The sequence below is a fragment of the Numenius arquata genome, chromosome 21 (assembly GCF_964106895.1).
Source record: "Numenius arquata chromosome 21, bNumArq3.hap1.1, whole genome shotgun sequence".
NCBI classification, from domain to species: domain Eukaryota; kingdom Metazoa; phylum Chordata; class Aves; order Charadriiformes; family Scolopacidae; genus Numenius; species Numenius arquata.
Genome location: NC_133596.1, coordinates 2,451,054 through 2,522,754, shown reverse-complemented (window position 1 = coordinate 2,522,754; position 71,701 = coordinate 2,451,054). Strand labels below are relative to the sequence as shown.

General features: G+C 44.8%; 2 protein-coding genes across 2 annotated transcripts in view; both read right to left on the bottom strand.

Annotated features, from left to right (window-relative positions):
• The window catches only part of MATN1 (matrilin 1), a 22,019-nt gene extending 12,163 nt beyond the window's left edge, over positions 1–9,856 (bottom strand). Inside the window, exons 1-2 of the mRNA XM_074162075.1 lie at positions 9,769–9,856; positions 6,253–6,599 (exon numbers count right to left, since the gene is read on the bottom strand). Of these exons, the coding sequence (XP_074018176.1) occupies positions 6,253–6,599; positions 9,769–9,856 (435 nt within the window). The remainder of the gene's footprint in view (positions 1–6,252; positions 6,600–9,768) is intronic.
• Positions 9,857–20,789: 10,933 nt separating this feature from the next.
• On the bottom strand, positions 20,790–47,064 carry LAPTM5 (lysosomal protein transmembrane 5). The gene is made up of 8 exons (XM_074162141.1): positions 46,879–47,064; positions 37,450–37,543; positions 28,140–28,216; positions 27,325–27,453; positions 26,665–26,790; positions 26,012–26,107; positions 22,516–22,608; positions 20,790–21,567 (listed from the first exon to the last, which is right to left on the bottom strand). Exons 1-8 carry the CDS (start codon positions 46,963–46,965, stop codon positions 21,493–21,495), a joined length of 777 nt encoding a protein of 258 aa, XP_074018242.1. The 5' UTR covers positions 46,966–47,064; the 3' UTR covers positions 20,790–21,492.
• Between the last annotated feature and the right edge of the window lie 24,637 nt (positions 47,065–71,701).

Below are 71,701 nucleotides of genomic sequence, written 5' to 3'. Positions count from 1 at the left end.
TGTGGCAGACGTCAGTGTGTGTTGTAAAGGAGAATGAACACGAAAAGCAAAGACTGACCAAAAGGAGCCCTCGGGTTGTTTCTGGACCAACAGCCAAGCCAAGGACAGAGCCAGCCATGCAATGGTGCTTTCTGCCAGGAGAGAGAGCCCTCGCCTCAGCCGCTCGGCAGCTCTGCTTTCTGCACACATACAGCAGCTCCGAGGTGGGGGCTGCCAATTAGAGCTTATCAAAAGCCAACCTGTCAGGAAACAAGATGTATTATCAAGTAGGTTCTGTGAGCAACACCACCCCATGAACAGGTTTCTGTCAGTAGCTGCATATCTTTCTCTAGGTGTTTGTCACAAGACGGAGGTGTTGCATGTCGTCCTGGCATTTCTCTGTCGAAATAAAGTGATTCTCCAAGTTTAATCAGTCTCTTTGCCTCTTCATATCAAGGTGGCATCTTCACATAGGCCTGAGCCCCAGATACAACCCAGGAGGTGTCTGGTAGCAGCATCCACATCTGGATCTGATGGGAAAGGTCTTCATTGTCATGGATCTGTATGAAAATCTACTATAGAGCACTCAAAATTCATGCTACTTTCTGATCTCCTGTCGGAGAAAAAAAATCTTCTGGGTACAAAGACTCTGGACTAGGGGAATTAATCAGTGAACCCATGGCTAAAATAAATGTAAGAGTGCATCAGAGCACTCCTGTCTGTGACCACAGCCAGGACCAGATGCTTACAGAAAGAGTGTAAGAAGCAGAACAAGTATAAAGTGATCTTGGTATCACATGTAGTTATCTTGATAATCAGGAAATCCTCATTTTTCCTACTATTCCCCCCCGCCCCAGACATTTGCCCTCCCTGCCAGCCTAAGGCAGTGAGTTCTAGTGTGAAAAAACACCCATCCTTTTTTTTTTTTTTTTTTAAATCTAGCTCCAAATTATTTGCAGACACAGGATATCTGTAATTGTCTCTGTTATGACCTTGTCTCAATTAAAAAGCTGAGAGTCCTGGTATGTGCCTTGTTTGGTAAAGAGCAAGAGACAGGTTGGAGGAAAGGAGCAACCACCGCAGGCTGGAGAGGCTGAAGGGCTCGTGCTGGACTTAGCAGGTAGCTACGTGAGAAGAATTAAGAAGGGGTGAACACCAGCTCAAATAGCTGAGCAGGATCTCCAGTTTTGTCCTAAGGAAACTCAGAAACTTTTGCTTTTCAAGGTCAAAATTTTCACTCATTTTAACCACCACCTTTCATTTTCCAGCAAATTCCTCACTTTCTGCATCCTTCTTGTGTTACTTCTGTCATACAGAAATCCCCCATGTTCTCATGACACAATTTATTCTTGGTTAACTAAGGCACCAGAGTATTCACGGGCATCCCTAGGTATTTTTGTTTCAGGGTTGCCATGCATAGGCAATCCAGCAGCTAATGAGGTAGCTATGTCTCATTATGCAGTGTATAACATGAATTTTGTAACAGCACTGAAAGGGGAATTGGGCAGAAAGTTGAATAAGCCCTTGATTTTCCCAGCGATTTGACAATCTATTTGTTGTTTCTCCTGAAGAAAGATAAAAGTAATTGGGCACCCCTGGAGTTTTTGATAAAGGTATAAACAGTCTTTACTCTGAGCTCCTACAGAAACAAATAGTGCTTTTCTCTGTCCTGGGATGGCATTTGCTGCACAGAGCACAGCAAGACTGAGTGATCTTGTGAGGCTTTGACCAGTGTCCCACGTGGTTGACAATCCCAGCACAGATTTTCACAAGGTCTTGCTGGACTTCTGCTGTGTGAAGGAGCAAGGACCATGTCCAATGTTTCTGAAAGCTTCACTTCCCTAAATTACTGCATGACCTATTCGTCCTCTTGGGCAGATGATGGAGCCACATCAGGGCCACAGAAGGGAAAAGTTTGCTGGACTTCAAGGCATCATGGAAAAGGCAAAAAATAACCAGGGAACCAAGGAATGCAAATGGTTGTGGAGTCACCCGCCTTGGAGATATTCTAAAACCATCTGGACATGGTCCTGGGCAACCAGGTTTAGGTGGCCCTGCTTGAGAGAGGATGTTGGTCAATATGACTTCCAGAGGTTCCTTCCAATCTCAGCCTTTCTGTGATTCTGTCTCTTTGACCAGATCCACAGTGGAAGGAAAGAGGGAAAAGCCTGTAGTGATTTTCTTTCTTCTTTTGATGAATAAGATAAATCATTAGAAAGACCACTACTATTATTCTGCTTTTTCAGATGTCCAGGAAACAAGGTTTCAGGGAGACAAAGCAACTTTAGTGTTCTTTGTCCACAGAAACATGCTACTGCAGTAAGTCAGTAAATACATTTAATTTTCTTTTGAAGTGGTCAGATATTTAAACTACAGGCTTGTTTGGTGTATTAGCAGGGCACGGCAGCCCTTATGCCTATCAAGATGACAGGAAACCACAAGTGTTGCAAGAGTGTGTTGAGTGAGAGGTCTGGCAGCCCAGCTGCAGAGTAGACAAGAGCAGGAAAGTAGTGTACAAGGAAAGGGGTTACTGAAATGGTGTGGAAGAGATTACTTAGATAAAGATCCAGGCATTTTCATGGACAGCTCAGAGAAAATGTCTCTTCAATCTACAGTAATGGTCAATGCTGCGTGTAAGGTGTCAAGCTGCATTAAGGGAAAAAAAAGAGACTAATACTGAGAGTATTATAATAGCATTGTATAAATCAGGACTGTGTCCCAGTCCTGACCTAAGCATGGTCACCTTGCCTTATAATAGACGTTGGGGAATTAGGTAAAGACAGGAGAAGATATAGAAATATGGTGAGATTTCTGAGGGGCATGAATGGATTGCGTAGTGGTCCTGGAGGAGAGTGGATCTAAAAAGATCCCATTATTTGTTCCGTTTGAAAGGTTAACAATAAGAAAACCAGTGAAGTCCATGGGAGCTGCCTTCATGCAACCAGACTGGGTCAGAGCCCTCCTTTAGGATCCAGGTACCATTCTGGGTGCAATGACTGGCCATAGGTTTCCTGTTTCTTGATTTGCCCCATCTATTGGGGAGGAGTCTGCCCAGCTTAGAGATTTGAGGACTCTGGGGGTGTCGCTGGAGCTGTGTCAGGGTTGTGCTCAGTGTGGGATCACTGGTGCCATGGAGGGCACTGGGATTACTCTTCCAGCAATGAGCTCTTCATATGGAAGATGGCAGATACATGGACCAGTCTTAACTCCCTTTGCAGTTCCTCTGCCACCCTCCTTTGCTCGGAGGTCAAACGTTGAAAAGAGAACAGCTTCAGCCACCTTGGTGGCCCTGACTCTTTTCCTACAAGTAAATCTTCTGATTGGATGAGTGGAGAAGGGATGGAGCCTGTGGAAGAGCCACCTTGAGTTGTCAGGTCCCACTTGATGGCAAATGAGCAACTGCCTGAGATTTCTGCTAATGTGCAGCCGTGCAACAACCACCAGCTTTTGGAAAGAAAACTTTGTCCACTGACTACCACCCTTCATGTAGCCTTATTCATCTGTAAAGGTGCTCCACAGCTTTGAATGAAAGTCTGATGACCTGAGATATGGAAATTAATGCAATAATCATTCCCCTAGTGAGAGTGGACCATCTCCAAGGAAAGGAGCAGCCTCCACCCCCTTTCTTGATTGCTTCTAGACTTGCTGTTACACAGTGGGCAGCTTCTGCTGGCACCATAGGAGGCAGGACGAGTACATCTGAACCCGTCTCCTGCTTGGAGCTTCTGGCACTTCTGAACACTGGAACAACATTTAATGGAGTGAGATGAGAAATAAGCTTTTTTCAAGGGAACATTGGAAGTAGTTAGAAGTAAATGTCTCCAGCCTATCGATACTCAAGAGCTGAAATGTTCCTGTGGTCTGGCATTCAAACTGATGGAATTTTTTTGTGTTTTCTTTTTTATTAAACAATTTTTACACTTCAAGCAGAGTAAAAATTTCTGAAAAGCAGAAATAGATATTATCATCCAGATAATTTTTTCTTTCTGGTTTCAGTTCAGCTGCCTGGTTTTGTGCTAAACAATAGCCAACCAAAACAAACATTTCTCATTACTTTTTTTCTTCTGGATAGCAAGGCATGGTTTGTGCATGGTTGTGGATGAGCCCGCTTAGAGGAGACCTGCAGCTCCCACTCTGCTCTTGTTTTTCCACCATAGGGTGCTGTGGCCAGGCTGAGATGGCAGAAGAGCTCTGCTGGAGACCTGTCACCTTCCCACCAGCTCCCCTGGAGCAGTTTTGCTGGAGGAAACATTTCTTTCCCATCTGAAACAGCTCTTCAGTGAAGTCATCTATGGAGTAACTGGGCAGCCTTGAGCTCTCTGAAAAGAGAATCTTTTCCAAAGCCTTTTGAGAGTGGTTGGAGCAGGCAGTATGGACATGGACTGGTGCTGCTGCCTTCCTGCGACCCCTCACAGACACAGCTGCTGGGAAAGTGGGGAAAAGCAAAAGGCACCTCGGCAGCAATGGGCAGTTCCTTGAACCTCCAGAAAGTAGCTAAAGGTTGAATCCACACTAATTCTTTCTGAAGTAGTTCACTCAAATGATAACTATTACTCTTGCACCTAAAGGATTTTAAAGCTCTTTACTAAAAACAATTATAGTAACGACATAATATTAATAATGTCTTGCAATTTTGCAATGATTTCTTTCAGGGAACCTCAAAGAATTTGGCAAACAAAACCAATGTTACTTCTCTTGAATAAAAACCATTGCAATTGGAGTTCCCCTGCAAGAGCTGGGCCATTAGAATTTACACCAGGTGTAAATTACTCCAAAGCTTGGTGTGATCATGATGGCTCATGAGATGAGCTTCTCTTTCTGGACCTGATTGCCTGTGAAAGTTCCTTGGAGTGTAATTTTTCTCCTGTTATCACTCTTGGTTTTCTTCCTATTGTGTTAAACCAGATTTAGGCTAAGGATATGGAGAATTTTCCCTGCTGTGAATACCATGATAAAAGGCCATATGAGGATAAACTCATTCATATTTGCAAGGTGCTTATAATTCAACAAAGTGAGGGGGCACACAAAGTCAGCTTTAATTAATCATCCTTGTAGGTGACAGCCTCATTTTTAGGGCTTTCTTATGAATTCCAGATCAGCAGAGTATTCAGGTTGCTGATTTTTGGAGTTGGCAGATCTTTACCACTGCCTAATTTTCACTTTTCAGTAGCATTTTTGACTTGCCATCCCTGGGCATCTTTTCCATGTTCTGCTCTGCCTTCCCTAGAGCATTACTAGCAGTGAGAGAAATGGAAAATGACTGATGTTCCAAAAAAGTTGTAATTGGGAGAAAAATCCCAGGCTTCCTTGCTCCAACAGCTGGGCTTTGGTCCAGCTGGTGGAAGCTCTAGATGCTTGCTTATTTTTCTGGTCCAGTCTCATAGGACAGAGACAGTGGAGTTGGCACAGGACACGAGGGCCTAGGAAGTGTGTTCACGATGTTTAGCTAACGCACATATTGCCAAGAATATACATTCTCCACACGCTCAGAAGGTAGTTGTCCTGTTGGCGCTCACTGGGCTTGGGTTTGGTTTCATTCATGGTCAAATCCATGAATGAGGGAATAATTTTTTTAAGACTGAGCTTCCTGGACAGGAAATATGGGCCAGGAGAAGTGATGCCTGCTGCAACTACGTGTAGAATCAAGCTGACCTTTTACCACAGCCTTAAATGCTAAATGGTCTGTAAAGTCTGTGTACCTGAAGAGAATATCCAGAATGGAAATCAGCCATCAGCCAGCCTCTGAAAAATTGGAAGAGCAGTGGAGGACATTGAAACAGGACTTTGCTTTATATCTATGGATGAAAGGGGCCGTGTCAAAGGAAAGTTTCAGAAGATTGCCTCGCTTTTTACTATGGTGGATTCTGAAGCATCTTTATTACAATATTTTGGGGAAGATGAGCATTGCTACACCTCGTATGTTCATGCCTAGCAAACCTGGCTGAGATCTCACAGCAGGACGCTGTTGTGGGCAGGACTGGAAGCAGGAGCCATGTCCCAAAGGACACTCCAGGCAGAGCTAGAGAAGCTGGATTAAATTTACCTGGGAAACTTCTGGCCAGCTCTGCCCAAAAAGAAGTTGAGCTTTGCTTTCAAGAAGAGTTTGGAGGTTTTCACCTCCCAAGGGTGTGCCACCTTTGACAATTAACACCCACTTGTCCCCATGCACTCAGACTACAGAGGAAAATCACCTTTCTTTCTCTGATTTTTCCAACCACTCCATGATGAACCACATGAGAGAAGGAGCATCCAAGAAATGGATAATTTGCTTACCTTATTAAAATTAGGAGACCTCACCCTAGCCCCTTCTGAATCACTAAATGCCCGGCTAATGGCAAACTGGATAGCCAGACCAGTCATAGTCCCAGTGGAGAGCGGCTCTATCCTCCGGACAGCTTGCAGGAGCCCAGCTTTGGTTTGGTAGGCCTTGAGGGAGAACTCGTTCTTGACAGCACTGGCATAATTGATGACACCCACCCGGGTGGCGTTGGGGCCCACATCCAGCCCCTCGATCACCTGGGACATGAAGACCTTGATTTTCTCAAACTCATGTGGGCGCACGCTTCGAGAGCTGTCGATGATGAACACCAGGTCGGTGGGTTTGGTTCTGCACAGCGTGCCTGGAAAGGGTGAGGAGGGAGGAGAAGAATGAAAGAAGAAGGAGAGAAAAGTGTACTCAGAGGGAAAGGATGGTCTTCTTAGAGCAGCAGCTGAGGCTAGAGGACCTGCGAGCTGCAATCCTTTCTCTGCCTGCATCAGAGAGGCCCAGGGAGACCACTTTAACCCAATATTTCTAAATGTTCTTTTTCCTTTCGTAGGAAAGTGTCTGTAGAAAAGCACAGTTACCGGCTGACAACGTGTACTTCTGAAAGAGCAAGGTGACGAGAAACCAGCGTTGCACTTGTGGGAGCAGGTTACCCACTTGTCACCCCAGGCTACTGCTAATGTCTACACGAAACTTAATTCACGTATGGCAGCACGGGGAGGGAGAAGGAGTAAAGCTGTGAACTGAAGCCTCTGCCTGCACTTCTGCATCAAAAAAAGTCTCAAAACGAGTTACTGCTTTTCAGACAAGGGTAGGCAACCCGGATGGACATTAATTAATGAGATTGTGTATTCGTCATGCATGACCAGGAGCAGACATGCAACTCAGCAGTTCAGGTTCACTCGTGAATCGAGATACCCAGATTAACTAACCAACATAACATGAACCAGTCTCGTGTTTTTCAGCTAGAAGCACTAATAATGAAATACAGTAACACAGCAAAGACTGTTTTATTTCTGTGAGCTGGGGAGGGAGAGCACAACGGAGAAATGTAGAACCACATAATTGACAGTTAATCTCTACAACCCCATAGTAAGACATGAATATCCACAGTAAAAAGTAAATGGTATAAACAGGAAACATTAGCAATGCAAAGAGCTGAGTGATTTTTTAAAAAAATTCTCATTTTCATGCTGTTTTCCATCCTAATTTTCAACTGTGGCAAAACATTAAAAGAGCTGATATTTTTTATGATTTTCTAAATGAATTGTCCCATTTCTCCCACCAGATCTATAGCATTCTGTTCCTTTAATTTTTTTTCTATCACTTATCCTGTCTCTGTAGGGGTATCAAGTTCTCTGTTATTATTTGATTTCTGCAGAGAGGGACGATATAGGTTATATCATAAAGGAGATTTCTGCAGACAGATTTTTAAATGTGAGCTTTTGGGCCAACAAATCTGTTCCAAATTATGACATAAATATTATAGCTAGTCCTCAGTGTGAAATCTAATGGAGCTTTCAGTCTTTCAGACAGATGAAAATAAATACCCTGTGATATATCTATAAAGAATATAATCAGGTTAGTTTCCTGAGAGACATTAATGCAGAATCTGCTTCTGGCTCCCAGAAAGGTCTCTCTAAAAGATGCTCTGTGTGTAGAGGGAAGCAGGCAGTGGTTACTTTGTCAGATGCTCTGGTTTCCACTAAAATGCAATAATATAACCTTTTCCCACGTGGGTGACTTCTGCTTATTGCATAATTTATTGCAGAGGAAGGAAAAACTCAGTTGGCGGTCCGTCTATGGTATTGCAAATCCCTTTACCAGGGGTTGGTTATGCTCATTTTACAGGTGAGAAATGAAGGTATTGAGAAAGGTTCAAATTATTGCAATCAGTTCCTCCAGAAATAAAGTGCAGTTTCCCCTTTGCTGCTGTAGCTAATGAATCATGTCTGGCTTGAGTGACAAACCAAGGAAAAAAGTTATTTTTTTCCCCTAAGAACAGTTGGATCCAATAGAAGTTTTGAAGGTTTTTGTTCATTTGTTTGTTTTTGCTTTTTTTTTCATGAAAGCTCTGTGATTTTGCCCTAAATAACATTTTAAACCTCTTTTTATGAGAGTGAAGTGTATTTTAGGGAAATGAGGAGAAAATAAGAGATATCAGATGGGAGCTATGGGATTTCATCCTGTCAGGTCACAGCCTCTGTGCACACATCGGGGTCTGGAGGACAGGCCTTGGTTATCTCCAGGAGGTGACAGTCAGGGAGTCTTGCTCTGAGTGTCATCTTGACTCAGCATAGTTTATTTTAAAGTTGAATTAAACCAGAAATAAAATCCCCCTCTATTTTTAAAAGTGTCCACACTTGAAGTTATTCAGGAATAACTGAATTTCATGCACTGGTTTAGCAGAAAATATCTCTTTGGGCGTCTTTGCCATATTAATTTAAAGAACCGGAAACCTGCCTAGTAACTCAGAATTAAAAGGTGTTTATTTTAGAAATAGTGATTGCTCACGGTAGGGCTGAGTTGAATGACTGGTCTGTTTAGTTTCCTGACTTCGGTAGTGCTTAGTGGTTCTGCAGCAAAGATAACCCTCCCTTTCCAAATTGCTGAGGAGAAACCCGTCAGTATATCAGAAAACCCCCCTTCATGACCACCAGCCTACGCTGCAGTCACTGTCACACCTATTTTACAGCTGTCAGTCTGCCCAGGTATAAGCATTATGCATCATCATAAGATCATTCAAGCATTTTTAAAACCCAGCAGTAGTTTTTTGCCTTGGCCACCTCTCCTGCAATGAGTTCCCCAGCCTGGCTGGAGCCCCCGGCAGCATCCTGCCCCTGGCAGAGGAGAGATGTGTCCTCGCTACCAGACCCTCCAGCCCTTCCCTTTGTGTTCGCTACTCCCTGGCACTAATTGCAGACCAGGAGTTAGAGACCTTGCAACCTAAAGAGCAGGCGGCTCGTCTCCCATCTGGCTGCCCTACACCCCGCTTGGAAAGACAAACAGAGCAGGATTTTGCTGAAGAATGGATGAAGTAAAACTTGGGAAAGTCCCATCCTCAGCAACCTGACCCTGGGCCGGTTCCTTCCTGGTGAGGTTAGCCAGAGCCTGGGGTATCTGGCCAACTCCTCCTCGAGTTCTTGTCAAAACCGTCCCTCTGCAGAGCTGTGGGGAGGAGAAGCAGTTCTGGAAGGCAGAGGAGAGCCCTTCTCCTGCCTGGGCCTCCTCCAGCCAAAAGCAGTGAGCCCTGAGGCTGCTGCTGCTCTAGGAGCTGGGGCTGACCTGATGGCACCTTTGCTGTGCCTCTGTACAGACCTCTCACTATTTCTCTAAAGCAATGCAACAGGCAGAAGCAAACACATCACCAGGTTCTGCTGCCTTGGGAAAATATTTGAGAAAACTCTTTTGCTTCCCTGACCGATGTTGGGTATTTCTTTTTCCTTCATCTCCTTCCCAGTCCCGTGGCAAGGAGGTAGAGGACCGACACCATGCGTCCCACCACCGCTGAGCTCCCCACATACCTCTCGGCTGCGGAGGGGCCCCACAAACTCCATAGCTCTGGAGGAGAAGCAGCAAAGAGAGCAGCAATGCAGAGACAGTCCTGTCCATGGCTGCGGAGGAGCCGGAGGCTGGATGCGGAGTGGCGAGCAAGAGCCTTGGCCCAGAGGTATTAACCTGCCCTTCCTCGGGGAGGCACGGGGCCAGCCCCTGACACGTGTGAATGCTGGGGGGGGGGCGGGGTGGGGGCACGAAGGGGAGAGGGACAAGCAAGAAGGACTTAGGAGAAAATATTGCATGAAGGTTGGGAGGGGGAGGATGTCCAGCCCTGCCGGCCCCCAGCCCCTCCACAATGGCTTCATTGCTGGGCGAAGGGGATGGGAAGCCATAAAGAGACCCGCAACGGCGTGGTATGTGGGGAATCTGGGGCCGTAACAGTGGGACCAGTGAAACCAGCCCTGGGGAACTGGGGTTGGCCTGTCAATCACCAGCTCCCATCTGCAAACCCTGGGCTTTGCCACAGTAAGCAAACGGTCTGCGGTGTGTCAGGCTTGTGTCCTTCCTCTGGCAGAGCCCAGGGAGGGGGCGATGGTGGGAGGAGGGGGGGGGGACGGGAATAGGGTCACACAAATCATCCCTCAGTCCCTGCCTTTGCCAAGCGCCGAGCTGGAAACAAGCCTGTGGGATCGGAGGGCTTCGCTCCCTTGGCTTAATTTGCGGGAAAATGCTGGGTTGTAGGAGGAGGGGAGAGGAAGAGGAGAGCGAGGCTCAGGGAGGCAGGGGAGAAAGCCTGGGGTGCAGAACAAATTTCTTCCTGCGGGAAACAGTTACTTCTCTATGAGGCTGTGCCCCCCTGTGCAGGAGAGCAGGGAGGGGAAAGGAAGAACTCAGTAGCCTAAACTAGATAAATAGACAAGAAACTCAGAATAGACAGACAGATTAGAAGTTTGATTTATTTTTTACAGCGTAGCGTTCAGATCTGTGCACACGAGGGAGATACAGCTCCTGCCACTAAAAGCCAATAATCTAAATCAACAAATAAGACCAATGATGCTGCAAGTGAGCAGAAATCCAATGTTTTCTTTATGGAAGAGCAGCAGGGAGATTTGGTGCTAGAGTAAATGAATTTAATGATGGGTTCATCACAAAGCAGTGCATCTGTTTTCTTTTTTTTAACTACTGTATTACACTATTGTCAGTTGATTAAAGCCCTTCTCTGATGGATAAGTCTTTACTTACCTTTCCAGCCACACACCCTTGGAGCACTCATCCATTTAATCTGCATTGTGCTAGTGCAGGGCCATGGCAGACTACCTTTAATTCAAAGCCCGGCTTCTCTTCCCTTATCCAGAGCCACTCTTTACTCCAAAAGAGCTACAACAGAGACTGAGAGCTCCTGTGGAGAAAGGCTCTTTGATTAGGGAAAAAAGGGCCCGTCCTTAGTGAAGTTGCCAGACTATTCTGCACAATTTCAACATTAAAGTGTTAATTAAAATATTATAAGTTGGCTATATTCCCATGCAAAACCAGCGCGGATTTGTCCCACTGCTATCTTCCCAGGTACACACCGTCAATCACAGACTTTCCCCCATCTCTGGAGCTACCTGGAAATTTTTATCCAGAAGGAGCAAATGCTCCAAATGAGCTTTTTCTGTTCCCTTTCTGTAATTGAGGCCCTTTTCCAAGCCTGGTGGCATCTTATTTTATTTGCTTCTTGTTTCAGAGCCCTTGGGATTAAAAGAGCGACCATGCAGCATGTCAATATTGCAGATGGAGTGGTGCAGAAAACACATGCAGACCTTCATGTATACATGTGCACGCACAAAGAGCCCATATAAAAACTTTGTGTATATATGCTTATGCCTGTGAATGGATGTATAAATATATACACATGTGACCACACATGCATATAAGTATGATGGCATGTATGTGGCATTGTATATAAATATATATGTGTGCACATATATGCAGACACATAGCTCTCCTCCATGTCTTTTCATGGATGTCTTTATATCATGGAATCATAGAATATTTAGAGTTGGAAGGGACCTTAAAGACCACCCAGTCCCACTCCCTGCCCTGGGCAGGGACACCTCCCACCACAACAGGTTGCTCCAAGCCCCCTCCAACCTGCCCTTGAACCCCTCCAGGGATGGGGCAGCCACAGCTTCTCGGGGCAACCTGGGCCAGGCTCTCACCACCCTCACAGCAAACAATTTCTCCCTGAGATCTCATCTCCATCTCCCCTCTTTCAGTGTCAAACCCTTCCTCCTCGTCCTATGGCTCCCCTCCCTGATCCAGAGTCCCTCCCCAGCTTTTCTGGAGCCTCTTTAGGGACTGGAAGGGGCTCCAAGGTCTCCGTGGAGGCTTCTCTTCTCCAGGCAGAACCCCCCAACTCTCTCAGCCTGTCCTCACAGCAGAGGGGTTCCAGCCCTCTGATCATTTTCATGGTCCTCCTCTGGATCTGCTCCAACAGGTCCCTGTCCTTCCTGTGCTGAGGACTCCAAATCTGGACGCAGTGCTCCAGGTGGGGTCTCACCAGAGTGGCGCAGAGGGGCAGAATCACCTCCCTGGACCTGCTGGTCACGCTTCTTTTGATGCAGCCCAGAATGTGGTTGGCTTTCTGGGCTGCCAGCGTGCACTGCTGGCTCATGTCGAGATTCTCATCCACCATATATCCATGGATTTAGTTGAATGCTATTATGTATAAATAATATTCATTGATATCCTTGTGTGCTTATATGCACACAGGTACATTTGCTCCTCAAGTATATAGAACACATACACCCATACTTTTATGACAATTAGGGAACAAAGTGAAATGAAAGCATAAAATCCAGGAGAAGTTACTTCCAGCCCTGCCTACGATGGGCTTCTCCCGTCGCCCTGTCATGCATACAAGGATCTTTTGCTGCAGACAGTACTTTCTTGCCATGAATAAGGATCATTCAGAGCCCTCCGTAAATGAAGTCTCTATGGCTGTTCTTGTGGAGGAAAATATAAAGTTTCTCTGTGTCATTTTGCTGTTAATTAGCAAAGAAAGATAAATACATTTCAGGTGAATATTTTCACTAGTAGAGGTTGTGGCACACAAGCAACATTAAAGCTTTCAAAATAAGGCGAGAGGCAAAGGTGTGCTGGATACTATAGGTCTGCATTTATACCTCTGTAAAAGCAGTGTTTATTTTTAAAATATGAAACATAATTTTTCCCCAGGCCTCCGAAAATGAAAACACTGGTTTCAATATTTCAAGAGGAAAATATGCATTTAAAGCTCTTCCCGAGCCCGCTTGCAACGTAAACAGACAAGCCATTAACGGCTCACGCTGGCCCCAGAGCGGCCCTGCCATTCTGCAGAGCTGCTATTGTAGGCTTCACGTCTCCTGGCACAAGGACGGTCTGCTGTTCCCTCCAACACATTCACGTCCACGTCCCCCTTGCAAAAAAATGCTTGTTTTAAATACCAGATCCCCTCTTTCCTTCCACCGCTGGATGGTCAGCAGAGGATCCTGGTCCTACCTTTCTCCTGCTGAAATCAAATGCTTCAGCCTGATGGGAAATTGTTGTGTGTAGCCAGGGAGTTTTTTCTCCCCCAAGCAATGGTGTTATTACTGAGTGCAGAGGGAGAAGAAAGGGCACGGGGATGAAGCTGATAGTGAAAGACAATGCCTGCACCGATATGGGTTTTTCTGACCTGGGTTTGCACCCTGGTCCCTTGCTCTCCACCTCTCTGTTCAGGTTATGACCATTCTCAGGATGGAGGTGACAAATATAATTTTTTTTGAGAAATTTCCAATACATGATGGGATGATCTGCTCTGCTCCACCAGCACTGTGGGTACAAGCACTTCGCTGATGGCTGCAGCCCCTTTGCTCCCACAAGCAGGTGATCAGATGGGCTGGAGAGCTGGGACCACCTTGTCATCACTGGAGTGAGACCATGGCTGTTGATGCTCCTTGTTGGCCAGCTCAGATGGATGAGCTTGGCTGCACTAGGCTTATCTGCAGCGTCTGGATGTCACAGCACGGATGAGACACATTTAACGACATGGCAGCGTGAAGCTCACCATCAGAGTGCTTAAACTGCTGGGAGATGTCAGCTGGAAAATAATGATATTGTGAGTGCTCAGCAGGGCTGGAGAGCCTTTGCTCTGCCCTGACAGCTGACACAGCCTGGCTACAGCCAAGGCCTCCGCATGCAGGTGAATGAGACTAAATTAAAAGAAACTGCTTTCCAAAAGCAATCAGGTTCAGCAGGAGACTCCAGCGTGAAGTCAGGAGATGCAGCTCATCCTCCCCAACATGACCAGTTGGGGAAGCATCGTCCTTTGATGACACAGGAGGGAGAGGGAGGTTTTCCTTCGTCGGCTGGTGCCTCAAAGCTCTGTGTGATGCCCCAAACTTAGTCACGGTTTGCTCGCTGTGCTGTGTTCTCCTTTGGATCCTCCCTTGTTTTTCTAACAACCTTCTCCTTGTTCATAAGATCGTTGTTCGTAAAATCCCGATGCTAAAATACCACTCTGCTGGATGCCTTGATTCTTTAGGTTGTTAAATCTGCCAGCCTTGGGATGGCCCAGGAAAGAGGAAAGCCCAGTTTAAGAATAAGTACTGAAAGTACCGAAAAGCAAGCACATACTCATTACAGTATTACAGCTAAGAGGTGGTAACTTCTCATTTGTCATAAGATAAGCAAGCCTGATGGCATAAACAATATAAATGCAGATTCTTTCTCTATCACTATATGCATAAGATTTCACAGAAATGTAGATCAGACAGGAAAAGCCAAGAAAAATGACATTTTAGTTTCAGTAGTGCAGACATGCTTTGTTTTGATTTAGCATTTTACTTTTCCAATTCCTTTTGCTCAAGTTTTATTTTAGAACAGTATTTTAGTTTCATATGCACACATTTCCAATAAACATACCATTATTGCATTTAATATCTTAGTATAAATTTCACATTGCAACAAACCAAACTGAGAGATAAAATCAGAATGAATCAGTCCCTAAGGCGATTCCATATAAATGACCCAGAACAATGTGAAGGTTTTCTGTGGGAAAAAATGAAATCAGGATTCATGGATCTTGAGACATTTCCAAACTTCCAATAGAGTTCAAGCACAAGGTGTTTAAAATACTGGATTTTTCTTTAAAAAAAAAAAGAAAAAGAGCACAGTGTTTGTAGCCCTGCACCATAAATGGCTCTTAGAAGGGGTGTGGAGATGTGGCTAAGTCGCACTAGTTGAGGCAGCAGACCGAGAAGAGGGTTGGGAAGGGACAAGCAGCCAAATCCTGAGTAATTTGCTGTTGATTTTTTATTTCTTTCTAAACAAACCTGTTAGTTGTAGTAAACACAGCTTTCTTGCCCTCCAGCCATCAGAAAACCCCAAGGTTTAGCAAAATGCCCAGTAATTTTTTTTTGTCTCTTTCAGGTTTTCTTTGATGTTCCCTCGTGAGTGTTTCTGAGCTGGATTCACAGCCTCCATTTTTCAAACAGAGAAATGGTGACAAAAGCTGCCATTTAGTCAAAGCTCCAATTCTTGTATTTTATCCCCACGGTGTTTCTATTTCAGCGTGTTCCAGGGAGTGCGGGAGTCCCTCCCAGCCGCCTTCATTACCAGAAAGGATATTTACTGCACCACCACTGTATTGAGAAAGTGATATTTACAGCAGTGGGATCAGTGCAAAGCATAAACCAAGTAATGTAAAGGGTGAAAGACTGCAGAGAAATGAACGGCTTTAACTGCAACCCTTTCAACAGCTCAGGATCAAAAGAACCGCTGTTTATCCTTTTAGCTGCAAATGGCTGGCAAATATCCTTGTGCTCTGATGCTGTAAATAGTAAATGCTGTTTATGGCTGGGCAATGTTTATGTATTTTATGGGTCACGTTTATTTCAGAGGGATCATTTTTTATTTGCCATGTTAACCTTGCCCACATCCCTGCCCCGGGACTGAGGTGCCTCCTGGGCGCTATTCCTGGCTCTCCTGCTGACCACCTGCAAACCTTGGGCAGCTCGTGTCCTCCCTCCGTGCCTTGACTTCTCCACCTTTACAGTGCCACCGACAACGGTAGCCTGGCCCAGAGTCACAGAATCACACAGTCACAGAATGATATGGGGCTGGAAGGGACTTCTGGAGATCATCCAATCCAACCCCCTGCCAAAGCAGGGTCACCCAGAGCAGGTTGCACAGGATCATGTCCAGGTGGGGCTTGAATGTCTCCAGAGAAGGAGACCCCACCACCTCTCTGGGCAGCCTCTTCCAGGGCTCTGCCACCCTCACAGGAAAGAAGTTCCTTCTCATGTTGAGATGGAACTTCTTATGTTCAGGTTTGTGCTCGTTACCTCTTGTCCTGTCACTGGGCAGCACTGAGAAAAGACTGGCCCCATCCTCCTGATACCCACCTTTTATGTATTTATAGGCGTTGATCAGATCCCCCCTCAGTCTTCTCTTCTCCAGACTAAAAAGACCCAGGTCCTTCAGCCTTTCCTCATCAGAGAGACGTTCTAGGCCCCTCATCACCTTTGTAGCCCTCTGCTGTACCCTCTCCAGCAGTTCCCTGTGCTTGAACTGGGGAGCCCAGAACTGGATCCAGTACTCCAGATGTGGCCTCACCAGGGCAGAGCAGCGGGGGAGGATGACCTCCGTCGACCTGCTGGCCACGTTCTTCTTGATGCGCCCCAGGATGCCATTGGCTTTTTGGAGAGCAGCTAGCTCTATCATGTTTCCAGATGCCATTTCAAAGTCTCTAAGGTTATATCTGTCCTACTAAATTGCTTGAACAAAACAGCGATATGACTTATCATTTGTAAAGATGAAGGCCACTGTGTGGGCAGCTCTTTTTCTCTGAAGTGAAGGAGCCAACACACCAGCTGCATCAAGGCAAACCATATGAAAGGACCAAGGCAGGAAAAAGTAGTAATAAAGACCCCGGGATCACCCAAGAAGAGGGACAGTTTTGTAATATAACTTCCACTAGCAAAAACGTTACAAAAATCCTGTGGGCAGAGACACAAGGATGAGAGACATCCTCAGCTGGAGCCCGTGGGGGTGTCTGGCCTGATGGATGAGTGCGCAGAGGGAAAGCGAACGGCAGCAAAAGGATTTGGGCGGATGCATGACCACACTGCCAATTTCTGTCATTCTGGGCCCACCACCGGGGACAGCAGTTGCAATGACTTCGTTTGACTGATACAAGCGAGTAATTATCTTAATGAACTGTCTGCAGGAAAGCTAAAGTAAAGCCTGTCTTTTTTTATGATGTTTGATTTATGCAGTTATAATGGTGCCTGTCCCAGACTCTCAAGTCTGAATCCTGGAAGGTTTTTAGGTGTCATTCAAATCAGCAGGAACCAAGGCAACAAGAAAACCAGGGCAGCGCGGTCCCGGTGGTCAGGATGGTCTGCAGTGGCAGGCTCCTGGAGAAACGCCACACATCCATCACCCGGGATTCCCTCCACCGCGCCAGGGCCAGGCCGCACATTGGCTTACGTCAGCTCCAGGAGATGCCAGGGAATGCTGCCAAGTTGCTGTCTTTGCCCTCTTCAAGGTCTATTTATACCCATTCATGGACATCAGAATACCCTTGGGATAGGAGAGACCTTTCCATCACAGTGGACCCTATGACTTGATCTGCCTGGATTTGAGCACTGTTGTTCCTATTGCATTATGCATTATTTTTGCCGAGTTGCTAGCAGCAAGCTCCATCATGTTTCCAGGTGCCGTTTCAAAGTCTAACAGAAGCCAGCACAAGAAAGATGCTTCCAATCCTCCCCAGGCTTTACTGACACTGTGTTTTCTGCCAGTTTTGGTGCTGTTTAACCTCCAGGAGGATTTGCAGAATCAGAAGTTTTACTGAGTTTCTGCATCAAGGGGTCTCTTACAAAAAGGTGCAGCCTGGATTGCTGGAGCAACCTGTACTGCTTACCTTCACCGGGAAACATTTCCCACCAGTGAGCAGGTTTATCAAACGTTTGACTAAAAGACTGTGGATGGCATGTGGGAGCACTTCCAGCACATAACTGGGATTTGCAGCATTGCCTCACTGGGACCATCCCAAGGCTGTGGGAAGGAGCCTCAAGGAGGGTTATCCTGAATCAATAAAAAAGCCAACTTCTGCAATGGCATAGAGCTCTCACCCAGCCATGGGGACTACCTGCAGGCAGTGTCTAGGGATTTGCTTGGACCTTTAGAGGCTTTTCTCACAGTCCCAGGTACTGTGCCTGCTTTTGAAAGCAGACCAGCATCACTCCCACCCATTCTGCACCTTCCCTCCCTTCTCAGAATGGACCCATGCTATTGCATGAGTCGTTTCCTTTTCCTTCATATCGCAGTTTCCCTTTCTGTGGAACAGGGAGACCAGTGAAGCATGTTTGGTTTTGTTCCTTGTTTCAGAGCAGAGGGAGAGGCATGTCTCCTCCAGCTGAATAGCACAAGAATGCCAAGAGAAGAACAAGAAATTAAACACAGCAGAAGCACTCAAAGTAACACACAGCCCTTTTTCCACTGGACCTTTTGCTCTGGGCCAGATGCGGGGAAAAACACAGCCAGTCAGGTAACCTCATGGACATCTCCAGAGTCCTGGAGTGTCTCCACCTCCATGAGGTGCTGCTGCTTCTAAAGGTGCTTAAGTCCCTCTTACACATCTGTCCTGCCAGTGCTGACATCATCAATCTGTTCTTTGCATCAAAGAATTGCTGTTCATTTCTCCTTTGTATTAGAAAAAAAAAAAAAGAGCAATATGTGGAGCAGCATTAAGCACATCTGTGTGAATTGGTTCTCAGCCTGTATTGGAGAGACTCACATCAGTAAATCAGTTTAGAAAAGAAAAACCAGTATAACAGTAGGATATGAAAAAGGGTCTTTTATCACTCTCAAAAACAGCATTGATAGCGCCATCGCCTGACTTACAAACAGGCTTGGGACAGCTTGTGTTCAGTTTGTGTTGGCCAAATCATCTAACATTTCAGAAAACCAAAACCACTTCCCGTCTAGAACTCAGCCCCTGACCTGACTGGAAACTCACAATAAATCTATACATTTTATCAGATTTCAGGTGGTTTTGAGCCAGGCTTTCACAGGGAACTATTCTGAGCCCTGGAGAGAAAATACTGCATGAAGCAGAGGGATCGTCTGGCTCACTAAGCCCTGGATCATCAGGTTCATTCAGAAGATCAGGTGTGTACCTGGAGGCTCAACTCCTCATACACATTTGAAACAAACCCCGTCTCTGCAAGAGATGTGTTGCAGGTACTTTAGCTGTATTATCAAAGTCAATTAAACCAAGAGGCTTAGGGAATGTTTAACCCTGCTGCGGTAACTAAATAGCCAAGAGCATTATTAATGGGAATTTAATTAGAGGTAGAATTTGAACCATTTAAAGAAGTGGAAAAGGATTTCTAAGACAATTTAGTTGAATCACATTGAGGAACGCTCTTTGTTTTAGAAGCCAAATGAATTGCCAGCATTTCTCCTAATGATACTTTGGGCAGGCCCAGTTAATGGGTTTTTTGTCAATCCTGGTCAGTGGAAGGCAGCCTGGTGAAGATGGCCCTATGCAGGGTTGTCTCACACCGTCTCAGCACCTACAGACTCTAATGAGGAATCTGAAGGGAAGGACTGTACTTTCAAATACCTCCCTAAACTAAAAAGGAGAGAAGCTCCACACAGGTAACCCACCCTGTGGCCTCCTCCAGACCTGGCTTTGAGCCCTGCAGCCAAGGTGGGCAGGTAGCGCTGAGAGAGAAGCAGCCAGTTTCAACATCCAACCTGGTCTTCAGGACTACGACCAAGAGGGCTGACAGGTGATGTCTGGAAAGTACTGTAGCCTATTGATTATTCATGTTTTCAAAGATAATGTTTTCTCTCTGCACCTAATAAAGCAAGAGACTGGGCTGGACCTTGATGCAAGAAGTTGGGCTCTCAAATGCTTCTGCAAGGTTTTCTGGTTGAATTTTGGGTTGGTCTCTTGCTCTCTGGTCACATTTAAACAGTTACCAGATTTAGGATCAGAAAAAATTATTTTCTGCTTGAATGATTTGAGGGGTTTGTACTTCTGTGAGGGATTTTAAGCATGTTTAAGGCACTGGAGACACCAAAATGTCATTGTGGTACACCCTTCTAAACTTCACGTCTGTTGTTGAGTACCCTGGTGCCCAGAACAAGGGACAGCACAGAGAAAGGGAATCATCACTCCTCTTCAGTGATGAGAAAACCAGCTCAAAAATATAGAACCATAGAATGGTTTGGGTTGGACAGGACCCTAAAGATCACTGAGTTCCAACTCCCCTGCCATGAGCGGGGACACCTCCCACCAAACCAGATTGTTCAAAGCCCCATCCAACCTGGCCTTGAACCCCTCGGGGTGGGGGACATCCACAACTTCTCTGGGCAACAGAGAATTTGTGGATGACCAACGTAATTATTTTCATTGCCATATACATAAATACATATCTAGTGAAAAGAGCATGGGGGAGCACTGACATTTCCTATTTATACTTTGTCAAATGTTCTATTGGAGCTTCTTGGGTATTTTGTTTTGTTTCAGAGCAGGACAAAGACCCCAGGCTGTGGTCCACATCATGGATGAAGCTAGAATAGTTATTACTGAGCAAATTACACATTTATACTGAGTTGTTTTAAAAAGCAGGCAACGATCCAAAAAGGTGAGCAGATGCTTAATTCCAGCTATGTATGTCTCATCTGCCATCACCAGTGCTGTTCACTAACATCTACAGAGGGTGACCTGTGCAAGGAGAGTCAGTCGTGAATGTGCCACACAAAGCACGCCTCGGGCAGGATTTTTATTGCTGGTGATAATGCGCAAGAGGAAGGAACAAGCTAGATTTTTAGATGAAATTGCCAGGTTGGCTGTTAGAAATACCATCTTTTCCTTTGCAAACAGCACACACACGAGATAACATTGGCCTAAGCCCAAAGCACCATTTTTGCTAACTAATTTTTTTAGAAAGGAAGCTATTACTTCTTTGTGACACACTTCAGGCAGCAAAGATAGCACTGTTCAGAAATCAGACAGCACAGTACTGAAGCCATTAACTTCTTTTTTATTGAAACTCATCTTTCAAGTCACACTAAAAGCAAAAAAAATGCAAACACTCAGGTATAAAATGGCAGAGCAATACTGTGACAATTCCAGCGTGTTGTATATTCTGGAGCACACACTATTAATCATCATCACAAGCAGGCAGGATGAGAGCTGCATCATAGTTCGTTTGAGATCTCCATTCTTTTGCCAATCCCTTTCCCTTACGATCCTCATTAAAAGATGCTGGTTAGCTTCAGGATTGGACTATCTCAGCGAAAAGGTTGTGGCCCATTTTCCCCCTATTCCACTTCCTAAATGTCGCAGCTGCTGAGTTAGACGTGAGACAGACGAGAAACAGCATCTTGCTGGTGCAAAGCAAGCCTGACAAGGGATTCAGGCCAGTGCCTACAATTCACATTAGCCAGATGTCGGAGGCCAGTGATGGGAACTTCTGTGGTGCCTGGTGCCAAGTTTATTAAAATTAGCACTGCAGCTTGGTAGTACCAGCTGAAAACCGCCAGAGTAGAACAAGACACCAACTCCAGTGGTTCACCATCACTCTTCGCAGGCTCATAAAGTGAGGTGGACTGTAATAAGCACGATACTGCTACAAAGTAAGGACTTCTCAGTGAGGCTGACTATCTGACAGAAGGGGCAAGAGGTACCAGCAGCAATACAGATGTCTTCTCTTCAGGAGTGGAGCTTAGATTGTTACATAGGGCGGTGGGGGTTCCTTGGAAGGGAACTCTAAGGCTTCCTCATAGGATGGCAGCACACCCTGAAAGAGAAGACCATCAGTTATGCTCTGGGGATCACATGAAGGGTTTCAAGTGGATTTGGTCTTTGATGTGTTTCTCTACCTAGTTCAAAACAGGGTAAAAGAATCACGTAGGCTGTAAGAGATAAAGGGAGAAATCCAGCAGAGTTAGAGGTCAGAAGCACTTCATAACCACTTTGATGCCAGTTCCACCTCCTTCTCCCAAAGCATGGCTGCATTAAATGGACCAAGGCTCTTTAACGTCCAGAATCTAAGCCTCATTGCCTAAGTGAAGAAACTGAGCTCAGATCATTGCGGAGGGCCATGATGCCTGCACAGCAGGGGCACAGACTCCTGGCAAGACAAGGCTCATATTTGCCAAGTTTCAACAAGACAAATGCCTGCACTTAGCTTTCCATATTCTTCCTCTTTACTTCTCATCCATCAGTATCTCTTATTTTTGGAAGGTCTTCAATATCTTTCCATTGTGTTAGAGCAGCTGGATGGTACTATTAAAGAGATCATCAGTAATCTAAGGACATTGATATCCATTATTTAGCAAACTCTTAAGATGAAGGGCAATGCACCAAATCTCTCAGACGGTGATCCAGTGAAAGGTGAAGACAAACTTAATTTTAAACATGGGTAGCACTATTAGGCACAGAAACCAAAGTTCAACTGAAATTAAAAACACAACTCTGGACCAGGGAATAAAAGTTATATCTGCTTTGCCTGAAGCATAAGATTCAATTACAGATACCATTGACTTTGATAGGCTTTATACAAAAACTTTAAATTTAGAGGAATATATATAATTTGAAACTGATTATCAGTACCTGTGAATGCACATTTGAAGGTTGAACTATCTATCAGAACACCACCAAAGAAGCAAAAGGAAGGATCATCATATACCTCATCAGGCTAAACCATATTTTTTCCTGGTGGAAACATGAAGCTGTCTTTACTCACCTTTTCAACTGCTTGTGGGTCGACTGTCACCTCCTTTCTCTTGCTGGCTTTAATATACTTAAAGCAGCTGAGGACACATTTGAACATATAGGCCTGAAAAAGAAAGGGAAAGGGACGTCTGCCATTGCATTGCAAGTCAACAAGAGCATTTCCACTGCTGCCATCAGCCTGGAATTGTCCTACTCTCTCCTCTGGAGGTGGAAGCCTGGGATCATGTGTCTCAGGGCCTTAAAACAGTCTCTCTTGATCCTTTACTGGAAAGGTCACAACTCCATCTATTTGGAATAGAACAGTAATGTGGGAAGTCAATCGGACTAGTAACATCATTAAATATAAAGCACATGCTTAGGACCTCTGAGAATGCAATGTCATCAGGAAGGGAACAAAAGCATGTCTTTCCTGGTTTTATTCTGAGCAGGATACAAAGTTCGGATGAAAAGCACCTTGGGCACAACATCCACCTCCCAGAGATCCAAGGCTCCCTGGTCAACTAGGACTGACCTGAAAGGTCAACCCATTCAACAAAATCCTATACTTGCACTAGTTACACTTTTCTGACAAGACTGCCTTGCACCTCATAGAGTTACAAGATGCAATAAATAGAGAGCTTTTCTGAGAAAAATGGATCGATTGATGGATTGTGGCACTAGAAAATAAGCAAGGCCTGTGAAACATACCATATTAAATAAATATTTTCCCTACTCTGTGCAGCGAGGCAAAGTCGTGTGCCTCTTATTTTCATTGGCGTAAGACTCTACTTTAAAAACAGTTAGCATTTTCAAAGGAACATAGGGAGTTATATGCCCCGTGAACAAGCTGTGTAGCTTAGGATTTCCTAGAACAATGAGGACTGCTTTTCTTGACACAAAGCCAAGATAAAGCACAGGAACAAGGAATGAAGTATCTGAGTTGAAGGAATCCATCTCTCAAACAAATTTCCAGAGATGAGGAGGTGAATCCAAACTTTTACCACCTTTAGGGAATATTGAAAAATCCTTCCCCCTTCCAAAAGCTTCTTCATACGGAGAGCAAATGTGTAAGACAGTATAATGTGTGTAATATATATGCTGTCATATAAATTGTATGAAATCCCCCACTCACCCACAAAAGAAACACCAATAAATTAAAAAAAAAATTATCATACAACAAAAAAAATCCTTTCTTTGATTTTCATTCTGGACGTGTTTGCTGCTGTGCCAACCAATATCTGCACCAAATTCAATGAAGTCGACTTCAGTTAAGACAGCTGCAAGTAACAGCCGGTTTGAGCAGAACACATTAGTACACACAGTTTATGTAGAGGCAGCCAGTGACCTTGGGATCATCCCATTACTGACTAACTCCAAACACTCAAGAGTCACTGTAGGATACCCTTCTCCACACTGAATTGAAGAGGGAAAATTTCTCTGGCAGCTGCTGACATTATAAGTGGACAGGAAGCTTGTCCTAGAGGTCAGGAATCGAGCTACTTCAGAAGTAATTATGTTAAGTCCTTACTTTAATTTCCCATCAGAAATGTTTTATTTCCCTTGGTTTCTGCATTCTCATCATGGTCGTGGTGGAGGGGAATGACCTTATGATACTGAGGTGAGATAAAGATTACTTGTGGAGACACAGATCAGCAAGGGAGATGGCCTTCATGGTGCTATGTAAGCATCACCCCTTCATCTCTCTGCCCGTTGAATACTTTGCATCTCCAAGGAACATAGACTTGAAAAACTGATGATATCACCGTTGAGGCTCTAGCAGTAAGCATACAGCCAGCCACCACACTGTAAGGAGCTGTCAATCACAGAATTATAGGCTTTGGAAGGGACCTTCAGAGATCATCTAGTCCAACCCCCTTGTCCAAGCAGGTTCACCCAGAGCAGGCTGGACAAGAACACATCCAGGTGGGTTTTGAATGTCTCCAGAGGAGACTCCATGAAGTTGCATGGAGATACTTCCACATTACAATAGGACATGGTACCTGCAAAGCGTGGTGTTATATGAGAGAAAGGAGGGAGAGGAGCATTACCATCCCCCAGAATTGTCAGAGAAGTCTTTCATGCTAAAAGGGTGAGCAAAGTCTTGCAGGTCTCATATGAGGTCACTGGCAGAGGCGTGCAGTGGGGCAGGTGCCCCATCTCCACCTGACAGACAACCTTTTAGCTGAGCTATGCCATGGTGTGGGATGCAGATAACTGTCTGGGGACAGTAATTGCAAGTTGGCAGGCAAATAGCACCAGAAAACACAGAAAGTACATTTTAGCCGAAGAGCAATAAATGCTTGTGATGGGTCATTAAACAAATCAATTTATGCAAAAAGATCCTGGGCGAGTCCAGCATATTTAGATGCTACCTTGGTGTGGGCATTCAGTGAATTGAAACTGATAGACCCTAAATTGGCCAAATTGCCTTTTTAGGTCTAAAATATTCTATGTTTTTGCCACGTTCCTCATCAGTTCTTTATGACTTGGAAGGAACTCTCTCATAAAAATGGTTTTGCTACACATGGAAGAGGGGAGGGATTGTCACTAAGTTTAAAGGATGAGGTTCCTAATAACTTTTTTTGGGGAGTTTAGTAGAGTATTTGTGCTTGTCCATTTTTTTTAATTATCCTCCCCCATCCCTCCTCCTACAAACTCCTGCACAAAAAGTCATTGCAAGTTAAGCAGTCTTGTAGCTAACCCTGTGGAAAATTCAAATCAACCCATTTGCCAGGTCAGTGAGATTTCTGCTGACGACCCTCACTGCCAGCTGGGTTTCAGGGTTATCTCCACTCCCATTGCACAGTTTATGCAAACATTAAAGGATATGCTAAAGTCATGTCTGCAGTGCAATCACACAAGACACTCCACTCCACAGTGGCTGATCTGGCCACCTGGGAAGAGTCTGAATAAAAAGCGCTTTCCAACTACCAAGTAGCATTTTTCACTGTGACAGAATCTACTCAAGTACCTGGAAAGATCTGGTTTTCTTATCTGGTCTGAAACACCCCAGTGAAAACCCCGTTCTCTGAGCCATTGAAGCAAGAAGAATAGAAACCATCTCACAGTGGAGTTTTCTGAGATGTAAGCAGGATTTAGCAGCTCACGGGTTTTAATTAAATTTCAGGGTATCAGTGTGCATAACTCCGCTTACATCAGTGCGGATACAGCGACTCACCCAAGTGGAAGATCTAACCTGCTGCTTAATGATCTAATTTATTTTGGCACACAATAGCAGAAGTTTCCTATATTTGTTTTCAAACATCTTATCCTAGAGATTAATGGGCAGTAAGTTTCTGGAGAGATTTTGCTTTATAACTCACATCTGCAGAAGCACAAAACAAATTATTTGAATATTAGACCTGCCTCAGACTCTACACTGAGGTGTAGCTCCAATTATGCCCAAGGAGAGACCAACAAGGCTTTCCAGTGCCCTGGCAGCTTTGAGAGAGAAGTAAACCCAATTCCTCCTATCCCCCAGGCAGTAGAGTTCCATTTCAGCCTCACCAGACCCTGCAGCCATTTACCTTCAGGAACAGGACAGCAATGAACGCAATGGTGAAGGTGACCATCACTTTGGCATATTCCTCTGTTGGTAACTTCTCCAGGGTTGGCAAAAAGCCCTGTGAAAAGAGGAAGGTCGTCTCAGTCACACACAGAGTGAACAACCCTCTACCAGCGTCACACAGGGTGGTGGAGATCTCAGCAAGTTTCTCAGCCTGCCTCTCAGAAGGGTGGGACAGGCCACCTTCCTGTCCTCATCAGAAAGAGTACAGGGATATTTTTGCCTCCTACTGTTTACATTCCTTTGGCAAAGATTTTCAGACCGCTATTTAAATGAGAACTAAAAGTATGACTGTTTAATAAAGATGAAAAGTCAATGTATTTTCAGTGCATGCATGCAGGCTCTATCCAAATCATTTTGCTCTGCAATTTGCATCTCTAAGATCCTTACAAGAAAAACAAGGTGTAATTTCAAGAAACACATGCATAAGCAAGCTGTCAGTCAAGGACACCGTGTTGGTGAGAACATATGGAAAATCCTCTTTTGTCATCAAACAGAGCAGTTCTGGGTATACTGTAGAGATCAGACAAAGTTCACTCTGTCTTAGCAGCCACTGAAAGAAACTTCATAAGGGTTCATGGCATGAAACATCAGCGGAGCTTGCTCATAACCTACCCCATTGTCTGCAGACTTGAGGCTGAGATAGGTGGGCACCTCCATGTACGAGCTGCAGAGAGTGAGGATGCTCAGGCAGAAGTCCAGCAACTGCAGGGCCAGGAAAGGGATCTTCGAGTGTCCCTGCTGCAAGAAGGGCAGGGAATGGCAATTTGGTTATGATTACACGATTGTGTCACTTATATAGATTTTCTCCGTTTTACACAGGGCCTGTGCTCTGTTCTTATTTACAGCCTAAGCTATTTAATTAATTTATATTATCCAAAATGATGAGTAAACTGCATTGTTGAATTAATTCACACAAGCTCCTCAGAAGGGGCCTCTAGCTGGAGCAGTGATATTCCTGGCTTATCTGCAGCAGACCCTTCGTAGCATGGGCACACCTGGAACAACCTCCCCAAAGCCCTGAGGCAGAAAACAAAACCATCAGGAAGATTCCCAGACATGGGAAATTAGACAATGTCCTAGCTGTCACTAGCTTTCCTTGCACACCCCCAGCCCCCAAGGATTTCATCATGTCTCCAGCCAGCGTAGGAACTGTCTCGCGATGAAGAACTGTGGCCCAAGATTATGATCCTTTACATGGATATGTCATCCATATTACCATATGTCTCCATCACACAGAGAATAGAGAAGATCTGTGAGTTACCTATTACCTACCGTGTGGCTAAGGGAAGACACAGAAATGATCACTGGAACTTGTATGTAGGAGCTGAACATTGTTAGGAGGCTGAGGAGAAAGTCCATGACTTGTAGAGCAAGGAACGGGATCAGGAGACGTTCCCTTTTCTGAGAAAGAAAAGCAATGCAGGTTATTTCTGTTCTGAATGGGAGGAGATGACCAGCTATCAATACCTGAAAGGGCACGTATTAAGCCACCCCAAGAATAAATACTTTCCTGGAATTTCTGCATCTAATTCCACATACTGTGGTGACAATTGATTCAGGAAAAATGAAGGGCATCAATACTGATTTTTTTCACTCCCTTGTAAAGTTTCTGTGAATTTTTGCTATGTGACATTGGCACTTGATCCCATCAGAGCTGTCATTCAGCTGTCCCCAAAGTTTTCCACTGCAGAGGAAGCCGGGCTCCCACACCAGCATATGGTCATTTCTTCTCCTGAAATGGGAAAGGAATCCCCAGTGTAACAGGAGAGTTACAGTTCCCTTCCACGATCTGACTTGCAAAAGAGCAAGGAAACAAGGCAATAAAACATTTCCAAATCAGAACATTTCCATTCCTTGACACAAAAAATAGTCTTGATAGAAATGTCACCCAGATTTGGTAAATCTGGCAGTTAGCAGCCTTGCAGATGAAGCTGAGACTGCAGATCAGACTTCCCCCTCTGTAAAGAGGCAGAGATATTTATCTGCTTTTTTTAATCATACTTCATTTTCAGTGAGCATTCTCTAGTCCCTCCTCGAACTCAGAGAGGCCTCAGTCAGCAGCTAAATGTCGTTTGTGGAGGACATACCTTCACCACACCAAGGAGGAGGTTGAAGCTGATGATAAACAGCATGATGATCAACAGGAAACTGGTGATGACATCAGCTAAAAGTAACAAAAGTAATTACCACATTACTAAAAACCAGAATCTAATCTCCCAGTTCAATCATACCTCTAAGGAAGAGTTAATGTCAGACAGGTCTGTGTATGCAGGGGAATGAATGCCCTGCAGCTGGGAGGTAACCCTCTTTTCCCTTTCTGCACCCACTTTTTTATCTGTCTTTGAAGCTTCTGTTTCTTTAGCCACTGGGTTGAGCAGACCGTTGGCTCAGGCACACGAGAGCCAAAAGCCTTTATTGCTTGGACTAAAATTTAAAATAGCCTAGGCTACAATATAAGGTAAAATGAAATAGGAAAAAAAGGCAGAGTGCTTTTAGCTAGTGAGTAATAAGTCTGATTTGGACATTATTTTGATACTCAAAGGCAGATAAAGTAAATAACAGCAAAATCTGGTGAAAGATTTGCAAGATTCTCAAGCAGACAAGCAGCACAAGTTTTAACCACCCACTGCTAGTACCGACCACAGACTCTCAGGGTGAAATATCTCACCTCCACTCTCTGTAGCTGTAGGATGCAACATACACATTAAAAATAAATGTGTGAGGAGAACAACATGAGACAGTTCTACATACAGGGCTGAAAATAATCTTCATCAGCTGTTTTGGGTGTAGGAAGGTGATCTCTTACCTACATGAAGCTTCCTACTGAACAGTTCCCAGGAAGCAATTTTCCCTCTTGGCATTGCAGCCTGCCCTGGTGATGGTACCAAAGCCTTTCTTGCACCGTACAGAACCCACATTTGGTCTTTGTAGTGGTCTAGACAGTGTGAGGTTTTTTGTAAATTGGTTTGCTGCTTAAAAAAAATACAAAGGGCGGCTCACTCCAAAGGCAAAACAGGGCTACTTTCTGTATCTGTGTCTGCATAACATACAGTGGTTCATGGTGCCTCCTCCAACTCACTCTCCAATTTCTTTCTTATTGCTTTACCTGAGTTTAAAATAGCAGCAGTCTGTTTGGGACCGAATCCCAAGTGCTTGAATAAAGGGTTTAACTATATTAGAAAAGACCCAAACTTTTAACTTTTCTGGCTTTTTTTTAAAGCAACTGATCCTTTCTATATGTACATTTCTCAAACATCAGAAAGTTCTGATTACTGCTTCACTTTCCCCCCTCCCAACTGCCCATTTTATTCCACGGCTATTAAATCTAGTGCCTAACTATTTCTGACATTACCACTTTTGTTTTCTTTCCTAAAGAAATCTAGAAATTGTCCTTTAGCCTGTTGGATCTCTGATATATTCCAGCTGCCCTGAAATCCTTCACTGCTCCATATTACCCATTTTCCTCCCCCCCCATTAAAATGCCCCTCTATTTGCCTCAGCTTTGAGTGCTTGCTTACAGGTTTGGTACCAGATTATGTTTTTAGTGGGTGGGGAGTATTTCAGTGCTTGGGCATACACTGAAGTGTCCTTCACTTATAGAATCACAGAATGGTTAGAGTTGGAAGGGACCTTAAAGATCGTTGAGTTCCAACCCCCTGCCCTGGGCAGGGACACCTCCCACCACACCAGGTCGCTCCAAGCCCCCTCCAACCTGCCCTTGAACCCCTCCAGGGATGGGGCAGCCACAGCTTCTCGGGGCAACCTGGGCCAGGCTCTCACCACCCCCACAGCAAACAATTTCTTCCCCACATCTCATCTCCATCTCCCCTCTTTCAGTGTCAAACCCTTCCCCCTCCTCCTATGGCTCCCCTCCCTGATCACAAGTCGTTCCCCATCTTTCCTGGAGCCCCTTTAGGGACTGGAAGGGGCTCTAAGGTCTCCCTGGAGCCTTCTCTTCTCCAGGCAGAACCCCCCAACTCTCTCAGCCTGTCCTCACAGCAGAGGGGCTCCAGCCCTCTGACTTCCTAGCTTTGCCATCAATAGAATAAAATAATTTACAAAGATGTTGTGGCAGAGAAACCCATCCCTCTTTTTCAGGCAGATAACACCAGTACTGCTGTTTACTGCAACAAAACATTTGCATCAGAGCAGTCACAGTTATATCATAGTTTGGCCAGTTCCTCTGTTTGAGGGAGCAAATGCCAACGGTCATCCCAAGTCAGAGGGAGAGCCACACTGGAGAAGGATGGACCTACCACCCAGCGCTGCCCATGGCATCTGGCAGGGGACGGGCACTCGTTAGATGCAGCCACTGCAACATATGCAAAGTGTCAAGTGCTGCACCCAGACTCTGCTCAGCAACATGGGCATGGACCACTGCCAGCTGAAGGAAGGATCAGGGACGATACAGAGAAGTTCTGGAGCCTTTCCAGGGTTGTAGGGGACCTGCCTGACAGCTGGGCTGAGCCACATCTGGCAGCAGGGGAGGGCAGGGGGCACCACCAGCAGCACTCCTCCATCCTCTGCTAGGAGACAGTGCACTTTATTTCATTTAAATGCATTGCTACAAAAGATATTTTGACTTCCCTTACTATCTTCTCAAGAATTAGCAACACGTTCAAGTCTCCTCTGGAAATGACATTTGCGATGAGCAGCCTTTAGTCTGAAATGCAGCTCTGACCAGCAGTGCCTTCCCTGAGCACGAGAAGCCTCTTCCTCTATGGGGCTCAAAGGGAAAACCCCTTTTGAGGAGACTGCATCCCTCAAAGAGGCAGAAATAGCTTATGTCAAGAGAGGGAGCAGCACTACGTGAGCTGCTGCACATGGAGGTGCCAGAAATGCAAGACCTAAGGGAATGATCAAAAGTATCCAACAACCACTTAACCTACATCAGGAAAAAAGGAGTTTTGATCGCACAAAACAAGAAAATAGCTTTTACTTAGAACCCCATAAAAAAACCCCAAATGCAGGATCTGTTTACCACAAAGTAATGAGAATTGAAACACAGAAGAGGAAGAAGTCTTAGGAAACAGAGAAGAAAGAAAACCCAAATCCATCAAACCCTCAATGAGAACTGAGAGCACAACAGAGAAAGGGCTTTGCAGCAGAAGATGCTGCTCACACCTTTGAGCATGGGAGGAGCCGAAGCTTCAAGGCAGAAACCAAACCCTCCTCTCAGAAGCAGGAGAGTAGAGACAAGGCTGTGATCTGGTGCACAAAGAACCAAAGATTAACATGAGGACAGCATAAACTGAAAACAAAAAGGAAGCTTAACAAAGACAACAGACTCAGCCTTTGTAGGAACAGCCGTAAAAGGAGACAGTCCCAGTCTGCCTGAAGCCATTTTCCCTGGTTTTCCTCCCAAAACTAACCATCAGAAGTTTACCCCAGAGAGGATTTATCTCTTTAGCACGGTGTTTCCTCGGATTCGAGACAGCTGTGTTTTTCTGCCTCTTTCTACATGGTCTCATGCTCCAGCTCTCTCAGCAGGCTTGCTAATTAATTGGGCAACTGTCCATTGCTTCTGCAGGCTAATTGCCAGCAGAACCCAGCTGAATTTTCCAAACAGAACCTAGATCAAAAAACTCCTAAACAAAACAACACAGAAACAAAAAGCCCGCAAAACTACAGACACAAAGGGATGGAAAGAAAAGGAAAAACTAAGAGAAAAGAACTTTCCACGCACTGTCTGCCTCCTGTTTGTTCACAGTCGTCCTTTCTGCTGGCAGCAGATCTCTCCGTTCTAGGGACTTTTTAGTGCCAACAGTGGATTTGATCTCAGTAATCAAAGATTTTACTTAAACAAAATGACGTCTTCTTTTGTGGTAGCAAGTTTAGCAGGTGGGCTAAAGGAGTGACCCCCTCAGGCAGTGGTAGCTGCTGACACTTAGCCCTGTCTGTGCAGACCCCCCATGAGCTGGGAATGCCGTACGTGTTCTAGAGAGGTCAAACGCCACCTGAAATACTTCCCAAGGGCTGGCAGAGCGGTGAGTGACCTGCCAGGACCAACAGTAGATCCCTGGGGGTTGAGGCACTTGCAGCCACTGCAGAGCCCAGAGGCCAGATTACTGTGACTAACAGGCTCTTTCCACGCCCCAAAATATAAGAGAGTAATTTTTCAGTCTCTTCAGTATTTCCCTTCACGCTTAGTTGGCCTTTGTAGGATGAATGTTTGTCTCTTTTGCACTTAAAAAAATATCAGAAAAGGGGAAAATTTAGGAATCTTGAACCAAACTCGGGCACCTGTACAATCTCAAACACAGGGGCATCATTCCATGCTTTTCCCTTCTGTTCCTCCCGTAAGTTCCTCTGCGTTCCTATCTCAGGAATAACCCAGTTTCTTCTACAACACCTTAAAAATTAACAGAGTATTCAGAAAATAACAGGGTTTGTCCCTGGACAAGGTGCACTGGCTCCGAGGGCTGTTATTGCAAGACAAGAAGCGACTGTTAAAATAATAAAATTCCAGATAAAAGGAGAAAAAGTCTTACAATAAGTGATGCAGTCTTGAAGAGGGATGCAGAGAGGTTATGGAATTCTAATTTGGAGGAATCTGCAAACCTCAACTGGACAAAGCCCCGGACAAGCTGCTCCAGCTTTGGAGTCAACCCTGTTTCAAACAGGAGATTGGACCAGGGATTTCCAGGAGATTGGACCAGCCACCTTACTTCTGCTCTGATTCGATGGTTACAAGATCAGGCAGGGAAGAAATGTCACTCCTCCCAAAGCCTGCTTCGCTCCTGTAGCCCTAGAATATACTACCTACAGGAATATTTCAGTTCCACAGCCACCTGCATGCTGGCGGTGGTACTTTATTGCTGGCAGAGAGTGTGGTGAGAGCTGGCCCCCTTTGAGGCAGACCTCTTTCCAAAAGGATACAGGAATAAACAGCAGCAACAAATAAATAATCATGCTCGCTCTTATGCTTTTTCTTACTCAAAATCTCTGAGATTACCTGAGTCTGCCGGAGATGCCAGGGAATTTAAGGAGGAGGAATATAGATGTGCTGTGAAGTAAATGCCATTTTCCCCGGGGGTGTAACAAGGATGGGGGCATGTGACAGAGCCTCGGCAGAGCTGCACTAGAGGTTTGCAATACTAGCCAAGTAGTACTGAAAAACTCACCCGTTCAACAGGAAGAGAAAGCATTTGTTTGCCAAATGCCTATTTTTTATTAACTTCCCATCAGGGTTTGTGCCCTGGATGTAGCCAGGAGGGACATTGAATGACTCCTAATATTTCCCATGAATGCAGAGAAACCCCTTTCTGTTTTATGACCCTATAAGTTGGCACGGGAAATACAAGCAGGGCTCATAAAGCTGTGGTTTAACAGTTGCATTCACAGATTGTCAAGGACGGCAGTGTCCCATTCGGTGTTGCTGATAAGCTGTGGGGAGCTGTTTCTGGACAGGACGGGTAGGACCAGCAAGGGAAAGAAGCCTCCCAGTCCCTTTGGCCAGATTCACTTTTCATTAGAGAAGGAGGGAGTATTTTCTGCACAGGGTATGGTATGCAGAGGGTATGGTATATGCTACACACACGGGTCTTCAGGCATAACTGAGGTATTTTTCTTGGCTGACTGGACAGAAACTGAAACAACTTATGCAGTTGTACTTTGTCCACAGTGACAATTTTTACGGTCATTAATGAAAAATAAAAGTGATTAAAACTCAGACTGTACACAGGAATGAATCAAAGACATCCTAAAGATCTGACCTATGGCAAGCAGTGGGGTGTAACATTTTCAAGGCAGAAACCATTCATGTTAGCAACTTAGGATTGGTAAGGAGGCTTTAATTTAAATGTTTTGGGGGGATTGCTTTTTGGTTTTATTTTTTCCAGCAGGAAAAGCTGGTCTGCCAAAGCTCATAGGCTTTCAGGAATGAAGCACTGCCAAGAAGGCGTTTGCTAGGAAGGCTTCTCAGCTCCAGGATGAGATTTCTAATAGACTGGAAATGGGGGAGGCTGCATGGGAAATGTACATCCAAGTTTCTGCTGTACGTGAGATGGAGAAGAGAGATGTGAACTTAATTCTTCCAGATTGCAACTGAGTGCCCCAAATCACCACACAGTAAAGTTTTTCTCCTTTTCCCTCCGCCTGGCTAAATTGATCTTGTGTTATTTCTTAAATATTAGCCAGGTGTTAAATTTAGATCCACTTTCGATTAGCATTGACCTGTCATTGACCCCACTAGGGGTGGGAACATCATCTTCAAGGCTCCCAAAGATAAAGAAGAACTTGTGCCTTCTTCCTATTTTAATCCGTCATTTTCAACAGGTCTTATATTAATTTTTTGGTCAACTTTCATTGAAAAGCAAATTTCAGAGTAGTGGTCTCAGTCCTGTGCTGCCTGTGGCATCTTGTAAGCCAAGAAAGCAAGGAACAGCAGTCTGCAAGGGACAGAGCATCCCTCTTCTAAGGGCAGCTGACCCATTCACCCTTCCCATTACCCTGGCAATTGCAAAAACCTACAACAGTCCCAGTTCTCCTTCCCCTCCCTGACCATACCTATGGAAGGCAAGGCCCATGCTATACCTTCTTTATAAGGCAATAAAACATATTAGTGAGAAATCTCTAGGGAGCCTTGATTCCTTATAAAGAACTCCTATATGTATTCTTTCCTACTTTATCTTCTGAAAGCATTTTCCCATAAACCTTGCCTTATTTATATTCTTGGGCCATGACTACAGTGTTAACATTATATATTCTGAGACGTGCTTTAATCTGGCAGGATCTACAAATAGAGCAGCAGATGCTGAGGGCATTGACAGAACCTCTCCCCAAATTGTTCTCCAACTCTTCCATCTGGATTTTGAAGTCAAATTGAACCTTTTGTACTGCTTTGCTGTATTGCTTCCCTGCTAGTTTCTGGAAATAGAAGGGTTGCGCTGTGTTTATTCCAACTGTAATCTGAAAACACTCACAATCTCCCAAGCAGAGCCTTTTGAAATGCTCGGGAAGAGAAGCCAAGTGGAAGTGCTGGGGATTTCATTATAAATGTTCTTTTTTTTTTTTTTTTTTTTTTTTTGTGTAGGAGGCAGTGGAAGAGGGGGGAGGGGAAAGACCTGTCTTTTTGACTGTGTGGGAAGAAGGGGGTTGTTAAAAATGGGGCCAATTTCACTCAGAACAGTTCTATTCTTAAAGAAAACCCTCGATATTTGCAGAAATGCATGTCTTGCTTAGAAAGCATATAATGGTTTCGTATAGAAATAATCTGAAAAATCTGTCTCAATGATTTGTTTCTTTTTCTTTAAAGAATATTTTACTTAGATACTTGAAGAAAAGTAAAAATTATTGACCTTGGGTGATCTTTCTGCAAAAAACAGTGAAAAACAATTGTCATTTTTACGTAACTGTATCTGTGGGAAAGTATTGTAATATGCAAATATCCTGTTCAGTTTTCAGCAGTTCAGATCACCTTATTAATCACAGTGCACGTGTATATTCCACCATCAGGAAAAAATATTTCCAACTATGCCCATTTCCAAGCCAGGTACATCAAAAAACCCCAAACCCCAACAACTATGAAAAACAAACCCAAAAAAGGGAGGAAGACCTTAAGGTCACACTTGCACCATGTTCTGCAGTTTTTGTCTGTAAAATTAAAACTAGAAACGTATATTACAGAAATGGAAAACTGGATTCTCCTACTGATGTGCTGATTCCAGCCACCCGGAAAAGAACTGGGTTTTGGAGCCTGTTCGGTGTGTTGCACGTTGCCCTAATGGGAAAGCTCTGCAGAAAGCATTTTCCAAAGCAGTCATCATGCAAGTCTACAGGGGGTGTTGAAATGGGCCACAGCTGCAGAGGGACCACAGCTAAGCAAAGTAGCCTCCATCCCACCCAGACTGGACTACTTTGGACATCATGCCCCGTGTGAAAGCTGTAAACCGTGACAGCAGCCCCTTGCTCGGTGTCCTCTTAGCAGGACTCACCCAAATTTCCATTTTCTGCTCGCTGTTGATGCCTTTCAAAACAGCTTTGGTGGATCAGAGTGGTGCCTCCGAAAACCCAGCTGGGGTCTTTTGAAAAATGTCAACCCATCTGTTAGCAATAACTTCACCCAGACAGTGACTGAGCCTGTTGTGGTGCTCTCCACTAAGTCTGTCTCCTACCCCAGGGACAAGTGACTCCGGGATGTGGAGGAATCTGCTGTACTTGGTTTCCTTTTCCTCCACTTACAGGGGGTCTCTCTGTACATGCTTGTAGCCTGGGGAAGGACATACTCGAAAAGCAGGGAACGGGCAAGTCCTTGCTGCTGTGGGTTGCAGTTTTCTCTGACTCTGATCCTTCTCCGTAGGGAGAGACAATGCAGGGTGTGGGAGCCTGGTTTCCGTCTCTCTGCACACAGCAGACAAGGGTTATCTCAACTTGTGGTTTTACACTGAAAAGTGACTAAGAAAAGGAAAAAGTACCCTGTTTATGTTGTTTCCAAACAGCTTTATACAGAATTAGCCTGGTCAAGTAATATTTGAGGTTTGGGGAGTTGTTTTCTTTTAAATGGCACCCCTCGTGAGTTATCCGCCACGTCCCTGAAAGCTAAGCTAGATCCTTCTGAGCTCAAGCCATAGGAATTCAATCAACCATGGTGGATGTGATGCTTGTAACAATTTGTGGGATACGAAACAGCCTGGCTGCTTCTTCCAGACAGCTAATGTTCTGCAAAAAACACCAGGGGTTGGGAAAAATCTGGGGTTGAGGGCCAAAGGCACATGGGGGAAAAGGAGGTGGGCTGGTCTCACACTCTGAAAGGACTTCGGCTGTGAGATAAGAGACCTTTTCATGGCAAGATGGATGATGAGAACAGGGTGGTTCCATGGCACAGACGGCAGAGTGTTGGTGGCCACATCAGGTAGCCCACGCACCCACGGGATGTTGTGTGGGGCTGTGATTTCTCCCCACTCCAGGACCCTGCGGTCAATGGCCAGAATATGTCCATGGAGGAGCTGGTCAGACACTTCAGTGTTTTCCTGGAAAATGCTCGACATGTGAAGAAAGTCAACGGTGTGTATAAAGCTTAAATAATCCACAGTTGGTGAAAAGAAAGAGAAGGGGCAAAAAGGATTGTCAGATTAATGCAAAGTGCACTGCAGTGGGAAGGCTGGAGGAGTATGAGGGTACTGGAGAGTTCCGGCTGAGAGTCTGATCCACTGAAATAGAGACAAATTCTCTGAGGTCCTCACTGGTCTCCCAAAAGCCAACACAGCCATGGTCTAAACCAAAATCCAAAGCTTTAGAGGTTAAATCTAGTTTCTGGGTCTGAGCTTGTGGCCCATATGCTCTGAATGCCAGTTCCCAACTTTCTTTGATGAAAAAGAAAGAGGGACCAATGCAGGACCCTGGGCTCCCTCTCAACCCCACAGGCCCTTGGTGCTTTCCAGCATCCCAGAGACCTACCAATTCTGTAGTAATCCTTGTCCAGGTCTTTGCAAAAGCCTTTCCCACTCGCCACCTCCAGGGAGTACTCAATCAGCAGCAAAACGCTCATAACCTGGGAGAAAAAGCAAAAGACACAATTCAGTGGGCCTTAGGCCAACTTCATATCAACAAATATGTTTCCAGGGAGCATGCAATGGCCACAGTCCTAAATGCAGGATGGGTCTCCAAGTGAGACAGTCATGAAGGGTTTAAAATCTTTTACAAGGAAACATCGTGACAAAACTTACCAGTTTATTAATGGTTTGGGTTTAGCTATCTTTTTCTGCCAGCTTCTGAAGGAGGATGCAGGAATTACAAAGTTAATGAGCTTTGTTTCAACATCTTTTATCCAGAAAATTCTGGCTTTACATTTTATAATTGAGCTAAATGTAAAAATAGTATAAAGTGTAAAAAGAAACACAAAAAGAATAAACAGCTATCTGTAATCTTTTTCACTGACAAGAGTATAGTTTTCCTTCTTTTATTGATTTGAGTAAAATCTTCAAATGTGCTTTTTTCATATCGAACCAAAACAATTTTCTCTCCCTTCCCCACCAAATTTCCAAGTCAGACTATCAAACCCTGGACTCCATTGTTGATCCCATTCTGAGTTTAGCAAGCTGTGAGATGCGGTGAGGTCTAGAGCTGTGCTCTCAGTCCTATCACTGTACTTCTGTACCCAAACAGTGAGGATCTGTAGTGAAAAATCAATTTCTAACTCCCAGGTTAGGCAGAGCTCCTGTTCACTGTGGGGCACTGGACAGTCAGAGGCTGCAGAAGACCTTGAGAAGGCTGGAGACCTCACCATGGGGCACCTCAGACAGCAGGTCCAGGGTATTTCCATGCAAGTAAAACCAGGATGTGAGTATCCACAAGACCAGACACCCCACCACATCCCTCCTGGGGTCAATCCCACCCTGCCAGTATGGACGCTACAGACAGCACATGCCAAGGGGAACAAACTTCTTGCAGATCCGAGAACAAGAAGTCCAAGGCCACAGTGTTGTCAGAGCAGATAATGCCTCTCAGGGTAAAGGACTACTCTGATGCGATTTATTGCTCCTTCATCACTTTTCTGACAGTTTCAGCACTGTATAGTGAGAGGGTACATTTCTGACTCCATCATGCATCCCATCTTGTTCTTCACTTTCTTCCTCCTTCTCTGATCTCTGCTGTCCTCTCTCATGCTTGGTATGTCTTTCCTTTCTTCTACATTTTTCGGCTGTAGCAAGCTGGAGCACGGCATGGCCTGCCAGTCCTGTACCTGCAGCTGCGCTTTCCAAAAGCAACATCGTGCGTGCTGTGTTATTTTAAAATTGCCTTAACAGCGTGGGTGGCTGGGGAGGAAGCCTGCTGCTACTTTTCTCGAGGATGCAGGAAACATGGGCTTGTCAATGCCACAGCTGTGTCTCACTGGCTGGACAAGCTCCCTGACCTCTCTGCTGCTGTGCAAAAGACCTGCCACCACTTCTCTGCCCGAGTTCCCTGTCCAGGAGGACCTCTGGCCACACCACCAGGGTGCAGCCTGAGGGCAGAGAGCAGGAGTCAGACCAGAAGAAATGCAGGGACCATCATGGCCTCTGCGTTTTTCCCTCAGAGACGTGGGAACCGAGTCTGCAGGAGAGGAAATCCCCAGGTGGGCAAAAAGTGGAGAAACCTGTGCCAACATGACCCTCCGTCTTCATCCCACCAACACTGGATCCAGCATTGGGAGCACCCATCTGCAGACTATTCTCCAGGGACAGGAGCCATCAACAAAAGTAGCACCATCAACAAAAAAGAGGTTGTTAAGAGGTGAATGAGAGAAGCTATTTCACCTGGACTGCACAGCCTCTCTCTGTGAGTCCTCTGAACCCCACACTGATGCAGGAAGCCAGTTCGTATCTGCCACCAAGATCAACTCAAACTCGGGTACCGTAGAGTTGAAACAACTTCTCCAGAACAGCTATAGCAGCTTTTTGTTTCAACAACCAGTTAACGAAAATGATGCAGGCAAGGAGGAACCGGAACTGCTGTGGTCTGCACTTGTGTTTGCAAACTTTGTGTGTGGGAAACAGCACAAAACCAGCAACTGCGGGGAGATGAGGCAAACTGAACTGTCAAGCGAGCAGAAGAAATGATGTTTTTTTGTCTTTTGCAGAGCAATGACTGAAGGTGCCACACAAGATCCAGACAGAGCTCAGGCTGGAGTAACATGTAGTCAGATGTGCGAGGGCTGACACTACAGGCAAACAAAAGCAAGAGGCATGGAAAGAAAGGCTTCTTGTTGCCCCAGAAATGGGGAAGCAAGGCTGGGAGGGATGGCCTGCAGCAGAGACAGGAACTGAATGCACTCTTCCACTGTCTCTGTGTTAGCTGCAGGAGACCTAGAAACCATCTTCAAAACAAAATTTATCAACTTTCTGCGCCACAAGGTGCGAGTGCAGTTTCCAGAAGAGCTGTAGCACATCCCCCAGAGCCCTTTGCTTCTAGAGTGAGTGAAGAGTGAAGTATTGTGAAGTCAAAGTTAAAAGTCAAGTGAAGACTCAAGTCAAGAGTCAAGTCAACCAAGCCACACTCCCTCTGCAGTGGGGACTGAGACCCTGTGTCCCACCACTAACCTTCCCTCTGATTTTAAGATCTGCCTAGAGTCTGAGTTGGAAGAAAGAATGTGTCATCTCCTGGCCTGCCTGATATCAGGTTGTTCAACAGCCACATGAGACACACTGCTTTTATTCATTTTTTTGCCATGCAGTAAACGAACTTTGCAATTTGCTCATGAGGCTGACAGGAAAAGGAGAAATACCTAGATCTCATTACATGGGGACACAAGAAAGTTAACACGAATTCAGTTCAATGTAACAGTGTTTGAAATCCCGTGAAAGTACTGAACCTTGTCAAGGCTGAAATTGCTCTGATCTGAAGTTTCTTTACACTTGATGGCCTCCCTTGGGATGTAAAGGATCTCTTAACTAACTACACATGGAGATCACATGTTGACTTCAAGTGCCCTAACTTGTCTGAGAGTTTTCATGTACATGCTCCTGAAGAGATTTCGCTTCCCTTATTGCTACTGCTGGTCAAACCGCTTAAATGTCAACATGGGAAATATAGGAAGAAATTGCTTTTTCAGGTTTCTGATAAATGGAGGCCTGAACAAAATGGATGACCCGAGCCCTAAACATCAGTTTTGTTTCTGAAAGCCAAGTGAGTGACAGGAGGACATCCCATCCCAAATGTTCCCATCCCAGTTGGATTTACAGACAAGAAAAGCCAGAGCCTAAACTTCAGTATGAGGAACTATCTCTAATGTCTATTTTAGAGGGGAACAGCAGAGCAAAAGAGTTCCTGGTTACCTTGCAATGAGCCACACAACCAGACCAACAGCAGGGCCGTAAAATAAGTACACGTCAGACAGAAACCCCAAGGCCAAGTTGACAGATTAAGAAGACGACTTCTAAAATGAAAGTTGGTTTGAACTTTCTATTTAAATGGGCTTTTGCATAGAAACAATGAGCCACTGAACTGCAACGAGATAAAACAAAGGTCTGCGTGCCTTTCCCTCAGCTCTCCATCACAAGTGCTGTGTGAGGTCCAGGACACGTCTCCATCTCCTGACTTTGGGTTTGGCACACTGCCGCCTGGCATGTGACAATCTCATTTATTCTTGTAGAGAATACGTACAAGGTGATGAAACCCCCACAGCAGGCTGCTGACATCAAGCTGAGAAGAAGGTGGAGAGAGATTGATGTGGTGTCTGCCCAGCACTCCTTGCTCTGCAAGGCTGCATATATTCTCACTCGAGATTCACCTTTCAGCTCCAGAAGAAACTGAAAGGTTCCCATTTCAGGCAGACAGGACTGCTCAGACAAGCATCCAGTTCCCTTTCTTATTGCTATGTCATGAGAAGAGAGGAGAGAGGCAGGCTTAAAATAGGAAGTTTCACCTCCGGGCACTCAATTGGCAGCTCGCGGGGTGTGCTGCCGTCTCCACCAGCCAGCCCTTCTTATTTTATCTCCTACAGCTGCAGCTTTTGGAGGACACTTCTCATCTTATTGCTGCCTCCGTTTAAAAGGAGTGCTGCAAGTTTCTTGGTAGAAGATTTGTAACACCAGGAACTGAAGTGACTCAGCCAAACAGTGTAGGACTGTGGTAGAGCCAGTCGTTAAACCAAGGCAGCGAAATTGGGGATGTCTTGCAAGGCAGATTCTTAACAACATGATGCAGCCCCCATTCCCTGGTGAATAATTTTGCTGCAGCTGCAGTAGAGTTAAACTGCTGTTAGAGTTTGTGTCATAGGCTGTTTTTTTTCTGAAATATGTGCAGCTTCACTAATCTCCAAATAATTTTTCTTTATGTGCATGGCCTTGGTGTGACGGCTGCTCCTTTCTATTCACACAAGAGCTTGAAGCCATAATGAACGGGGGTCAATGGGGACAGTGACATGCTCCAACAGTGCTGTGAGGGTTTCTGTCAGCAGTGCACACAAGTAGGTGACACCCAGCACTTTGAAGGCAAATAGTACCACATATAAATGCCATATTTTCAGTGCTTTGCCTTTTTTTACCTTAATTTAGAAGTGGTTGTTGTGCAGGGTAGGATGAAGTGAGGAGTGTTTTTAGCTCCCAGTTGGTTTCTATTCAAAACATTTCATTTTTTTTTTTCCTTCCTGCTGCCTCCTTCTCCCTGTCTTGTTTGTGCAAGGAGGAGGGAGCAGCACAGGGTCTGCTGAACATCTCGGGTCAGCCACAGCCTGCTGAAGGCACAGTGAATTGCAGCTCCGTACCCGCACGAGTCACATCCACAGGTGAGGACTGGAGCTGGGGAAGGTCCCAGAGATGGGGCTCTGCTCCCTGAGCTAAAGAGCTGACAATGAGAAGGCCTCAGCTGCCGCAGAGGCCAGACCAAGCTACAGACATGCTGCTTTCTAAAACCTCCTTTGGCTCTAATCAAGGACTAGTAGCAAATGAATTGCAGGTTTTCTGCCCATGCTGTATGCACAGAAGCAACTTTCCAGCCTTGTTCTTGAAGCTAGTGTCAAATAACTTGAGGTCTCTTCATGCTTGGGAGGAGTTGATGAGCAGAAGGACAAATTTCTCCATGGCTTCTTTTAAAGTCACCTGCGAGTCACCTCACAACACCCAGTGAAGCTTTGCTAACCGCACAGTTCTGTCCTCTCCTCGTTCCCCTCCTTCTCCTTCCCTGTTTGTTTGAGAATGCCCACGATTTATTTCAACTGTCTATGGAGAGATCAGCAGTGAGACAAATCTAATTTATAGGCTGACAAGACATCACCACAAAGCCTGAGAGCTTGTGTTTGATGGCATTACTATCACCCAACATCACTATGATTCATCTCTAGGACCCACAGCAATAATTTATACTGATACAAACCAACAGTATTGATGTAGCAAATCATCCAAGTCACTGCTGAGTTATAAATCCCTTTTTCCCTCCCTATGCCCAGCTCAGCTACATGATCAAAAAGGTGGAGAAAAGGTAGGGAAAAAGTATTTGCTATTCTGTGTTGTGTCTTAAAGCAGTAAGATAAGACAACCTTCTCCAAAAATCAAACTGTTTCCCAAGGGATTCTGTGTAAAAGAAACCCACTGAGATGATACAGTAGGTACAGACACACTGGGACCTGAGGGACTTGGGGAGTTACGGGCTCTGGTATTGCAGTGATGGTCATTTTGTCAGGAGTCAGCAGCAGCAGGGTTGAGGAGCTGAGGGCTCAGATTGCCCCTGCCCATTCCCCATATCCTTTACTGGTTCAACCCCGGTCTTCAAGAGCATCTCTGGCTCCTTAGTCTTAACCCAAGTTGCATGTACGTTGCCAGTGCTCCCTGGCACCACATGCCCTGCACTGACCTTGTACATCAAGCTCATAGAATCATAGAACGGTTTGGGTTGGAAGGGACCTTAAAGATCATCCAGTCCCACCCCCTGCCCTGGGCAGGGACACCTCCCACCACACCAGGTTGCTCCAAGCTCCCCCCAACCTGGCCTTGAACCCCTCCAGGGATGGGGCAACCACAGCTTCTCTGGGCAACCTGGGCCAGGCTCTCACCACCCTCACAGAAAAGAATTTCTTCCTGATACCTAATCCACCCTCTTCCAGTTGAAGCCATTACCTATCCTTTTATTTATATAGGATAAGGTATAAATGGCAACACCACAACTATACTACACATAATTTCTGGCTTGAGCCATGTCACCATCGCTGACAGTCAGGAGAGGGATAATATTCACAGCAATAAAAAAGAGCTTGCATGAAACAGCCTCTGCTCATAGAGAGCTCTGTGACACTAGGATTTGTCAAACTTGGGAAAAAAATTGTTGAAAAGGAAATACAAACAGAACAGATCTGGAGACTATTAAACACAACAGTTAGTAAACATGACAGGCTTTCATGTAACCTCAAAGTCAAGAAGCTCTGAAGTACTGACAGCAGAGAATGCACAGGGCAGGGATCACTCGGTACCTGTCCTACTTCCAATACCTGTTCTACTTCCAATACCTTCTCTAAGCAGTTGTTGCCGTTGGAGACAGGCTGGGAGGCTGCCGGACTGTGGGGCTGACTCAGGACACGTGATTTCTGCCTTTACCATCTTGCAAAGAGAAGCACCTTCTCTCGCCTGCCCTGAGTGGACCTTTGCACCTCTTCTGCAAACCCTTTCCCGTGAGCACTGCGAGGTTTCACTCCAAGGCTCTCTGCCTTGGAGTGTTCAAACATTACCTGGTGTCTTTCACAAACCCACAAAAAGTTTTTGAAAGAACACATCTTTCATATGATGTCTCTGGTAATTAAATTTTCCCTGTTAGCCACCAGCACTGAGAGTGGTGCCTCATTCTCTTCCATCACGCACTGGTAAAAATCAGGAATCTCTGTTGTTGTTGTTCGTGGAATCATAGTGAAACACTTACGAGAAAAATGTGCCAGAGTTGAAAGCATTTGCTGACTTCTGAGAAAGACAAAGGAGGCTTTTTTTGTGATTCACCCTCCCAGCTAGGAAAAAAGAATTCATTTTCTGTTCCTCTGTTTCACCACTGATAACAGATAGCCCATGTCGCACAGCGGGCTTGTGACACTCGGGAGAAAATGTGCCGTAGTTCCCTGTCTTGTGCTTTCCACCTTTGCACAGACCTTTAATTTTTCCAGCTCCTCATCACATCGTGGCCATACTTCCCATGAGGGTCCCATTTCTGAACAGTTCCTGACCATCCTTCTGTGATGGCTGTATCTTTAATTGGTTGTCGGGAATTGCTTGTGATCTGCCACAGACTTTCAGCTTTCATATGTTTCAATTTTAGTGTCTTGGGGTCATGAGAATGCACAAGAAGTGCAGCAATTTCTTTTTCTTTAAAGCAGTGAGATTATAAGTTTTGAGCTTGTGACAAAAAGACAAGCAGCCTGCCCAGGGTGTAATCTAGATGCTCGAAAAGCAGAAGGCAAAAGAGGCTATAAAATTGCCTCCTATTAAAATTGCTATAAAATGATTCCTTTAACCCATCTCATAATGTTTTTGATGTCCCCAAAAGATTAAATATGGCATGGAAATGCCACTACAGCGCCTGGCTTTCAAGTAATGCCAGAGGAAATGTGTTTGCAGTTACCATGAAGATGTGGCGTGGACCCGAGTTTCTCTGCTCTGGGCTGGGACGGGGCCACCTCCTGCACCAAACCAAGGAGGTTTGAGCCCAAGTACAGCCACCCCCCTCCCTCACTGCCTCCAGCAGCCCCCAGTGCTGCTGCTCCTGGCGTGTTCATAAAATCCTACCATTCACTGAATGCCTTCCCTTTATCTTACTATCTGAAAAAGCAACTAAGCCGATCTCCAGATTTTTTTGCCTTTCATTTCATGAGTCAAATCCTGAAGAATGCCTTTGGAAGGGCCGAGTTGCTGAAATAACCCAAGAAAATTGTATTCAAACACTGTTAAGTCCCATATCTCTCTGCTGAAATTCTTCAGAGCATTTGAACAACAGTTAAGAGCAGGAAAGTTCCTTTTCACTGGCTTAGTTAGATCACCTTATAAAATGATGTGGGCTGCTATATGGTATCAGACAGTTCGTGCTACCTATAATATGTCATCCCCTTTTTCACAGATACTGAATTTCTATTTGTTAGTTTTTAAGGAAGAGGAAAAAGACTAAAGAAGGAACCTCCTTCATTATTTACCCCACTGACAGATTTTAAGTAGATGAGTTGCAGTTCATTTAACCAAACTGAGCCACCAATAGAGACTGAACATAAGAAAGTGAAATATTCCTATGAGGAATAAGCAATGTTTTCCCACACACTTCAAAAGTTAAGCTTATCTGAAAGACTATTTGCCCTTTAGTGTCTCTGCATATGACAGTGTGAATACACAGAGGAAGAATGGCAGCGTGGAGGTCAAAACCATTAAACCAGAGCATCAGCTCACTGTCTGGGCTTGGTGTGAGTGAGGAGGGGGCCACGGTGCAGTGAGGATTTGCTCGGGCAGCTTGAATTGCTCCTCCTGCCCCAGGAAAGCAGACTGGGGGTGCAAGGGGACCATGGCATGTCCTTCCCTGTGTGGCACAGCTGGCATCCTCAGCACTTATGTGCAGGGTAGAGCTCCCCCCACTCCTCCTGTACAAGGAGGGGGGTGAGAGCCCCTGTTAACCATTATCACCCTGCCAGCTCCCAGCCCGTGACCATGCACCCCGACTGCCGCGGATGGGATTATTTTAAGGGTCTCTGCTGTGTGAGAAACCACATCCTCAGTATGACTTGAAGCCACCTGAAAGCACCTCTGTGCAACCAGGTGGCAGGGAAGAAATGTCCCTCCAGGCTGTGCTGCCTCCGCTCGCTGCCATCTGCAACCACCCCCGGCCACTGAACACGGCCACAGACCCAAACGGACACCAAAATGCTGCAGATTGTGTCCAAAAGACCATAGAGAGAGACATGAAGCGGCTTTGCCCACCCGCCCTTTGCTTGCCCAGGACCTAAATCCCTCCTCCCTCCAGTGACCCACCATTTCAGCCCTCCCACCCTTTGCATCACCACTGTCTGCCCAGTTTCTAACCAACGGGTCCAGTCCTGGCCAAGCCACACGTCCCTGCACTGTAAGAGCTCCTGCACTAAGCTGCAAGTGAAAAACAGGAAGCAGAGCGAGTTTCCATGAGCCCCAATTGGTAAAGCCAGGGAAAAAAAATAGTTAAAAAGACCTCCCAGTGTAATAAATCTCTTCATGCACCACCACCCCCTCCCCCCTTCGCCCCACCACCTTCTCCTCTTTTGTCCATCCCTCTTAAAGTTTTCTCTTTTGGGAACACGTAGAGGTCAACAGTCAGGAAACCTTGTGATCTGCAACGATTGCACCTTCTGTAAAGATCACACCTCCGCCTCTCTTTCCTTGTCTCCCTCTCCCTGTCCCCCCTCCCAGTCCTGTAACTCACCATGTGGAAGATCCCTAGGGCCACTGTTGCTGTCTTGATGTTGAAGAAGCAACACCTGGGGGGCTCTGGGGGGCTTTGGGCAGTCATTTTGTGATCCCTCCGCGCAGCTGTGAGTTAAGGAGGTTGAATTTGCAGCAGCCGCCCCACTGGAAAGCGAAGCGAGCAGTGCGGCTCCACTTCCTTCCTGGTCTATAAATGTGTTAAGTCATCTACAAAGTCACATGAGGCCTTTGATTTCTCAATAATAAAGAAAGAAAAATTGTGTTGCTTTTTCTAACAGATCTGTAACTGCTTGCACATCCCAGATGGGAAATGTAAGCACAGATGCTGCTTCGGGCAGGTGGGTGTCTCCTGGGTGAGGTGTACGGGGAGAGGAGGGCTCCCAAGCAGGGTGCAGCTTTGTCCTCCAAAAATCATCAGAAACAAAAGCAGGGGCCAAGAATTTCACCTTAAACTTGACCCACTGTTTTTGCAGTGAGACATCCAAATTCCTCTGTTTGAAGCGGCTCCTTCCTTGCCAGCAAAATCACCATTCCTTGGAAACGCTCCTGGGAGCTGACGCTTGAGCAGCCCTGGCCTCTGGGACCAGGAGGGCGGTGGGACTCCAAGGGTCAGGGCTGCTGGCTGAGATCTGCAGATTTGCTCCCGGTTCCATGGAAAACTGTTGTGATTTATGTCCCTCAGCTCCTGGAAAAGAAAAGCAATAGAGAGATCTGAGCCTGGTGACTTCGCCACCGTGCAGGACGTCAGACTGCCTACCCCTCCTTGAACTTACTAAATGTGCTCTTTGCTATATATTTATTACCATTCTCATCAAAGCCACCTTTTTCCGTCTCTTTTCCCCACACTATGGGACAGAAAAGTCATCCTTTAGGTCTTTCGTGGAGCAGATTGACCTGAGTTTCTGGCTTCCTGGGAAAGGTCTGGTCTGCCACAGCAGGGTGACGTCTCTCCAGCAGGTAAACGCAGGCAAACATAACGAGAGAGTTGGGCACACTCAAACCAGATCTCAGGGGACTTGCGTACCAGTGTGCCTGGGTTCAGCTTCCCAAATGTGCTCACTGATTTTATTGTTTTGTGCTTCCAGGAACATTTTTAGCCAGCATGGCATCAGGCCCCTGCAGTGCTTAGGCAGAGGGTTTTCTTGATTGTTCTTATGAAACTAAATGCAAAAATTCCACCTCAATGCCAAGAAATAGCTGTTCTGTAGCCCTCCAAGTCTGCAGTGAGTACTACACATCAGTTAGGTTATGGGAGGAGTACTATACATCCAGTTAGGTTATGGGAGGTGTGCTGGAGAGCTTCAGTCTGGCTGAGTGGATGTTCCCAAATGTCATCAAAATTCCAGTGATGAGTTTTAAGAGAAAGTCAGGCGTTTTGGGCTACAATAGTATGAAATACAAGTAGCTGAATGCCCCTGGAGACACTGCATCTGAGACAGGGTCAACTCATAACTTAAATGAGATGGTTCATAAAAGACTGGCCATACCTTTATGTACAGATCCCTCCAGAGCGAGGGATCTCTGCAGCACAAAGACATTTCAGGGCAGGGCAGGGTCAGTGCAGTTGGGTCCCATTGCATATTCCCATAGTTTTGTTTGGAATCTTACCAAATCTGACAGTTTATTACTTAAGTCCCAAGTTTTGAATTCATGTGATTCTCTCTTTCTTTTCTCTTTTTTTTTTTTTTTTCCCCCCAATTAAGGATGTCTCTGTTTTTCAGTCTTGCATTTGTGAGAAACTTTGCAAATAAGAGCTACGGGCAGCTGACCAGAAGAAGAAAAGGGAAAGGATTCTCTTTTTTTTTGCACTGTTTGGTGATTACACTGCATTTCCGCCAACCTCATAACAAGCTGGGGAAGAAGATGGACTCATATTCTTCAAAGACCTGATGACAGCAGTACAACTCCTGCTCTGTGGTTAGAAGGAGGCTGACGGCAGCTTTGGGGTACCCCTGGGGACCAGCTGTTGGTCAGAACTCACACTGCTGTGGGTAACTTGTTCTCTCCGCCATCCTCTGGTTCAAAAGAAATGCTCAAATCTGAAAAAAAAAGGACACTAGAAGGCTGAGCACCCTGGGAGAGAGTGGAAGTGGTCACTCAGGCCATAGTCACTTTGGTGAGTTTTATTTCAGTCCAAGCCCATGGCTTCAACCACAGCTGAAAATTTCCTTGCAAGCCCAGCTGAGCCCACATTGCTGAGCCCATAATAATTCATGCCCACCAAGATCAGAGAGATCTGCTTTCCTTCTGCACAGCTTTCCACCCAGGGGCCTTAGCGGGCTCCGCAAAGGTGGGCAGGCATGATTATCCTTTTTCTACAGATGGGAAACTGAGAAATGTGTGCAGAAGTGCCCCAGTTCATGGCCAAACCGGTGGCCAGAAGAGGGCTGGGATGGTAACCAGTGCCAGTGGCTGCTCAGTTTATGAGGAGAGAACTCATTACGAGGAAAACATGAAATTTATAGACACTGAAATTACAGCGTTGGCAAAAGATGGCATCACTGTAAGTTATATTTCTGCAATCCACTCAAAACCTGCCTGGCTTCTGAACAGCTCCAGATTTCAAGGATACATTTTTTATGCAGAGTAAATTTGAAGTATGCTTGGTCTCACTCCTCCCCAGTATGAGTTTTTACAGATTCCGCCTCTTTTTAGGATGGGAAATAAAGTAACTTCTACAGAGTATAGTTATGGGTCTCCTGTTACAAGAGACCTCCTGCAGTTTCCTGCCTTCACACGCAAAGGCAAATCCATGGCAGCAGCTGGGAAACACTCCTTCCAAATAGTTTTTGTTTATTTACATAGGTAAAGATTGCTATGCATTATCACAGTGCTGAGGGTTTGGGCTGAAGCCTCCAAAATGTGATCTTCTATTTATTTAAAAGCCTTATAGTTCTACCAATCTTTCTTTTAAGTATGACGGGAAACATTTTCAAAGCTCTTTAACTACAGAGGGGGCTCATCTTCCTTTGCATCAAGTGTCATTGCTGTAGGGTTGTGTTTTTAGTTTGGGGTTTTGGTGTTTTTTTAAACAAAACAGAAGAACAGCCACATCTCCTGGCTCAGCACTGTGGATGGGTGTTTATTAACTTTGAGAAACTCAGTGCACCATCGGTCTTGCCTATTGTTTTAATATCCCCAGTTTTAGGTGAGATTAGGGTTTGTCCAGGGGTCAAGACCTTGCTGTCTGGCCTGAGCTGTGCGTTCACCTCCCCATTATGTAGGACAGGAGATATTTCTGCCACTTTCCCCCGTACCTGTCCAGGGTTATGAGCAGAGCAGGATGGTAGCCCGGCCTCAGAGCCCTTGCCCTGACCACAGCCTCTGCCATATTCATAGCCCTGTGAAAACGTTGTCTTCCTGTGGTCACAACTCCAGTTGAATGAGTGCAAGTGCCTAATATTAGTCCTCAAGCCTAAAAATTGGCTTCCCCTATAAAAGACATCTCTGTCCCATGTGTGGCCCCACAGTGACAGCCTACACTGAGCACAGCACCAGGTGGCCACCATCCCTCCGAGGCTCCAGAGCTGTTCAACGCTGAGGCATCAGACACCTACAGCACCATTAATTTGTTTGGTCCATGAGGATACAGCAAGAAATCTCCCTATTAGAGATGAGGTTTATACCGAGAAAATGAGTATAGACGATACAATTTCTGCCTCCCTACTCAACACCTCCTGGAAAAGCAAAGCAACTCTTGTGAGGCAGAAACTGCAGCTCTGGACATGGGGAGAGGCAGGTTTGCTTGAATGTTATCTCTGACAGGAGTCTTCGTTTTTTCCCCCCTCCAGACACAGTGCAGCAATGTTATGTGTACACACCCACAGGCAGGGGTTTTATTATTTATTTTATTCCAAGCAGTATTATGACTATGGGCTTTACTCCAGTGCTTCAGAACTCCTGCTTCCCAGTCTCCATGAAACCATCAGGTGGAGAGAGGAAGGAGTGGGAGGTAAAGGACGAACAGTTGCTATTAGTTTTAATGGACCTCAGACCAGGTTTAGACTAAATCCTACCACTCTGGGGTCACTTTTGAACCAAATCAGGTCACTTTTGAACCAAATCACTTGTGACTAATAGCTGGTAAAATTCTGACATAGCTGTTGGTTGTCACTATTATGGCATGTGCTTTTCAGGCTAAAAATGAGGTTGTTTTAGCACATTTTTCAGCATAGCCTCTAACTGCTATTAAAAAACATAATCCAGATGCAAAGATTCACTGGTGGATCCATGTTACAAGATGAAATTGAAATCTCTTCACACGCAGGGAAAGCACAAAGTCACAGACAAGGACCAAAGGCAACACAAGCATCAAACCTTGCCTCTATCAGCACCCCTGGGGCAGGTAGAGCCACAGCAAACCACAACAATCTCTGGAGCATCTTTGGGGAAGCGGGGTTAAAAATTATATTTGGTTTTAAAAACTGATCTGTTTAAACATCTTTCATTTACAAATCAGTTGCAAACACAGGCTTTGCTTTACCTTCTCCACATGAAATGTATTTTCTTTGGGGGTTGTCTCCCCTCAAAGCCATGTTGTGGGCCCAGCCGAACGAAGGTGCAGGAGGATCAAGTATTTCCTGCTAATATGAAAAGCTGGTTCATAATTTGAACCTGACTTCGCTTGAAAAGTGTACTTTCCCTTTGCAATCCCCCCCTGTCCTTTTAGAGGCAGACAGAGGCTTGCTTGTGTGTTTGAGCATACCATACCCAAACTTAGCTCACAACGTGTAAAAACAAATAGAAAGTGTGGCCCAGGCTGGGCTATTGGCTTCAAATAGTCCTGAATGCCACCGCGTATTTGGCTTACAGCATCATCCTGAGTGGCCCCTTTCAGTGGGCTGCATACCAGCCTCTTCAGACACCCAGGCCGTTGCTGAAAGATCAGTGTTGTAGGAAGCCAGTCGGCTCTAAGGAACACAGCCTTGTTTTTTTTCACACAGTTATGGACATAATATTTTATATGCTTTGCAGAGCCTTGCCCCTGACTCCTTCCTGGAAGCAATCCCAGGTGGGACCTCTCGTTTGAGGGATCTTGGTCCTTCTGCTCAATTCACAGCCTGCTGCTGTCAGAAAGCGTCTCCCGTGGAGACATCTCCTTCAGTGAGGGCACGAGGAGAGGCTGAGACGAGCCACGTGCCGCTCTCCTTTGCACCCGCGGCGGCCAAGAGCTTCCCAGGTCCGGGTGTGCTGTCGAGCCGGGGTGTCGGACAGCCACTGTGAATAAATCAGAGCTGCCAAATCGCCTGCGTTGCTCAGAAGGGTATTAACACAGCCGTATGCTCCCTGTCTAAACCTTTATGCCTAATTCAGACATCGTTTCGGGCACGCATTGTTCTGCATAAGGACAATTATGGATGAAGTGAGAATCCTGAAAGCAAGAGGTCGAGTTAGAAAGACAAAGCTTTTTAGTCTAAGAAGCCTGTTCTGACTTCACAGATGAGGAAACAAAGTACAAAGAAATTAAGAAGCTTTTCCCAGAGAAACAACCAGCCTACAACACAGCTGACTTGTCCTTAAGCTTCCTGCACACAAACCTCTAACACCCTCCTTGTAACAGGCTCCCAATTTCCATGCAGCCCTGATCCTGCTTAGTCCTGGGCCTGGCCCCAGCCAGTGGGAAATGTTTCTTCTGTCCTTCCTAATTGGCTTCCTCCAAAACATTGCTTCATGTATTTGCACTTTAGAAGAAGCCAAACAACAATGTGAGAGCCTTAATGAGAGAAGTGCTGCATGCCAGCAGAGCAATAAATCTCTGGCAGAGGCTGGCATCGGGTCTCCTACCGCAAATTCCTGCTGCAAACCAGTTGGGCTCAGGCATCTGCTGCTGCCAGGGAAAAGGGAGAGTTTGGTTAAGTGGCTGATAAATGGCTTCTGCTGGTAGAGTCTCCTAATTAAACTAAATGCACTTTCCTTTCAAAACTATTTACAAAAGTAGGTTTGTAAAAATGCAGCAAGCAAAGGATGCAACGGTGAGATGCGCAGTCACTGAATCGTCGCTGCCTCTTGCCAGATCACAGCCGAAAGCACTGGGGGGCCAGGGGAGCACCTAGGGCTTTCTCCAGAAGTCAGAGGGCCATAAAGATGTGCACCTGCCTGTGAGCTGGGACAAGACCTCTGTATCCAGGGGTCCTACCTTGGGTTGAGATGAAGGGCGCTCGTAGGCAGAAATACTCTGCAATCAGTGCTTTTTACAAGCCAGTGCTTTATTCACATCTCTGCCCTGGTCTGTTCAGCTGAACCCCACTGCAGCTTTGGTGTTGCAGGAGGGTGTTTCCTGCTCTCTAGGAGCAAGTTGCACCAGGGGAGGTTTAGGATGGATATTAGGAAAAATTTCTTCACCGAATGGGTTATCAAGCATTGGAACAGGTTTCCCAGGGAAATGGTGGAATCGCCATCCCTGGCAGTGTTTAAAAGATGAGCAGATGTGGTGCTGAGGGACGTGGGTTAGTGGTGGCTTTGTCAGTGTTGGGTTGATGCTTGGACTCGATAATCTGAAAGGTCCTTTCCAACCCAGACCATTCTGTGGTTCTATAATAACTTGGGTTCCTCTGTTCCTTCTATAAAGCCTCTTGTCTCCAAACAGTGGCGAAAAGGCGAAACCTTGCATTTGGAAACAGTCACAGTATAACGGGTGAATCACATCACCATGATTTAAAAATATACATTCAAATATGTTTTTAACAAAGGTGAAAAACAATACTCCAGAGAAAGCTAGCCCATCTATGCTCTTCTACCTACATCTTATTGAGCAGACTGTGTCTCACCAGGGATATTTGAGGAATAAGTATTTAATGTGAGTGAGTGCTGTGGAGAGGTGGCTGTGGATGGATGGGGTTATTGGGGTAGCAGCGTGGCTGGATTCTGTAATCCTCCCATCCTCCCTCCCCGAGGGATGCAGTCCATGCTGACCCGGCTTTCTCCCAGGTCTCCAGCCCATGTATGCTTCGTGCAAGCCCTTGCCAAGCCCAGCCATAAAGGTTTTCAACCTGACAGGTTTTTAGACCCGATGATAATATTCAGCGAAAGGTATTTGCAAGTGCCAGATATTATTAGTTTCTGAGTAAGAAAACTAGAAAATCCTTCCCATAGTCCCATGTAGCCAGAAGCTCTCTAAGGGCTCAGAAGACAAAATGATCATTTTGCTTATTCTGAGTGACAAGAGCAATCTATTCATTAATGTGACTTTCATCCATCAGTTCATTATGCTTTATGTCTATGCTGATGTGTGTTTTGCCATTTGCTATTTTTTTTATCGCCATTATGTGACATGCTTTATTCATTGCACCAGGATTTATATCTGCCCTGTTACCTGCTTTATTCTTTCATTATATTTTATATCAGGTTTGCTATGCTTGATGTCCATACAGCCTCCTTCTAGATATGCCTTACTATATTTTATACATTACTTTACATGCCTTCTGCTTTACTCAGACATAAAAAATAATAATCTAGAGTATATTTAAGTGCTCACAGAGGTATAAGACTATTGTTTTCATCTGGCTGGGTAGACAAAGCTGCTGTGTTAGCTTTTACTCACAAAGCTATGCAAGAACAAGACCATCCTTTGTTTTTTAAATAAGGCAGCAGTTTCATCTAAATAATAATCCAACAAGGATAAATTAATAAACCATTATTTCTGTTTAATTGTTTTCCATATGAATGATTAAAGGAGAGATCTGTCCCACCTTGACCAAGCCTTATAATATTAAATATGGGATTCAACTCCCTACTAGGACACTTAAATTTAGGTGTCTATTTTGTGCCTGGTATCTAAATTGCCAACACATTTTGTGAAGATCTGGCCCAATGGTGGAATCTGGAAGCTGTTTAGGTCACTTTAAAGCAGATATTTATATGGGACCAGCTCCATCCCCCTCTTGGCTCTGAGGGCCACATCTCCATTGCTTCTCCTAACAGCTTCCACCACCAGCACACAGACATATCCCATCTAACACTAAAATGTTAATCCTTAACCTGGAGCTAAATCCCACCCTGGGTGTCCGATCTGAGATATATGGGATGACTCTCTCTCCTGAATGCAGCAGCCTGGATGAACAACTTGGATTGGGTACCTTGCTCATAAATCACTCATTAGCAGAGGAATCCCTTTTGCAATGGCAGCTAGAGCTGCTTTCACATCATTGAGGAAACCATGACCCAGATCACTTCCAAAATGGAAAGGACAATTGGGGTACACCTGGACTTTGAGGTGTCTCCTGCAGCTTTGGGAGAGGTGGCCAGGCTGCAGTTTTGGGAGATGTGGCTTTGGTGGAGGACATGGGGGACCCACCTACGTGCAGGGATACGCACCATCAACGTGCCACTGGAACAACATGTCTCCAGACTCCTGCAACATCAGCACATGTGTTTGTGAACATCCATCGGACTCTGAAGGACTGGGGGTGCTGGTAAGTACTGGTCCTCTTCCAGCACAGAGGCCAACCCGGGATCAGGTCAGGCCAGGAGAGAGAGGCACACTCCACAAGAGCAGTTCACATCCAGAGCCAAATTCACCTTATTTGAGGGCAAAGGAGAGTCCTGTTCCACAGTTCAGACCGGGACCCTGCCCAGTGCAAACCGCGGGAGATTTGCCCAATTAGTGGGTTGCTGCTTGCCACAACAGGAAAACAACTTATTTCTGGAACTTAGTCACCATATAAAAATCTCATCCCTTTTACGTATCCCATCCCCAGGTTTGTTCATAACTTGCCCTTGTTGCTCACTATATGCATCTGCAATTACCTCCCATTAATGATATTTTTGTTCCTAGGCCTGATTTGCTCAGGAAACAAACAAACAAGCAAACAATGGATTATTTAGCTGCAGAAGGGAACAAGGCTGTCTGCTGCTGCATTTGCAAACCCCAAAAGATTTATTACAAGACACCAAAAAAGGTGAGCATTTTCTGCACAAAGCTTGGCAGAACATACTGTATGAATAACTGAATGACCTTTCAAATATTTACACGTACATAGGAGCCTGTATGGAGGCTGCTTCTGCTCCTTCACCCACTCTCAAGCTTTTCACCCAAATTCACTCGCAGTTGATAGAGAAATGCTGAATATGTTTTCTTGACAAACCAGCCATGGCCAACAACAATAGCTGAGAAATATAGGAAAACACGGACGATTTGCACAGCAGAGAGAAGTCCATTGAAATCTAAACTGAGTCCAGGAAAGCAGAGAGCTTCTAGGAGTCAGTCATGATGACGAAGGAGTTGTAGGGAAGAAGGGCAAATTAGGACCATGAGGCTTTTGATGGTTTGGATGGAAGGAAGCATTTTCTGTGACAAACACGAGTGCCTTAGTAATATTTAACTGCTCGTGCTTCCAGTCTGAGGGATTTTTGCCTACCTTTGAAAGTCAATAGAGAGGCTGTCAAGTGAAACCCTTGAGACAGAGAGAAGGGAGCAGTGTGTTGCTGGGATGGGATGCTGGACTAGCGTTGTCCCTGAGATCAGTGGCCTGTTCCCAAAAACTGCCTCGCGGAGAGCCTCCCAGCTCCGTTTGGGAACACCATCACTGCAAGGGATTTCCTAATTTTGACTCCTCAGACCATTTTCTTGGATAAACACTATGATTAAAATGAAATTACCTCTCAAATGAACAACCTCACAGTAAATAATTACAGCATTCTTGGCCTTTGGCATTATTTCTGCTTTTTAGCCATAAGGTCAAACCTTTGTTTGGCAGGAAAGAGATGCAAGCCATTCCTTCCCCAAAAGCACACACGGAGGTGAGAGGCACCAGGCTATCTCTCAGACCTACATACTGAGCATTCAACCCAAGCTGGACCTCCTGGAGCACGTTCCTGTGTGTGGGTGGAACTTGTCCTGTCAAAATGCTTAGATGTCCCATGGCAGAAGAGGATCTTGGCTGGTGCCAGGCTGGGATCAGCAGGACCGACAGCCAGACCCTCTTCTGCATGCCAGGGCAAAGGCCACTGTGTTTCACCATGAGAGATTTAGCAATACCACAACTAAAGAGCATGTTTGATGGTGCAGCTAGTCTCCCTCTGCAAAGAGCTTCAGAAGATGGAGAGATGGCAGAGGGAAAGAGTGAGGTGGGGGGATTCTGTTATGCAGGGAGTGGGGCAGAGAAGGAGGAGACCTTGACAGTTGGTCCTTGCACTGTCACCACTCTCATGTCCCAGGAAATAAAGAGAAGAACAATTTGGTGGCTTTTGTGCAGTTCACAAAAGAAACACCCTCCTGTTTTTCTCAGAAAGCCCCGTGTGAAGGCATTTTTCTGAGGTTGGGAGACCCCTGCTCTGCCTCGCCTGGTCTGGGCATGCCTGACTCCAGATCCATCCTGCTAATCCCAGCCTTGCAGGCTGCTCTCAGATGGATCCCCCACCAGCAGGTCATGGACCACCCTCTGGTGGTGGTGCCCTCTGGGGTACCCAGAAAACCACAGTTTCTGGGTGATTTTTTCAGCAAAAAGCCATCCCAGCTCTGCAGCTTGTTCTATAGCCTCAAAAATCTGCCTCAGATGCAGGCAAAGCAGCGTGTGCAGGGCAGCTCAGGGTTGGTACCTGGCATGTCTCGGCCATAGCTCAGCTGTGCCCTGACCACAGAGATGTCCTTGAGCAAGTTACTCCTCTCTTCAATCTCCCGCTTGCTCCCAGGAGACAATAAGCTTTACAGAGCGGCTGTGTCTCCAGCACAGCAGTGGCCTCTTGATGTCACCGTAGTACAACTGATCAGTTTGTTGGCTCAGATCACTTTGGGTCAGGCTGAGCGTTTTTAAGACAGTAGAGAGAAATCTTTCCAGTGTTTTTCACCCATTCCTTAAAGGAAGCATCAATCTTACAGGGTTGCAAATGGTCTTTTCTTGTGACTGTCCCTGGTACCATTGATCTTAAAACATCACTGCAGTTTGTGTGCATAAATCACACAAACATTCATCTTCTCTGCCAAAATGAGAACAATCCATTTTCCCCCATATATGTCCACTATAACCGCCTACAGAGACAGACCCTCTTTGTGCAGGTGTTTCATCTGTAGCTTTAGCCCAGGAAAAGAACTCTGTGTTGTGGGTACAGAAAGTTGAAGTCTGAGCCAAACTTTTGAACCCCGAAACTCAGATGAGGGTCAGCTGGAAGCCCACATTAATGTATTAAAACTTTGCAGAGTTTTTTAAAAAAAATCCTCCACCCACAAATTATAATATAGAAATGGGAACATTTTGTTTTGCCATTTTCAAAATGAAATGTTTCACCTTCTTATGTTGAAAAAACATTTGACCTCAAAATATGTTTCAGTGTTATATATGGTAAAAAAAAAGTGTAGCAATCAAATCAAAATGTTTCACTTGACCAGATTTTGACAGTCTTATTTTTCAAGCCACCACATTTTTGAATACTTTCATTTCAGGTTGACTTTTTTTTTCCTCTAAATTTCAGAACTGCCTAAGGACCAAAAACGCAGTTATTCACAGATGTACTGTAATTAGCTAGAGCTTCTCTGTATCTCTTAAGAATCCAATCAATGATTACTCAAGTGAACTACAGAGGCCTTGCAGGAATTTAAGTAGGGTAGAGTCCTTAAGCTGATTTTCTGCATAGAGATTAATTTCATCCTGGTTAGAAAAAAATGGAATATATCCTGCTGTCTCCGTCCCCTTGTGACTGTCCTTATTAAGGGTCTAAGCTTAAAATTCTTGGTCAGACCAGGCTCCCACTGAGTTAATGAGGTCTTTGAATGGGATTTTCAATTGCTTTTGAATAGAGTGGTTGGAGCTCTGTGGTTTGCACAAAGAAGCTTGCTTTGTTCTCCTTGCAGAAGACCCTCATGTTGCGTTGCACCCATCTGTCATCCTGGAACTCTGACATCAACGTCCCACTGCAAAACCCTGCACAGAAACTCAATTTTAGTGAAAAGGCTAAAAGTGCCACTCTCCCTGGGCTGAAGACCGCCAACTACGCTGACTGGGTTCCACATCAATTAGAAAGATAAAGACTATCCTGGAACTCATTTCAAGAGGCAAGATGCTTTGCTACCCACAGAACTATTAATTTGGGTGAAATTATCCGACCCAACAGTTGAGCAATTTTACTCCAAAAGGAAGTTTTTCAGCAGAGTCAATAGTTCTGTGGGATTTCTCTTGAGCATTTTAGTCACCACATCGGTAGCTTTATCCATGATGTTCTAGTGTGTTCACCTAAAATAGGAATGCAAATATGGAAGAAAATATAATTTGGTGATGAATCTTGGGACTGATCCTCTTCAGACAAACTCCAGATGGAGCCAGGCAAAGTGGACATTCAGTTTAGATTCACATCTCAGCTAGACAAGAGATGCAGAAACAGAAATATGGGGAATACTTTATTGAAACAAACCTTGGGTTAAAAACCCCAACCATTATCACAGGGAGTTTCATCACCATAAGTGGAATATACAATAATTTTAAAATTTTGATCAAAAGTTCTTTAAAATGTACGAAAGAAATTTCTGTGATAGCTTCTCAATGTAGTTGTTGAACTATAGAGTTGATTGGATATTTTTTAAGATTTCAGAGAAGGAAGAGGAGAAAAATAGCTGAAAGCATTTAGCAATTACTGAACCATTCTTCTCAAGCAACACAGACTAAGAACAGAGCAAAATACAAAGCAAGCACTTCCTCTCCTTTCTACACTCCAAGAAAATGATCTAAGCGGAGTTTTATATAGCCCAGTAGAAAAAAAGTGCTGAGATTCCATTAAATTCACTGATGCCTTCAACTATTTTATATCGATACAGTTTGTATGGCCTAGTGATAGGTCTCAATGGGAAATTTCTATGACACACAAAAAGATATGGTTTTTACATATTCATTTGCTGTTCCTATGGATTTTAAAAGTACTATGTGGGTAGCAGCTATGTTTGATAGCAGCTATAGAGGAACCCTATGAGCTGGGAGTTTCTTTTGATCCTGGTAGCTATCCAAAATGTTACATTTATTTCCAAGTCTTCTTTTATGTCTTTGCAGTTCAGGCCAGGAGCCTCAGAAGAACTGCGTTCTGGCAATACGTTCCCTTTCAGGTCCCCTTTGGACTTGAGGAGGGGTCTGGATCTAACCAGCACTTGGCATCACAATCCAGCCATTATGTCTGTTCCCTTCCCTGCTGGATACACTGAATGATGCGAAAAGAAAAGTTTGGCAAACTTCTCTTTGAATTTTGGATTAAAATTATTGTGAGGAAAGAGCTTTTTTCCTCTAAACCAGCTGCATCATGTCTAAAGGATTTTTTTTTTTCATGGTCTGGACTATTACACTTCAGATCAGAGAAAACTCCCAGAAACTCCTGCTGCCATTGATGTGTTTGACTGCCTCTATTTTGGGACAGTGCCTCAGGATCTCTGGGCAAGGGCTTTTCTTGTCTGCATGGATCAGCCCTTCAAGATCTGAGCCCACCAGACCATTTCTCTGTTGGCACTGGTGCCGTAGTGCAATGCCCCAGATGCGTATTCATCACACCGGCATGGGGAACATCTGCTGAAAGCATATATCATCCTTACAAGTGTGTTACTGTGCATGAATTATGGAGAGGGGAAGGGAATAGACTGTGTGGTCCAGTGGTCGGGGTCATGGAGCCAAGTTTTCCCAGCATGAATCAGCAGCAACTCCACCAGCTCCAGCGAGGCGGGTAGGTGTAATGTCCAGCTTTCCTTGGAGGAAATCCTTATTTACACCTGTATGAGTCAGAGAAGCATCTGCTCTGCGAGCTCCACATCTGCCAAGTGAAAGAGCTGGTGTGTGAGCATGGGGAAGCCTTGACCTCTTTGCACCCAAGGGGCCACCCAACTAGAAGCTGCTCTCCAAAACCCAAAAAGAGGACACTCCTGGGAAGTCCCACTGACACCTCAGAGTAAGGATTAGAAAACCACATTATATGTATTCACAGAGGAGCCTTGGCCTCACCCAGGGCAGTGGTTTCCCACCATCACAGGCTCATGAGCACCAGCTCCTAGCAAGGAAGACACTACCGCCTTTGGTCTCCTTGCTGGCCTCAGGCTTAACCTCGCTCACAGCACATCGCCATGACTTAGGGCTCCAGCTCATCTAAGAGGTGCTTCTGAGGGGCTATATTCTGCTTATTTTTTATTGATCTCCTTGTGGTGCTTTTATTGGTGTTACTCTATCTCCATTGAATCCAGGATTGGGAAGACAAAGCGATCTCACTTAAGTCGACGGTGTAAATCCTCTACTAAGAGTGGTTTTAGTCTAGTTTTATGCCAGAATAACTGCAAACTCAATATGAATGAAAGGAAAAGTAATTTATATTCCTGGCCAGCTTTTCTTTCCCCGCTCCTGCCCAGAACAATTTCATATCTATAATGTTCTTTGCAGCTGTGGGAAATAACAGAGAAACCTACTCCAAGGTAACAATGATATTGGCTACACAGTGTTAGATTTTAAAATGAAAAAATTAGTCTGGCACTCTTTTTTAGAATGATATAAAGAAACAACCTGAACTTTCTCCAAAACTAAATAAACCTGTTAAAAAGTTGGGAGATAAATACAGCTCATTTTCCCATATAAAGAAAAAAGAAATAGGATTTATTTCCAGTCAGGCTTCCTGGTTGCAGGTAGAATTCAAAAAAGGAAATCCCCAAATAAAGCACCAAAGATCAATCTTACTGTACCAAATCCTTGGTATTTTACAGAATTGCTGTTGTTTCCCTCTCCTCACTTGATAGATGTCCTGGAGAAAAAGAAAACTTAAAGCATAAAAGAGAAGTTTTGATTTTCTAGAGGATGAGAGACAGCTTTGTTAGAGGTGGAATTAATTATACCTGAAGAGAATGGGTTTTACTTGGACTAACTAGCTCTTTAAAAGATCATGCAGATAGTCCTAGCAGTCACCTAAACTCTGGGGAAAGGCACAGAAGTGATGAAGATGTTTCCAGGAGGCAATGTGTCCCAGCAGTAAAAAGCTCATGTTCTACCAGTGATGGGGCAAGTGCTATAGCTTAGACCTCACATCAGATGAGAATAGTCCAATTCCTATTAAAAAACCTCAACATTCAGTAGTTTCTTTAGTCATTCATTCTCAAGTTCATCTTGTTTTTTTGTTGTGGGGATGTTTTTTTTTTTATTATGTTCTAGCTGTAGCTAGAGACAGAAATGATCAAAGGCAAGATTAAATGCTTTAGGGATCAGTCCTAAATAGGTTCCCTACCCTGGGAGAGTTGGCTTAAGTTGCTCTGTATAACCAGGTATTTGGGATTCCTTTTTTACAAGAAAATACTGCCTTTTCTAGTTTGCCCTCCTCCACTTGTTAGCACTGTTGCGTAGCCTTGAAAAGATTTGGTCTTTGTAGCTGACAGCCTGCAAATGAGATTCGTGCCTTTTGATTGCGCAAAGCTGGAAATCTCATCACCGCAGCCAGTTTGGACTTCCATTTGCAGACAACACATTGTGCGGGAGAGCCAAACAAAGGAGATGCAATAAGCCAGGTTCTTTGTTTAGGAAGAGGGGTGGGGTTCTTTATTTTTATTCTTACAGCGATTTTTTTGACTGAAGAAATGGGACTTCATGAAAATCCCTAAATAAGAGTGCTCGGTCCCATTCTAGAGTATAATACATTCCACTGTTGGCTGGCAGAAAACACAGGGTGGTTAAATACCACTTTTTCTCAATAGTCCCATGAAAATTATTAGATCTGTTGGAGTAAAAGCAATAAAGAAAGGGCAGACAGGACATAAGTTCAGTACCTGCTGTACTCTGGAGCACATAAGTATTCTACAAGAGCAAAATCTTCAGTAACTTCTGTTACACGCTGATTTGACAGAAAGAGGACCATGGCGGTTCTCGGTGACCTTATCTTGGGAGAACAGCCCCTGAAGTACACCCCTCAAATATGCCCTTTTATCTCCTAAAACTACCCTGATTTACATACTAATTTATTACCTATGCAGTCTTGCATCCCCTATGATACACTTAGCGAGACCTCATTCTACTGGTTAAGATTATATTCATATCGCTTCGACCTTGACAGCAACATTAAGACCACCTAATGCATCACTTTCAGAATTCACAAATACGTAAAAAATGCTTGGTTCATCACAGCTTCACTTCACTAATATCTCATAAGGACGCTCACTGCTAAAATAGCATATTATCTCCTCTCCACACACTCTAAATTTACTAGTTAGTATAATAGAGGATTAATTGCTTTCATTACTCCACTATATTAATTTTCTTACGTTACAGTAAACATTATATACTTATTTCTATTATACATACAGTGCTACATCTGCTAAGGAATTTAGCAAGTGGTTTGGTTAGGTCAATTAAGACTTGCCTTGTTTGATGCGTATTCCTTTGTCACCACTATTTTTAAAAGATTTGATCTGAACAAACACCTTTCTACAGACAATGCTGTGATTGCATGACCTACACTGGGATTTTGGGAGTTTATAGTGAGGCTGAGTGGTGGGAGATGGGGGAGGCAGCCTAAGGCAAAGCACAGGCTCTTTTCTGTGTTCTACAGCGGAGCAGAAACCTGGCCGCTTTCAAGGCACCGGATTTTTGCTGTGAGGCGCCAGATGATAATTTAGCTCTCCAACTCCAGCTGTGCCAGACATATTTCATTTTCATAACCAGTTACATCACGGGAAGTTTAGGAAGACTGCATATAGAATTCCTATATATGTGTCTGGTAGAGAGCGTCTGGGACCAAACTGTGGTTGTGTTTTCATTATAACCGTATAGATTCAGCCCAGCCTTACGTTGCTGTATGAATGAGTCCATCCTGCTGTTTTTGAAGGAATTACATCTTATTTGCACCACTGTGGCTCCAGGCAGAGTCTGCCTCCCAAAATCCAGGCCATGGAGGAGAGGTGCAGAGCTTCAGCTCAAAAGTTTCTTTAGCTGCGAAGGTAACGAGCCAGCCAGCGTCACCACGGCTCCTTCTTCACCTTCTGTTCCCTGTCATCTCTCAATCTGGCTTCATCTCTCCTGCTCTTTTACTCATTTTCACATCTCCAAGAAGCAACCAGTAAGAATCACTGTCATTCCTGTGTGCCAGTGCCAATTTTCAGCTCAGAATTTGGGTCTGCAGCACAAGCAGCCCTGGTGCTGCTCACGATGAATGCGCTGGACACTGTGAAACTGACAGCACGAACCAAGACAAACCCTCCTCCGATCCATGCATTGTCCCATTCAGGAAATATTTCTGAGCTAATTGCACTAGCCTGAAACCACAGGGGGATTTAGGAATTAGGAGCTGCAGCAGCAGGAATGGTGGACCCAGTCGTGGGCCAGCAGCATGCAGTGGTAAGTGCTGCAAAGAAACTCCCTGCACCAAACTGCTCACTGTAGAATCATTGAATCATAGAATTGTTATGGTTGGAATAGACCTTTCAGATCATCGAGCCCAACTGTTAACCCAGCACTGCCAGGTTACCACCAAACCATGTCCCTCAGCACCACGTCTACGTGTCTTTTGAATACCTCCAGGGATGGTGACTCCACCACTTCCCTGGGCAGCCTGTTCCAATGCTTGACAACCCTTTCGGTGAGGATCCAAAACGTCCAGCAATCGACGAAGGAGAGGCACTGAGCTTAGGTTGTTTCTGACTTTGCATATTTATTCCTGTGGAGGGTCTCTGGGGGTTCGTAGGGTGATGCGAACAAGCTTTTCAGTGTAAATGAAAATCAGAGTGTTTGGGGTGCTGATTTCCATTAACTCTAAATACACGTCCTGCCCGGAGGCACTGCCAAGATGCTGTCCGTGTTATATGTGCCTCAGTCAGGCCCTGGAGACCAGACATTGTGTGGGTGAGCAAGCTGTCATGTGTGAGAGAGAAGAGATGCTCTTCTTTCGAGATCGAGGGAGTCAAAGATTTAACTGAAAAAATCAGCTCATGCTCTTGCTTTCTCATTTTCTCCACTTTTATCTCTAACTATGCTCAAAAATCAGTTTAGTTTGGTAAAGTTGTCAGCTACCCTGTTAGGGCTTGTCCTGGCAACCCTCCACACAGGTCTGCAGAGCCTTTTTCCACGCCACGTGTGTTTGGAAAGGATGGATGAGATCTCAGACAGCCACTGGAGAGAAAATCAGAGAACGGCTGAGAGTCAGGCTGTTCCCAACACAGGTGCCACTGAGAATTAAAAACCAAGATGAAAGCAGAAGGAATTCCTCTAAGTGCCTTGGGTATAACTAAATAATGGGGGGTTGTATATAAATGAAGTGGGGGATTGAAGGGGTGTGCACGCTTCTGTCCAAGCCAAAATTATAAATATATGAGCAAGAACTTTAGAAGCTGTGATACAGAACTGTTGGAAGCTTGGCCTGGATGTCCCCAGACAACCGATCATGATTTATTTATTTGTTTATTTATTTGTCCCTAGTGGAATGCTTAGAAGAAAACAGGGGAAAATCCATGGAAATATATTGTTTGCAGAAAGAAATACACCTTAATTATTATTTTTGTGTGGGGTGAGGGGGGTGCAAGATATAAATATCGGGTTTGGAAAATGCCAGCATGACTCTGTTGCATACCTCATACTTTCATTCTCTTTACTGGGCATCATCTTGGTCTAAAATTCCTGCAGTGCCTCACGGTTCTTTTCCTAAAAGACATGAGGCCGTACATTTTAGGCTTTGCATGTAAGTGATTGAAGGAACATATAGATTCAGCTCCAGAATCCATGTACTTTTCCTATGGATGAAAAAAAAAATTAAGCCTCTCCCAGGAAAGCAGAGGAACTCTAGGAAAAAATATGTATATTTAATTGAAAACCTACTTTCCTTTCAAAAACAGTTGATGGAGCATTTGCAACAAGCTGTAGCCAAGACCCAGGGTAATGCAAATGGTAATGTTTCTTTGATTTTTTTTTTAGCATTTTATATTCTTTTCCTCCTCCTTCTCCTCTTCCTACTCTTCAATAGACTAATTCCAACTGTTGCTTTTAATCCTATTAAATGAGGACATTTACTGTGGCACAACTGACTGAATGTTAAACGGTATGTACAAACCTGAATGTACAACCAACAGGTTGAAGCAGTGTCCTTGGGCATGTTCTCTGCACACGGACATCCCTGCAATGACAAACCACTTTTTGGTACTCAATTGTTAAGATCAACAATTGGTTCATGTTTTTTTTCCTAGAAATGAAAGTATCTTGCAACAATCTTCACAAACGCGGCACGTCTGTCGCTCTCAGCCTACAGCCCTCCTCTTTGACTGTAACTGTAAAAAAACAAGATCTGTTTCATACCAGACTAAATGCTGGAATGCCATAAATCCCACCGCACACCTTTTTAAAAACAGATATTTTTTTTCCGCGGCGCTCCAGTGGATTGGGTAACATAGACCCCGGCGTTGTGCTGGGGACCGTTGTGAGACTTCATGGCAGCCTCCCTGGTGAATTTTTCATCCTCAAAAAGTGATTCCAACTCCCTTACCCCATCCGCTTAAACAAAGACACCCTTATAAGGCATGTTTGTGTGCTGGCTTTCAAGGCTTTTCATTCATTTTTTTTCCTTTTTTTTTTTTTTCTTCTCTGCCAGAGCCGTGACTGGATGTTTCTTCTCTTGCAATGAAAAGGGAGGAAAATGTTTTGAGGATGGCGGCAACTCAGAAAATCCTCCTGATTATCATTTACTCTGATTCTGCCCCTGTAGAAGAGATGACCCTTATCCAGAAGCACAATGGGTCAGGCCGTGATGGTCTTCCTCAAAACCTGACTGATTTCCCAGGTCTCTGAATGGGTGAGGAGTGTCTAGTTCCCTCTACACCTGTTTCCCAATTTCAGGCTATTTTGCAGAGGTTTCAGGCTTGAAACTTCCATGAGGCGATGGAAGAGATCTGGCAAAAGGTGCTGAAGAGACTTTTTTTTTTTTTTCCTTTTTTTAATTCCACTCCAAATTTTTGTGCAAGAGCATTCCAAACTCTATTACTGCTTGTGCCAATTGTCAGGGAAACAACCCTTTTCCGTGGATGAGAAGACAACCCCAGCCACGACCAGCCTGAGGTGGGCAGTGAATGCTATGAGGGGAAGCGGGTGGGACTAGAGAGCTCAAACCATGGAAAAAATGACCTGTTCTCCACACCATGTCAAGGCCAGAAAGAGCTGCCAAAGGGAACATCTCAGCAAATCTGTCCCTGTGACCTCTTTTTCCTGGAAGGTGCCCGTTCCCCAGCTCCCCTCGCTGTTCCTGGCCAGGGTGCAGTGGGATGCTGCTGAGTCAGGGGGCTGCCAGGACACTCATACATTAGTCCTGCTTCATTTCTACTAAACGAGAGGGGAAGTCCATCAGTAGGATTAGGCAAGAAGTACTTTTTCTTTTTTCTTTCTTTATGTTGGAAAAATATCAATGCATTGGAATACTTCTAATCCTGAACCAGGACAGAAATGAAGAAAAACAACAAGTTGTCTAAACCAGACTTTTAAGAAATATGTGGAAAAAAATCAGGCAAAGCTGTATATATAAGCATATACAAATATACACAAACAAACCTGTGATTCAGAATACTCCATTTAACTAATTTTCATTTTCAGAAACAACTTCCAAACACAAGGTGAAGCTGGACATCTTTATTTTTTTAAAGTGTCCAAGCTAGCTGGTTGAGGAGGGGTTTTTTCACTTTTATACCTGAAATAATGGTGAAAATACTGATTAAAACAGACCCATTCTGCCAAAAACCTTGAATTGCACCTAACAGGCATTTTCCCAAGGAATCATTTCCTGGGAAATCCCAGCTCCGCTTTGCTCCCACCCTCATTTCCCCATCTAGAACAGGTAATCTCTACACCTTTGCCCCGGACACCCACATATCCTTGGATATACATCCAGAGACCAGAGACTTTATGCATGCTTCTTCCCTTTGCTATGTCCCTTTTCTCAAGCCCCTATTATACTCGTAGTCAAGGTGCTCTTTAAAGATGTTAACTTAAATACCTATAAATATATAAATATATATGTGTTTGTGTGTGTGTATGTGTATATATATTCCCATCACAACCCACAGCAACCACGGCAATTTCCCTGTTGGAAAAATTAATACCCATTAAACATTTTCCAAATAGCTGTGGCAAGAAGGAGGATTGGTCCGTGCTCTCGTTTCCCTCCCCAGGGACCAGGTTTCATACCCTGCTGAAGCTGCCGCTAGAAAATGTGTTTGGTGGTTTCGGCAGGATCCCAGGCAGATATTTATGCATCCCACAAAGCCATCACACAGTTTTCTATGCACAGGGTGACGGCAGGACAGGAAGGAGATTTGCCACATGGGTCCACCCTGTCCCTGCCTGTGAATCACCCCCTTGCAGGAAAATGTGGCTTTGCTGCCACTTCCACCCATAGACTCCAAGAAAATGGGGCTCTTCTGCAAGAAATCATCACTTGCACCTTCAGAGCCAGTGAGTAAGCTAATTCCCAAAGGGGAATGGATCTAGAGCTCTCATTTATGAAATAATCAAAGAGATCATCTTTTCCTCAAGTGAAAAGACAAGAGATTTTAAAAAAACATTAAAAAATCAGTTAACTGAAAGGTGAAAACAAGTCATGCATTTCAGGTTATGAGCACATCCAAAATGACTCATCTCACTCAGGTTTTATCAGAATGAAGCATACTATTTATCTTGAAATAAAAGATTTTACATCAGTTTCCTGCTATTTTATGTTTTCCTTTGATTGGAAATCGGTACGGAATTTTTTAAGGGACACAAACAAGTTTTCCTTAAAAAATGTTGCCCAATTCCTCTTAGAAACGGAGCACTCGGTTTTCATTGTGAACTGCGGGCACTGAGCAGTTTTAACAATCTGGTTCTGAAATTCTAGGGTTCTGACTCTTTTTTTTTTTCACAAAAGAAACCCTCTTATTCTCACTCTTCCTTTCATACTTTGCAGCAGAATCCAGGTGAGTCACAACCCGAGGGCTGGACTTAGACTTTTTTTTTGAATTAACTATTTTTGATTTATAGCAACATGAAAGAGAATAGATTTTCACCTTAAAACTCCACTTCTATTTCTGCGTGAAATGAAGGGAAAGAAACTGAAAGCAGCATTAAAGGCTAGTGTTTTTAAATAAGTCACTTCATATATATTCATGCAATTTGCACTCTGAGGAGCTGCTGTGTCTGGATATAGCTTTCATGACTATTCAGTAGATTCTAATCACTTAAACCTTCACATCCCTCCATGTGGATATGTGTTTGTTTAAATGAACCGGTATTAAAAATACCCAGGGAAGCCATCACTCTCCAGATTAGGGACTCTGTACCATCAACGGGGGCAGCGCCGGGCACAAAAGGGCTTTCGTCTGCTCAGAAACCCAAACTGCATCTGCTCCGTAAATAGCAACTCCATAATGCTGCCTGTGTCCAGGACCTCGTGCTGTGTTTATTGCTGCCATGGCTGAGTAGAGAGTGCAAAAAACCTGCTCTTGTACAAAGGCTTTGTGGGTTGGATTAAAAAATATCCCCACCTACAAATCCCGCACTCCCAAACCTGCCCATTGCCAGAAGGAGAACAAGGCTAAATGTCCATGTAAGCTGTGAAATGGATCCCCAAGAGCTGAAAGCCTCAGACGTTGATTTTCAGGTAGCTGAAGTGAGCGTTTTTCTGGCAGCCCAAGCTACCCCATGCTGGAAGCAGAACATGTGCTCCATCTTCTCTGTGTTATTCCCATATGTCTCGCATCAATGGCCACAGACCCCTCTGTGGCACAGCCCCAGACACACTGCTGTGCCAGGCACGCTTCGGTACAGGATCCTGTGCTCATGAGAGAGGACATTCCAGCCATGTGAAGCCAGCTGGCCATGTGGAAACCCACTCCCCAGAAGCAGCATAGCCACATCCATTGATGATGCCAGTGGTCCCAATGGTAACAGTGCCAATTTGAGATCCTTGGAGATAGCCATGAACACACACAGCATTTGGGTTCATGAATTTGGTCCCCCAGGCTCTAAGGGCTGTACCTCTGCTGAGGTTGATGGAATTGCTCACCTATAGCTCTCCAGTGGCATAGTCTCCATGGCATTCCCCAGGAAATCACATTTGTTTTCCAACTGCTGCTCCTGAAAGGCTGTGTCTCCCATAGGACCTGAATCAAATCTGTCAGTCCCATGTAGGTGCCATAGATGCTCTAGGACACCTGAATTTTTACTAAATAGCTATTTGTTAGCTACTGAATGAAGTCTTGGATCTTCACCGTCTATAAAAAGACCTTAGATTCCTAGGTTATGTGCAGACACCTATATTTAGGTGTCTTAATCTGGAGTTGAATCTTGAGATGGCTGTGAGTTAAATATAAAAGTCTAAGCTAATCACTGTTGTCTCTCTCCATCACCAATGGAGAGGAACAGATACCTCCTGGAAATCCCACCTATGACAATGTCTGATTTAGGAAGAGATGAATTTCAAGGACTGTCTGTGTCTCAGCATTGAGAGGATGGGTTCTTTCCCCACGTCCTTCAGTGACTGCTAATCATTCCCTACCTCTGAATCAGACATGCCTGCAGCTTAGAGCTCTCTCTCATCCTACACCCGCAAAACGCCCAGCAAAATGTCCTCTCTTTGAATACCAAATCACAAACTGCAGAACACTGTCATTGGAAACAAGACTTTTCTCTGGAGAAATGCTTTTTAATGGTACATGCCTTCTGGAGTACAGATTATTAAATGAAGTAGAGACCATTAAAATATGACACAGGTGGATACTCTGATAGCGCCAGCATGGCCATCAGCTGCATGTGAAGGCTTTCTGTGCTTGGGCTGTGCCTTCAAAGCTCCTTTGTCAGCAGCTATGTGAAAGGAATAGGATTCAGATCTGCACTTCAAGGTCACCAAAGATTTTGGCCTGCTAAGAATAAGGTTTCAGAGTCAGAAAACTATGTCTCTCATCATGTGTCCCAGTTCTATATTCCCTAAACATCTTTCTGTATGTGTCAATATTTACTTGGCAATGTTTTTCTGTGGCTGAGGAGGGTGGAGGGTACAGAGTAGAAATGCATCAAACCCAACAAATAATGTTTGAGCTAGCATGGGGCTAGTCAGATCTCAGCTGTATCATACAGGCTTGGGATTCGTTTACATATTTATGGATTCAGAAGCTCAACCAGTTGAGATGAGGACAAAAACCAGATGCTTACTACTGCCCAGCTTCCTCTTCTAAGAAAGCCACCTATGATGACTTTGGCAAATGTTTCATGGAAGAAAAACAAACCCCAAAACTATAAGGGCAGACTGTCTACTTTTGTAATTTTGGTTGTGTTCTGCTGTTTTATTTCATTAGAGATATGTTCAGCAGAGCTTTCAAACTGTTAAAAAAGGTTAAATGTATTCTGAGTCAAGAACAAACCCTTTACAACATGCACACAAGACACGTTTAGATGTGTCACACTGACCAGGCTGGACCTGAGGATTTTCATTTCTTTGTGTAAGATATGAGAATATTGGACAAAATGTGGCACAGTCAATGATAGTACTCTTGAGAAGGCTGGGAAACAGAAGAATAAAGAACGTTATGAAGGAATGAGAAGGTGTAGAGATCAATTCTCCGAAGACAGGATACCAAATATTTTGTGAGATGCTATCGTTGGAAAGGGCCCAGAATGAAATTAATATATTAAAAGCAAGTGAATGTAGAGAGCAGAGGCAGTGCATGACAAGGAGATTGCCTCAGAGGTGCCAAAAAATTACTCACATGCAAATTTGTGAAAGTTTCTCTGGAGAAATTAATGGTTTCTCTACAAACCAAAACCTGAGATTACAGCAATCAGAAACATCTCTGAGCTTTGCAAGCCCTTTTCTTAGCATGGTGCTGCATTTGGAACAGGAGGGAGGTGGGCTTTGACCAGAAATTATGGCTTTGGCTGAAGTTTGGT

Bases quoted from the DNA above. Each gene is read 5' to 3' on its own strand.
- LAPTM5 (XM_074162141.1), bottom strand. From the start codon at position 46,965: ATGACTGCCCAAAGCCCCCCAGAGCCCCCCAGGTGTTGCTTCTTCAAC. The intron at 26,108-26,664 runs GTAGGTTATGAG...CTCTTTTCACAG, and splicing joins TCAAGTCTGCAGACAATGGG to GGCTTTTTGCCAACCCTGGA. The intron at 21,568-22,515 runs GTGAGTAAAGAC...CTTCTCTTTCAG, and splicing joins ACCCACAAGCAGTTGAAAAG to GGTGTGCTGCCATCCTATGA.